The sequence below is a fragment of the Sceloporus occidentalis genome, unplaced genomic scaffold (assembly GCF_023333645.1).
Source record: "Sceloporus occidentalis isolate IW3139 unplaced genomic scaffold, rSceOcc1.0.p SCAF_198, whole genome shotgun sequence".
Taxonomy (NCBI): Eukaryota; Metazoa; Chordata; class Lepidosauria; order Squamata; family Phrynosomatidae; genus Sceloporus; species Sceloporus occidentalis.
Window position 1 is genome coordinate 478812 of NW_028317178.1, and position 72089 is coordinate 550900.

The following is a 72089-nucleotide window of genomic DNA, read 5'->3' on the forward strand; positions in this document are numbered from 1 at the left end:
CCTGATTGGTTACATATCTATTTATTATCTAATTTTAAGGGTAATAGGTGTTACTAAATGCGTGATGTCACAAGAGCGAGCTGATTGGACAAACGAAGACCAGCGCACTCTCTTGAAACCCTCTTTCAAGAAATGGCGGGCGCGATGTGGAAATGAAGATGAACCCGAAGAAATGAAAATTCTTCGCCTTCGTCTTCATTTATCTGCCACCATATTTGTTTATTCGCTTTGAACAACGAGAACGCATCATTCGTGTTCGTTATCATGACCTCCCGAATGCACAAGTCTAGTGAATACCCTCCTGAGATGTCACAATGACCTCTGGACAAGGTCGTGTGGTCAAGTAAACTTCCTGTCATGTCAACATCTGGACGCACGTCAGGTTAACGAGCCGGGGACCTCAAACCACCGGTGTTCCCATGTGGTGGAAAGTCCTCCTTCCCACCGCTTTTTAGAACATGGAACATTTTTGATTACCTCTGTGAACTGGGCCAAGGAAGGCGGTGATGAAACTGAGTGGACCAACCTTCGTAGGGTAAGATAAAGAATGACAATCGAGAGTCTTGGAGGTCAGTTCTTTTTGAGGGACACGAGAAGACACTTCATCTCCTCCTTTTGTAATGTTCAAACATTATCTGCACCGTAAGCTTCCCAAACATTATCACTGACTTAACTATACCTTATACGGGTCTCACTGACTTAACTATACATTATACAGGGTCGGCTCAGCCGATCTTGCAGGAGAAGCTTTCTGGGGTCAAGGAGCTGGAATGCTGATGTTTCCTAACCCGATCTCCTGCAGAAGCTTTTCTAAACAAAACAATGGCGTCGTTCCCTGCCCAGTCCTGATAAGGAATATTTTAGAATTTACGATACATTCCTGATATCCAGCTGGAAGAAGTAGCCGGGGGAAAGCCCCTGTATGTTTGCGTAAGCCAAGAAATTCAAATACTACGAAATAGGAATTGCCGTAAACGTCGGAGTACGAAATGCAGAACGTGCGTCTTAGGCATGGCTTTTTGATTAAGAACTATTTGTTCTTTAAGTACCCTCTCGAACTATCTGCCTCAAACTCGGCAGGAGAATGTCCACATGCTGAGACTTAAATGTTATTTTTTGAGTATTGTCAAAACAGTTAAAATGTGCAGTAACCACGGACTGTCCATCTGGCACACTGGGCTTTTCCCCTGGGTGTCTTCCTAACTTTCCCTTAAAATAGGTAATAAATTAACGTAACTGATTGCGTTGGAACGTTAAAACATTCGGCCCTGGGATATTCCTTGCAGTACCCGTCCTGGCCACTAGATGGCACTCTGTCACCATCATGCATATAAATTATAGAAATCATTCGGAAACACCCGTGTTTCTGCACACATGTGTTTACTAATGCAGAGATCAGCCTGGAACAAACCCCAGTACAATACAGTAATTTACCCCCCCCAGCACTGTATACAGTAATATAAGCCCCCCAGTGCTGTATACAGTAATTTACCCCCCCAGCGCTGTATACAGTAATATAACCCCCCAGTGCTGTATACAGTGATATAACCCCCGGCGCTGTATACAGTAATATAACCCCCAGCGCTGTATACAGTAATATAACCCCCCGGCGCTGTATACAGTAATATAACCCCCCAGCACTGTATACAGTAATATAACCCCCAGCGCTGTATACAGTAATATAACCCCCAGCACTGTATACAGTAATATAACCCCCAGCGCTGTATACAGTAATTTACCCCCCCAGCGCTGTATACAGTAATATAACCCCCCCAGCGCTGTATACAGTAATATAACCCCCCCAGTGCTGTATACAGTAATATAACCCCCCAGCACTGTATACAGTAATATAACCCCCCCAGTGCTGTATACAGTAATACACCACATGAGACAGCTAAAATGAAGCAATGCAGACTTTATTCATAGTATCTTATAGATAATGTTACACAACGGTTTCAGTTATAATATAACCCATGCCACTTTCAGGGTGATCCTTCCTACGGAGGAGTCTCTCCAAGTTACCATCACCGTAGATTTCTCATGACACCAGATAATAGGAGCTGTTTGAAAAAGCCACAGTGTTCCATCACCATATTTTTATTGAGCTAGAAAGTCATTATTTGGAATGCGGATGATAACCCAGAGAAAAAAGGCTTTTTTGGACAAGTCCATTAGATTTTATTCTAATGTGTGCGACATTTCTTCAGGCCATCTCATGTTGCTTTCGTTGACCAGACCTCCTGGACCAACTCTATTTTTTTAGATAAAGCACATGACGTTAACAGTGAAACCCACCTCCACACCATCCATCAACGTTGGTCAAAGTTGACCAAGCTTCCACTGGTGACCACTCAAACATCTGACTGGTGGTGCTTTGGGGTGAATACCTTCAATAATGGTGCCGCTCCGATCAATTTGTGAGATATGAGGGGGGGTGGAGAACAAAACAAAAACCCTAACCCCCCCCCACAAGTACACCTCAAATTTCATCATAGTTTAAATTCACAAATGACTTGGTTTACATTGCCACAAGTAACATCAATCCATTTCCCTTCCAAATAGATCTCTATGCAATTCTCTTTTTGACCCCCATTTGGCTCCGTGGCTCTCCAATTCACGTAGGTCGCTTCCGTCCCGTCGGGATAAACAAAAGTTCCTTCTTTCTCCCAGTCGTTTACTCCAAGGTATATTGCCTTTCTTGGTATTTCCTGTGCCAGGGCGTGCAAGACCCCATTCTCTTCGTCGTTCATTGGAGAAGGAACAATCCCCCCGTGTCTCTCACAGATGGACTTTACTGTTAGAAAGTTACCGGTTTGTTTGAGTTTCACGTACATTTTGTTCCCAACGGTGACTAGATCATTTTGTAACACAAGAACTGGAAAAAAATAAATAAATGATATTTTTAACTTAACAAAATTTACAACGAATAACAAAAAAATTACAATATAGGGGTATGGGGGTAAGCATTATTTATATTTATTATATTATTATATCTATATTATTAATATTTAACGGATAAACGGAGTAGTGAGTATCTCCAAGTCCAAAAAAGTTGTTGACATCCCTATGGACTTAATAATATGTCCACAAAAAGCTGTCAGAAGGACCCTTAGGAGATATTATTGATATTGCGCAAGATATGAGGCTGCCTATAGATGACCAGGACTCTCTTCGGTCAGCAGGGCTGGGTCCATCATGGAAGATCCGACGTAATGGCGATTGGCGCGAAGAGTAGTGTCAATGGCTGGTACGCCCAGACTATGCTGTGATCTCTGATCATCACTCCCAGGGCTTCCTGATAACAGCGTAATCATTATAGGGCTGATCAGAGGGAAAGATGGGAGAAACTTTGTTTCTCTTCCAAAAGATAATAAAGCATCAATAAAAAAAAAAAAATGTTATAGGGAACTCAGGGGCCTCACCATAGCGTCCCTGTCGTCCACGAAATGCAAGAGAGATCCCCAAGTCGGCTCACCCATGAAGAGGTAGACCATGCACACTCATAGAGTGGGGGCCAGTGAGTGCTAAAGTACCTAGCTCTGTCCTTTGTAGCATCGCTCACCACAGAGATCCAGACTGCCCCTGAAAGCAACATCAGTACAAGCGTTGTGCATCGAGAACTTCATGAACTGGGCTTCCACGGCCGAGGAGCTGCACACAAGCTGATCGCTGTGCACAATGCCAAGTATCGGCCAAAGTGGTGTAAAGCCACCGCCACTAGACTCTGGGGCAGTGGAAACGTGTTTTCTGGAGTGATGACTCACACTTCACTATCTGGAAGTCTGAGGGATGATTTTGGGTTTGGTGGATGCCAGGAGAAGTCCTGACCTCAACCCCATCGAAAACCTCTGGGATGAACTGGAATGGAGATGGCGTCCAACATCAGCGCCTGGCCTCACAGGCGCTCTACTAGATGCACGGGCAAAAAAAAAAAAAGAGAAGCTCCCCAAAATCTTGTGGAAAACCTTGCCAGAAAAGTGGAAGCCATTATAGCCAAAGATGGGTTGCCAACTCTATTTTAGAATAGGGTTTTTTTGGGTTTTTTTCCACATTAGCACTAAAAATATAAATTTTATGTATTGTTATAATTTTAAAAGAAGGCTCTACTCATAAAAACTTACCATTCTTCAGCACGGAAATACTATTTTCCAATTGTATTATCCGATTTCTCAAATCATCAGTTGAGCCTGGAACGTACAGAGAAAAAAAACATGTAGTTCCTCCCAGAATCTTCATGAAGAGGGACTACCCAACACAAACAGGGACACTTGGCAGGTATGCTTTAACGACGCACTTAGTAAATATTAAGTAAGGCCTTACAATAGCAAAGTTTTAGCTGTGTCCCAACGAAAGAATTCACATTTTTATCTGTAACGATTAATAAATATTAAAATGTTGTAATTAATACGGTAATCCCGGTAAATAAAATCACGTGGGTTTTTAGACATTTTAGTTGTTTTTAGACATTTTTGGAATTTTGAAATCGTTTAATTGACCATACCTGGATTTCCTTTTTCGCCTTTTAAACCTCAAAAAAAAAAAAAAAAAGTAATTTATAAAAAGTTATACACCTTCATAAAATATTATTTATTTTATATATCTCTTATATTTACATATAATATATTTTTATATATATATTATATATATATACAGTCAATATATGCAAAATAGGATTTTTTTTTTAATTTTTTGTAATTTAATTTATTTTTTTTTAAAATTCTTTAAAAAAATTTAAATATTTAAAATACCTGGAAGACCGTTTGTCCCCTTTTGTCCCTGTTCTCCTTTTGGTCCGACTTTTCCAGGGGGTCCGACCATACCCCTGATCCCTGGATTTCCTGGTTGACCGGGAGCTCCTACGTTGAGTAGATTTAGTGTGTTACGAACTGCAAACCCCTTAAATAATGATAATTAACGCTGGTACGAAGTCTGGCTGTCCTAAAATCCACCGTGTCGTGGCTGAGTGTTAGAGATGTTGTTGAAAATGTTGAAGAACACAGATTTCCTTGGTTTCCGCCGTACCTGGTTCTCCTTTAGGTCCATTGAGTCCATTGAGTCCGTCTCTTCCGTCTCTTCCATTAAGACCTGGTGGCCCTTGTACCACGGAGCACGTGGTGGTGGCATCTGACATAACCTCAGGGAACGACGTTATCAAAACCAAGATAGTTATGACTATCACGCTCTTCAAATATCTTTCCATCATAGACCTCTACCTAGGGGTAAAAACACATCTGTGGTGCTATAATACAGATAATTCTTCACAACAGTTATGATTAAACCACCGCACGCAACGCTCACCTTCTTCAGTGGCCAGATAACCCGTATGAAAGTAGACAGTGAAGCACAGCAGAAGACAAACCTTTATCTGTCGGTTTATATTGATTACTTTTTCATGCTGAACTTTAGACTGTCCCAACAGGTTCATTGGCAATGTGTGTAAACACCGGCTTCATCTTATGTACGTAGCTTCATTTGGATTGTTTCCTACAGGGCCGGACTGGAGAGGACGAGGCAGCCATGGCACTTTAAAGCTGCACGTCCCGTCTTTATGCTCGCGTAGCATGCAGTTGTGCCTATCCAGCTGGCAGCATGACCCATGACCAGCTTTTCTCTTTCCTTCGTCAGTTTCAATATGATCACTTGCTTTCTTTGAGCAAGAATTACACCATACGACCAAAAGTATGTGGACACCGGGCCATCACACCTACATGTTTGTTGGACATCCCATGTCTTTATGGAGCTTTGGGGCTCAGTCATGCTGGAATAGAAATGGGGCCTTCACCAAACTGTTCCCACAAAGTTGGAAGCATTAAGATGTCTCACTACTGGAAGTAAGGGGCCCAAACTCTGAAAAACAGCCCTAGACCATTATCCCTCCTCCACCAAACTTTACAGTAGATGCAATGTAGGTAGCGTTCTCCTGGGCAGCTGCTCAGCCAGGGAAGCCCTTTTCATGAAGCTCCCGACGCACAGCGCTTGTGCTGATGTTGTCTCCCTTACTGTCCCCGCTTTTATGAGCAGTGAAGACCGTGGGCTAGTTAAGTTTGTCCCAACTGGTCCAAGGAGGCGAAAAGTAAATGGAGATATGGACCACCTGTCCAGTTCCCATTTAAGTTTGCTATTCAGGCAAGGTGGGCGAACACACTGCTTGCCCCACCCACTTTCATGCATGGCTCCGCCCACGTATCTTGTCACATCCCCAACACAATCATCCCTTTTTTGGACACTTCAAATGTTGGGAGTATGGGTCACCTAAGAGTTCCCTCAGATCACTCACTGATCTCCATGATGCTGAAGAGCGCATTAGGTGAATCTGCAGCTCCAGAGCTTCAGCTGAAGGCTTGAAGCAGCCAACCATTGGCTACTGATTCAATTTTAAAGTTTTGTTTTCTCGTACGCACCACCAAACCCTGGGACTTATTAACAGGAGTTTATAGAAAGTTCAATGCTCTCTAAAATATCAACATATTCCCCGTTCACCTCAGGTCACCAACCTTTACACCTGACTCTAAAAGCTTTGTTCGCTTTTAAATGTATCTAGTTACAAAGTAAAGTAATATTTATTAATTTAATGAATAAATTAATACATTTATGGTATTTTCATAGTTGCTGTAATCGAGTTATACGAGTCAAGTTATTCAGATAGCGTTCTACAAGAATCAAAAATTATTACTTATATTAGATTGTACAATAAAAAGTTCATTTTTCTGAATATTGGAATTTTTTATAGAATATATTCATATATATTGCTAAACAACAACAGAAATAAGTGACTTTCTCATTATTTTTAAGCTTGATTGAATGAAATGAATCGACAAAAAAACTTTCATGAATTCACCACCGTTTTGGCCCCGGAAAAAGAATAATTAGGACAAATATTTATTGGAATTCACAGATTACCAATCTCAAAAGAGAACACGGAATGTCATTCCATTTTCCGTTGTCTTGTATCTCAACACAGTCTTCGTTATCCTTGCTGTTGTTGGGTTCGCCCAAGTTCCAGTTGCTGTAGTCGATCTTGTCACCCCCGGCGTATTTGAAGATGCCTTCCACCTGCAGGTCGGATATTCCCAAAAACGCCTTTGGGTTCTCGCCTTTGGCGTGGAGGATCTCCTGGGCCGCGCTGTTTTCGGCCGCGTTCCTCGGCGTGGCTATGTTACCCCCGGCTTCCTTACAGGTCCTCTGCACGCTCTCAAAGCTTTCCTCCAGGCCGTTGGTTACAAAAACTTTGTCGCCGGCTTGTTTGCCGCCATGGAAAAGCAAAACTGAAACGGACAAGGATACGTTGGCTTCAATAATGAATGGCAACCATGTCAAAATTGGGTTCTGAAATGGGTTGGGTTATGAAATAGATCAGATCGATGCCAAAATATATCGACGATGCTATCTACCTAAACTATATATAGCTTCTTGAGGTCTACCATTTGTCCTCACTCTTGAATGTTCCCCCTCTGACCCTTTCGTAATAACGCTCCATTAATCTTATTTGAAACCCAAAGTTTCCCATTCTTCTTTTTTTTTACTAGCTTTTACGACTCATGAAATATTTGTTTAGCAGAATAAAAATGTCTGAAAATCTTGTTGTCCTTTGGATCCTTTTGGATTTAGAAGGAAAAGATATTCTAGGTAAAATATCTCCTAAAATCAGTGAAAATAATCCCCCCAAATAAAGGAATTTAAATTTTAGTAAAACAAAATTTCACACAATAATTTTTTATTTAAAAAAAATATTAAATTATTGTATAAAAGTAGCTTACTTTTAGCGTACTTGTTTATGCTTGCTTGAAGCTTGAGTAGTTGCTCTTCTAAAGTCTTCATTTGTCCAATTACGACCTCAACCTCTGACGAAAAGAATACTTATTAGTAGAATTGGGAACTCATGGAAATAAAGAATTGTCAATCATTTTTTCAAAATAATCACTAGATTTCAATTGATCACCACCTTGATTTTAATGGGGAGAAAATGGGGTGGAAATACAGGTGCCTAGCAGAAACAATTAATATGTTTTAGAGGGATTTGCCAAGGAACGATGAGACAATGGATGGTGAATCTCCATCAAGAGTCCATCAAGATCGAGAGTCATCAAAACTCTCTTGGCTCTTCTCATCCATAAGAGAGTAACTAAAGTTGAAAGTTTGACTCCTCTTAGCGACTGTGTCCACCAATGATGAGACGTCAAGACATTACAACAGTTGCGTTACCTGAAGTAGCACTTCTTCCTTGTTCCCCTTTTTCGCCGACAGAACCCTTGTCGCCCCTAACTCCTGGAGGACCAAGTTTTCCAGGAGGTCCTTGACTACCCCGGCTTCCTTGAGGACCTGTGATATAGGGCAACGAGCGCGATAAAAGGAAAGGGGTTACTTCGACGTTGACTAAGTAACCAAAAAAAAAGTTTATTGTGATTTTCTCACCAAAAAAGGAAGACATAATCATGGCTTCCAACATATTTTGCTGTGTTCTTTCAACCTTGGAAGGTATAGGTGGAAATGAAGAACCCAGAGAACATAGAATTTGAGGGCCCACCTGGTCTGCCCATTTTTGAAAGACCCAGAACTTAATCAGCCCTTGGCCTTAATTTCAGGAGCCATATGCCTATCCCATGCATGGTTAAAGGATAAAAGGAAGACCTATCACTTTTTTGGCCTACATCCTACCTCGATCTCCTTTTTCTCCTTTCGCTCCTTCTTTACCGTCTCTCCCATCTCTTCCGGGTTGACCGCCCGAGCTATGCATCCCGCACGAAATCACCGCGCACGTGTTGGTATACTCATCACATTTTCCCGAATCTATAGCGAGAGCCCTCAAAATCACTCCGAAGAGCAACACACTCAGGAGCTTTAAAGCATTCATTGTTCACAAGCTTAACCTACAAGAATAGACATTTTCAGAAGAAATTTTAACCAGGAAGACATTTTAACCAAGTCTATGGCAACAGCCTATCAGTGGCTGCTTGTGTGTCACAGGACAATTAAGCATTCCCTGGAAAAAAATATAGCATGAGGCAAAATTTTAAGGACTTGGACATTCAGCAGTGATAGGAATAATATTTATAATGCTTCATTTACAGATTTAATCAAATATATCATGTTTAAATTCCACAAAATACAGTTATTTTGTACAAAAAAAGAGCTTCTCCAGCCCACTAACCTTTATCCAATAGGCTGTCATACAAATTAAATTTTAAAGGGGACAAAATACAAAAATAATTAAAATAGTTCTTAAAAAAGCACAAAAAAAATCTGAAATTGGAATGACGTAATACAAAAATGTCAAGGTTTGGGATTTAAAGCGTCCTCATTATATATCTGCTACAAATATTATCTTAAAAAAATACAGTATAGAAAAGGTTAAATTCATCAGGTTTTTTTGGAAGTTGTATTTTGTTGGAGATTTTTTTTGAATTTTTGAATTTTGAAAACTGATATTAAAATATTTGTAGTTCATTTCATTTAATTTAAAACTACACCAAACAGAAAAAAACCCTTATATATTTTTTATTGTTATTTTGCATTTCCATGCTCACCCACTTTAAAAATAAAAAAAATTGTGACGATAAAAACAAAGATTTTACAATATTAAAAATTAAACAAAAAAAAAATTAAACATTACAAAATTCTATGACTTGAAGATGTGCCAGTTATTTGACTTTTAATCACATAGTTTAAAAATATATGTATATATCAAACCGTTCAAAAAATATGCGAAAAATGAGATTTTGATAATTCAATTCGTAATTACAACAATTTAAAAAATGTAAAATAAAAAAGCTTAATTTACTTACCAGAATTTGTAGATTTTTTTCAGATTATTAAATTTATTCTTTATATTTAAATTCCCAATTTACGAAGGATTTTTGTATTCGGATTCTACCTCTAGCACAGCTCGTACATTCTAACGAGAACGCAAAGTTTAATTGTTTTTAACTTTAGCAAATAAAAATCTATTTTAGCTGTGTGCTTGTGCTTTCAGCTACGAGTACGGTTATGCAACTGAACTTTGACATTTAAAACTTTGCTCACCGTTTTTTTTAAATTCTTTTTTGTTGTTTGAAATAGAATTTAAATAGAATTAAAAAAAAATATTTGTGCTGGAAAAAGCCATCAAAAATCCAAGCGAAACTTATTTATTCTGTATATTTGCAAATTATATTTGCATATCCTTTTAAAATTTAGTGATGAAAATACCAAACTATACAATTACACCCATGTCTCATCAGTCATTTATTGAGGATTAATTTACTTTGATTTTTAATGGCGTACAGCGGTCACTCCCATCACTCCTGTGTTCCAATGGCCCTTTATCACTCCCATCACTCCTGTGTTCCAATGGCCCTTTATCACTCCCATAACTCCTGTGTTCCAATGGCCCTTTATCACTCCCATCACTCCTGTGTTCCAATGGCCTTTTATCACTCCCATCACTCCTGTGTTCCAACGGCCCTTTATCACTCCCATCACTCCTGTGTTCCAATGGCCCTTTATCACTCCCATCACTCCTGTGTTCCAATGGCCTTTTATCACTCCCATCACTCCTGTGTTCCAACGGCCCTTTATCACTCCCATCACTCCTGTGTTCCAATGGCCCTTTATCACTCCCATCCCTCCTGTGTTCCAATGGCCTTTTATCACTCCCATCACTCCTGTGTTCCAACGGCCCTTTATCACTCCCATCACTCCTGTGTTCCAATGGCCCTTTATCACTCCCATCACTCCTGTGTTCCAATGGCCTTTTATCACTCCCATCACTCCTGTGTTCCAATGGCCCTTTATCACTCCCACCACTCCTGAGAATGAGAATGATAAAAAGTCCCCTAAGAGCAATAAAGAGTAATTTTAAGGAGAAAACCAAAAATAATATACTTAAACATGTAGGAATCTACTTTTTTTCTGTAGTTTTTTTTTCCCCGCCGTAGGTAGTTATGTTCTGTTAAATCTTGGTTTTTGCCACCTTAATAATTCACATTATTTTAGTAATGACAACATTGACATATCATTTTTTTAAATATTTTTATTTTGCAGACATTCTTATTCTTTTTTGATAACTGTAAAGGTTTAAAATTAAAAGAATTCACAAATGACGGGATGTTTTTCATCGCAACTCATATCATTCCACTCTCCGTTTTCGTACATTTCCACGCAGTCCTCGATCTCGAGGTAATTGTTGGGCTCTCCGGCTCCCCAGTTTGAGTAGCCAATCACCTGCCCATTGAGATAACGAAAAGTTCCTTGTCGTTAATTCCGAGGAAAGGCTTTACCTTATTCTTCTGCAAAGCGAGGGCCAACACGGCGTCATTCTCCGCTCTATTCCTCGGGGAAGCCAACTGGCCTCCAGCCTTGGAACAGATTTCAACGGCTTCTCTATAAGTCACTTCTATGTCTTTTGCAATGTAGGTTTTTTTCACGCTGCTCCTCCCTTCATCGAAAAACAAGGGATGGAATAAAGAAAGAATATGTGAGTCATGTCTTTATATTAAAAAAAACATGGTCTTTAATGATTCTGTAGAAGCTTGAGGTGACCTTCCAAAGGCAAAGACCAAACTGGTCAATGTATAAGCCATAGATAGAATTTGAGTTTATGACCGAATATTGGGTGGCCTGATGACTAAAGGTAAACTATGCTTCAAACCAACATGTTCCATTAGATGTGCCCCCCCACAGCCAACGACCTTAATATGACCCTCACCAATGACATCATTGATATGGAATATGGAAAATATTTGTTTCATTTCAGTGTTTTTATCTGATTTCGTCTTCATTCAACTGAAAACGGTGAATATTTCCTGCTCGGCTTCCCGGAACTCCATGGAATCCTAAAATCTCAAGCAAAGCCAACACCACCATCAAAGACGATACACAAACTTCTTATTCAAAAAGAAGGAGGCGCGTTTTTTTAGAGAAACATCTAATTATACATCAGGTATAATCACGGGGTATAATTACATGGCATCGTCCAAGGAACTATCTTTACCCATTTGTATGTATGGTTTTTATTCTTTAAAAAGTCTCAACAGGGTTTTTCGATCTTGTCTTTTTGAATTCATTAACATTTTTGGTAGGTTTCCACAAATTTTGATTTAGTCTCCAGCTTAATGTGTGTTCTTATTTATTTAATCAAAAGACAATTATTGGATAGGCTTTGGGAAAAAGCCAAGAACTTGTCTTGTCCTCCATCGTTTGTAGATAAAACCCAAGTAAATGACATGATATGTGGTATTTTCCAGGATTCCACTAACCTTTGTTCTGCGCTTCTACGACACTTTTCAATGATCTGAGTTGTTGTTCAATTGAATTTACTTGACCTTTGAGAGCTTCGAGAGCTGAATGCAGAGATAATCACGATATCACTCCGTCATACATTATTCTGTAATATTCTATTCATTTTTGTAATTTCCTTTCGTCCCTCTTTTGAGCAATAGGTATACAGACATATATAATCAGATATTTAGGATTTTTGTTAAAAAGCTTACCTAAAAGCAGAATTTTAACTGTTTATGATAAAAAGTTACAAGTCACAATTTGATCCAATATACACATACCTGATGCCCCACTGTCGCCTCTGTCCCCTTTTGGACCTGGTGGTCCTGGCTGTCCTCTTTCCCCAGGTAAGCCTCGAGCTCCAGGAGCTCCACTTGGACCTGTTAATCCCTGGGGACCTTTAATAAGACGTACAGATGTTCAGAAATCACCCAAGTGTGATATGAATTTATCTACTTTGTTTATTTAATATGTTTAGGGATCTTCTGAGAACCTTCGCACCCTGCTCTCCTTCAGGATTCCAGTGGAGAATGCACACAAGATCTTGGATGACCTACCAACAAGGGCTAGTAACGTAGGTCACTTACCTTGATCTCCTTTATCACCCTTGCGTCCAACTTTACCATCTTTTCCCGGAAGACCGTCTTTCCCAGGCGACCCGCATGTAACAGTACAAGAGTTTTTATCTGCGTCTTGGCATATCTGGACACTGCCTTGGACGAGGTCCACACTCAAAGCCATGATGCAGAAGATATAAAGACTCTTCATTTTGACCAAGTTCTTAGACCTTTTTGAGAAGGTAAAACGTTAATGACCTGGTTGTTGATAGTATTTCTACCATCAGTAAGCAGCCATATACAAAAGATCTCACCAAATGAATATCTTATTATTATTAACTCTTGTGTTGTAGCCAATGGTTTGCCTAAAGGAACCGAATGTGGAGATCGTCTACTGGGAGGATATATATATAGATGGTCTATTTTCCAAGGTAGAGGTGACTCCCCTTTACCAACTAATATCATAATGCGTTTAATAATCTTACTAGTCCTACAACAAACATAGGGTCTGTTATCTACATATTTATTACATGTGAATATGAAATGCAAACAGTTATTTTGTATTGTGGTGTTGATGCCTGACTACATCTGAACGGTACGTTTCCTGCATTCAGCTAACATTTCCCCAAAGTGTATTTATTTTGTGTTTAATTTAATTTGCATTTCGTTTTCTTAATTCCAGTGAACGATTATCTCACAGTCTTCCTGGAGTCTGTTAGAATTTGCCTCCTGAGTTTTTACCCCAGTCTCAGGGTGAATGTAAACCAACTGTCTCAATACCCCCCCCCCAGGTGTGAGGGTGATCGTCTAGTGCTGTTATGGAGACGTTTGGTTTATCTGGAAGTTGTGCCAAAAGATTGTACTGATGTATTTCCAGTTACCAAACTCTTATTCCCCCGTTGTGTCCAACCTGTTTCCAAATCTTAAAACTAGATTAGTCCCGACAACCCAATTTTGGGTCTTTCGGCAGACTTTCCGCACTCCGGAGCGGTCTCTCAAAAACAGCACCCCTGACCCCATGTGGTGCTTCCTGGGTTCTGATTTCATAGTAAAGGCAGACACACACAAGCCTCCTCCCCCCACATATATTCGGCGGCAGGTGCCGGGCCCCACCGAGAGGCCGGGGTCACCAGTCTTTTCTTTGCTGTCGGAAGGGCAGACAAGAACCATTTGGTCCATCGTGATGCTTTTTTGCTATAAAGATTGACAGATATATATTAAAAAAAAAAATATTAAAATAAAATGAAAACATAAAAGATTTTATTGACGGAAACAAATTACAAGCCTGCCAATTCATAAAACTCATAAATGTATCATTATAATAAACTGGAATTCAAGGATTTTTTCCCCAAAATATATTAAAACTTATAAGATATGCAATTATTTAAAATACAATTCTTTTTATAGGTCTCTGTAAGGAAAACAATCATTTAAGGAAAACCACCTAAAGCATGTAGGGTTAGCCTTTTGTTTTATACGAGTAGAATTCTACTTGATTATTTTTTTATAGTGAATACATTTTTTCCCCTCTAGAAACGTTATCTTGTATCTTCTACAATTCTTCTTTTTCTCCACTTTAATAATTAATGGCATTATTGGTAAAAAATTTTCGTGTCTACTTTGATGATATTTTAGATTATTGATATAATATGAAATCAACGTGGGTCAAAAATGGTCAAGATTAAAAAATATTCAGGAGAATTCACAAATGACGAGACGTTTTTCGTCACAATTTTGATCGTTCCAGTATCCGTTACCATACATTTCCACGCAGTCTTCAGCCTGCTTATAGTTGTCGGGTTGATAGAGTGGCCAGTTTGAATAGCTAATCGGCTGTCCGCTAAGATAACGGAAACTTCCCTCAAACTGAATATCGTTAATTCCAAGGAAAGGCCAAGAGTTCCTCTGCGCAAATAGGGCCAACACAGCGTCATTCTCCGCTCTATTCTTCGGGGTAGCCAACTGGCCTCCAGCCTTGGAACAGATTTGGACGGCTTCTCTATAAGTCGCTTCTAAGTCGTTTGAAATGTACATTTTTTCCCCGCTGCTCGTCCCTTTGGCGAAAACCAGAGCTGGAATAATGAAAGTAAGCGTGAGTCATGTCTTATTTTATTTTAACAGAGGTCTTTAATGTTTTTTTGCAGAATGTTGAGTTGCTAAGCTTCCAAAATCTATGAACTCCAAGACAAAGACCAGACCTTTGATTGTATACGTCATAGATAAAATTACACTTAAGTCTAATCTAAGATGACCAGATGTGCCCGTTATTAAGGTTTCTCTCTCCAGTTTCCAAAAAGCTGCATCCTATTTCAACAAATGGATAATTCCTCAAGGTGCTCAGCCATTGTTCTGGCTTGACCTTCTGATGCCTCACCCAAATCTGACCTCCACGCCTGCTCCTGCTGTCGTCCAGTTCCTAGTCCCCTACCTCTCTCCACTCTCTACCCTGTCCATGACCCTCTGATACAAAAGCATCGTGTATTTTGACCTTCCTTATTGCCTGACCCCTGGTATTTTAGATTGTCTTCTGATTGGACCCTGGCCTGATCCCTGACCATATTGTTTGGATCTGCCTAAGCCGCCTGCCGAGAGACTCTGCCCTGCCACTTGACCAGAGCCACTTGACGCAATTTGTATGATTTTCTATAACACAATGGTATTTAAGCACAATAATAAGGAAAATATCGCAAACGGTCTTAAAGGTAAGATGATACTGCAGATGATACTACGGTCTGTAACAAGGTAGACATCTCCAAGGAACGAGTCAAATTATTTAAGTATATTAGAAGAACATTTGAGAGTGTGGCTGCCATAGTTTAATGTTGATAAATCTAAAGTTACGCACTTGGGAAAAAAATTCCAAAGGCAAAATGTAACTTTGGAGGGCCTGCTTTGACAACAGAAGAGAGGGACTGAGGTCAAATTTTATTTTTATGTTAAAAACCTAGAATCCCTCAGGGTTTCTCAAGTAATTGTAGCCAAGTAAATTGCATAATATATTTTCCAAACTACTAACCTTTCTTCTGAGCCTCTAAGGCAGATCTGAGTTGTTGTTCAATTGAGTTTAGTTGATATCTGAGAGCTTCGAGAGCTGAATGAAGAGATAATCACGATAATATTACTCGATAATATTAATAGAATGAATTAATATTATGATAAAAAGTAATACAAACTATCCGATGTATGTTTCTTGTACTGGTTATACACATACCTGATGCCCCACTGTCACCTCTGTCCCCCTTTGAACCTGGTGGTCCTTGCGGTCCTCTTTCCCCAGGCACCCCAGGAGGTCCTTGAGGTCCAGTTGCACCTGTGATTCCTTGTGGCCCTTTAATAAAAATTAAAAATGGTTAGAACGTTATTTAATCTTCTAAAATATTTATTAAGTAATATTACACGTTGACACTTCAGATGTCCAGGCACCATCTTAGAACATTGACACCCTTCTCTCCTTCAGGACTCCAGTGGAGAATTCACACAAGATCTTGGCTGAGCTACCACCAAGGGTTTGTAACGGAGGTCACTTACCCTTATCTCCTTTATCACCCTTGGGTCCAACGTTACCATCTCTTCCTGGAAGACCATCTTTCCCAGGCAACCCGCATGCAATAGTAAAGGATTCATTTTTGGCGTCTTGGCATATCTGGACACGGCTTTGGACGAGGTCCACACTCAAAGCCATGATGCAGAAGATATAAAGACTCTCCATTGTGACCAATCTTTTAGACCTTTTTGTGAACATAGTGTTAGTGGCCTGATCATTGATGGTCATTTTATGTTAAAAGTTAGCAGTTGGATATGGAAGATCTTACCTCCTGTGATGTAACCGATGAATTACCAGAAGGTAAAAGCTGAATGTGAAGATCATCTACGGGGGGGAGATATATATACATGGTCCATCTTCCAAGGCAGAGGTGACGCCCCTTTACCAGATAATATCATAATGTTGTTATAAACTTTACTAGATTTAGTTAAACAAAGGAGAATATGCCATCAAGGAATGTTAGCTACGTGAAAGTGAAAACCAAACAACTCCTTTGTCTCTCGATGTTGGTATCTGACAACATTTTGTGAAAATTACCTTTGCTTGCATTTCTTTATTTTTTTATAACTTGCGAAATGGCTGAATTACTGTTCTTGGGATGAACTGGTTTTGGGATGGATGGACATATCCTCAGGGTCACACAATCTAAAGCCAACTCCTTCATATTCTCCTCTGATTTAATGATATCTGAGCATCCCGATTGGCGCTTTTCTCCCTGCTATATCACAGCTGGAATCCCTGCATCATCATGCAACAGAGGTCTTGGGCAAACAAGTGGATAACATGAACCTAGACATGTTTGAGTGATGACCCTAACGCTAGGTGGTTCGGTGATGATATGTTTTCTTCATTTATACACCTATCTCTAACAAATCTTAATAAATGATTAAATAGGTATACATTAGACTTATGCATTCTAATTCATACAAATTGCAAATTTACAGAATTTTGGTAAACTCAGTGATTCCTTTGAAAACAAGTCCAGATCCCCAAGAATCAGATGAAAACTAAGCAAAAAGTTCAGAATTTTCATGGGTCCACATTCATTCACACTCCCTCACACTCTCAGTTGGTGTTAGGGGAAAATGAAGGCGCTTGTGGTGACGTCCTCTCCCCTGACTGGGGGATTGGAAATGACATCACCGCAGCGCTGCCATTTTGGTGGAAGTTGCCGGGTTATGTCCGCGGAGATGCTGACAAAGAAAGAAGATTAAGGATTGAAGGCAGACTAGAGAAGAAAGAAGAGAAGGGAGAAGATAAAAAATAGAAGATAAAAGATAGAAGAAGATGTGGAAGAACAAGTGGTCGACAGAAGAGGAAATGGTCGGGAGAGGAGGTATGGAAACACTCAGAGAGCCTGAGATTGAGAGAGATTTTATTTCCAGTAAGAGTGAAATTTAAGAAGAATAGTGTGTAGGAATCTGCTGTGTCTTTAGGACCCACTGAATTCCACTTAATTCATTTTTCTAGAGTGAATATTTTAAATTCTGTTACATTATGATCATTTTTGTTGTATCTTTAAAAAAAACATTATTATCCACTTTAAGTCAATATATCTTATAAGTAATTCTTTTTCCACGTTGCGAAATAACAATGTTTTTATAAACGTTACTAGAAAATGTGAGATCGCTGAATGTTATCTACATGAAGATGAAACACAAACAACTCCTTTGTCTCTCAATCTTGATATCTGACAGCTTTTTGTGAAAATTGCCTGTGTTTGCATTTTTTTTTTTTTAAATTGCGGTGTAGGATTTCTGTTTCGAGGAAATGGCTGAATAACTGGGGACTGTTAGAGTTTGCCACTCAGTCTTAGGTTTTTTAGCCCTGTCTCAAGGTCTCGAGGGGAAATGGACAGATTTTCAGGGGTCTTAAACTACTCTCGGGATGAACAGCCTGATTTTCAACTTTTTTGCACCAACCTCGAGGACTCGGGGTGAATGGGCAGATTACCCCAGTCTCAGGGTCTTGGGATGGATGGTCAGATTCTCAGGGTCTCACAGTCTGGATCCAACTCCTTTATATTCTTAATGATATCTGGACATTCCGATTGGTGCTTTTCTCTCTGCTATATCGCAGTCTCGGGATGAACGGCCTGAACGGCCCTTGGGGTGAATGGGCAGATTCTGAGTGTTCTTATCCCAAGCAGAGGAGAGAAGAGAGAGAGTGGGAATGGGGAGAGACATTTAAATACATAAAAGGATTTAACAAAGTACAAGAGCGAAGTTTGTTTCAAAGGAGGATATATTTCATAAAAGAGGCCATGAACTAGAAGGCCAGAAGCTTTGATGGAATGTAAGGAAGATTTACTTTACTGAGATGATGGTAGTAGGGAACAGCCTCCCAGCAGAAGCAGTAGATGATACTACAGTGAAGACATTTAAACATGCATGGGATAGGCATAAAACTATCCTGAACTTAACACAAGACCAACAACTGATTAAGGTCTTTGCATCATCAAAATCGGCAGACTGAATGGTCTTCATAGTTATCCGAGGTCAAATTCTATGTTTCTATGTTAAAAACCTAGATTCCTTCAGGGTTTCTCAGTAAATTGTATATTTTACAAACATTTACTACCAACCTCTCTTCTGTGCTTCTACTGCAGTTTTCAATAATCTGAGTTGTTCTTCCTTTGCGTTTACTTGATCTTTGAGAGCTTCGAGAGCTGAATGAAGAACTAATCACGATAATATTAATATTACTTAACAATTTCATAAGAATAATAAGAAAAAGTAATAAAGATGATCTAATGTATGCTTCTTTTACTGGTAATACACATACCTGATGCCCTACTGTGACCTCTGTCCCCCTTTGGACCTGGTGGTCCTTGCGGTCCTCTTTCCTCAGGTACCCCAGGAGGTCCTTGAGGTCCAGTTGGATCTGTGACTCCTTGTGGCCCTTTCATAAAAATTAAAAATGGTTAGAAGCTTATTTAATCTTCTAAAATATTTATTAAGTAATATGACACGTTGACACTTCAGATGTCCAGGCACCTTCTGAGAACATTGACACTTTGCTCTCCTTCAGGATTCCAGTGGAGAAGCACACAAGATCTTGGCTGACCTACCACCAAGGGTTTGTAACCTTGATCTCCTTTATCACCCTTGGGTCCAACGTTACCATCTCTTCCTGGAAGACCATCTTTCCCAGGCAACCCGCATGCAATAGTAAAGGATTCATTATTGGAGTCTTGGCATATCTGGACACTGCTTCGGAAGAGGTCCACACTCAAAGCCATGATGCAGAAGATATAAAGACTCTTCTTTTTGATCGCGTTTTTAGACCTTTGTGAGAAAAGGGTGTTAGTGACCTGATCGTCGATGGTCATTTTATGTTAAAGTTAGCAGTTGTTTATTGAAGATCTTACCTCTTTGTAAAAAACGAATGTGGAGATCGTCTACCTGGGAGGATATATATATACATGGTCTATCTTCCAGGCAGAGACTCCCCTTTACCAGATAATTTCATAACATTGTTATAAACTTTACTAGAATTAGTAAAAGGAGAATATGCGATAAAGGAATGTTATCCCAATTGGTGCTTTTCTCTCTGCTATACCACAGCTGGAACCCCAGTCTCGGGATGAACGGCCTGATTCTCAGGTGTTTTTGCACCAATATCAACGACTTGTGGTGAATGGGCAGATTCTGAGTGTTCTTACCCCAGGCTCAGTGTCTTGAGGTGAATGGGCAGATTCTTACATGGCGCAATATCAAGGTAAACCAAATGTCTTAATAACTGCCCTGGGTGTGAGGGTGATCATCTGGTGCTGTTATGGAGACATTGGGTTTTTACTGACGTATTTCCAATTATCCCATGCATGTTTAAATTCCCTCATGTTATTCCCTACCTACTTCTGTTGGGTGTCTTATCCGCTTATTTACCACTCACTCAGTAGGGGACCCTTCTGTGGGGTGGCCCCACTTTGAAATAATGTTACAGACCGCAGTGGAAACCGTTGACAGATATATTAAAAAAAAGATAAAAGAAACAATGAAAATATAAAAGATTTTATTGCGGGAAACAAATAACAAGCCAGAAAATTCATAAAACTCACAATTTATCATTACAATAAACTGGAATTCGAGGAAATATTCAATTCTAAATTGTATATGTAAATTATATGTATTGATTAGCCTTTGGTTTTATACGAGTAGAATTCTACTCGATTCTTTTTTATATTAATTCCTTTTTTTCCACCATAGGTAGTGATCTTGAATCTGGTACAACTCTTATTTTTATTGTTACTGTTTTTCAATTTTGATTATATTTTATTAAACATTTTTATTGATATGAAATCAACGTGGATCAAAAACTGTCGAAAAAAATTCAAAGAAATTCACAAATGACGAGACGTTTTTCCTCACAATTCTTATCGTTCCATTTTCCGGTGTCGTACATTTCCACGCAGTCTTCAACCCCTAAATCGTTGTTGGGTTCACGGGGAAACCAGTTTGAGTAGCCAATCACCTGTCCGTTCGGATAACGGAAGCTTCCTTCTAACTGAATGTCATTAATTCCGAGGAAAGGACGTTTCTTCTTCTCCAAAGAGATGGCCAACACAGCGTCATTCTCCGCGCTATTCTGCGGGGAAGCCAACTGGCCTCCAGCCTTGGAACAGATTTGGACGGCTTCTCTATAAGTCACTTCTACGTCTTTTGAAATGTAGATTTTGTCCCCGCTGCTCCTGCTGTTCAAAAACAGGGCTGGAATAATAAAAGTAAGCGTGAGTCGTGTCTTATTTTATTTAAAAATATACAGTGGGTTACAGTAATGTTTTTGCAGGATGTCGAGATTCCTAGAGTATTTGGCACCGGGGGCAGACCTTGTATGTGGCACCATCCCCCCCCCCCCGCCCACATACACACAAAAATTAATGTTGGCAGGAATATTTATTTCACTAATTTTGAACTGTATGTCAACTGGAAAAATAGAAATCTTGAAAAATAAATTATGAACTCATAAATAAATTAAATAGGTTAAAATAAATAACATTTACTGAACAGATATGGTACAGCATACCTCCTATCACTGTATACTGAACCAGACATTGACGGTAGTGCAGCATAACTCCTCTCATTATACACTAAGACAGACATTGACGTGCCAACAGCCTGCCTATGCCACGGCTGCCCATTTAGTAGCCTGCCTGCGCCACCACTGCCCATTTAGTAGCCTGCCTGTGCCACCGCTGCAGGCAAGGTGGTTGTGCCACTTTACAGACCTCTGGTCAGACATCACCTAGAGTATCGGGGACAGGCAGACTAAATGGGCTTAATATTTATCTGAGGTCAAATGTTAAAAACCTAGAATCCTTCAGGTTCTCAGTAAATGGTATATTTTACAAACATTTACTACCAACCTTTCTTCTGCGCTTCTAATGCAGTTTTCAATGATCTGAGTTCTTGTTCATTTGCGTTTACTTGAGCTTTGAGAGCTTCGAGAGCTGAATGAAGAGATAATCACGATAATATTAATATTACTTTACAATTTCATAAGAATAATTAGTAATAAAAATGATCCAACGTATGCTTGTTTTACTGGTTATACACATACCTGATGCCCCACTGTCACCTGTGTCCCCCTTTGGACCTGGTGGTCCTTGCGGTCCTCTTTCCCCAGGCACCCCAGTAGGTCCTTGAGGTCCACTTGGACCTGTGATTCCTTGTGGCCCTTTAATAAAAATTAAAAATGGTTAGAACGTTATTTAATCTTCTAAAGGACTTATTAAGTAATATAACAGTGGAGAACGCACACAAGATCTTGGCTGACCTACCACCAAGGGTTTGTAATGTAGATCACTTACCTTGATCTCCTTTATCACCCTTGGGTCCATCGTTACCATCTCTTCCTGGTAGACCGTCTTGCCCAGGCAACCCGCATGCAATAGTAAAGGATTCTTCATTGGTGTCTTGGCATATCTGGACACTGCTTCGGACGAGGTCCACACTCAAAGCCATGATGCAGAAGATATAAAGACTCTCCATTTTGACCAATCTTTTAGACCTTTTTGTGAACATAGTGTTAGTGACCTGATCATTGATGGTCATGTTATGTTAAAAGTTAGCAGTTGGATATGGAAGATCTTACCTCTTGTGATGTAACCGATGAATTACCAGAAGGTAAAAGCCGAATGTGGAGATCGTCTACTGAGGGGAATATATATACATGAGGTGACTCCCCTTTACCAGATAATATCATAATGTTATTATAACTAGATTTAGTTAAACAAAGGAGAATATGTGACCAAGGAATGTTATCTATGTGAGAGTGAAACAGAATCAACTCCCTTATCTCTCGATGTTGATATCTGCGAACATTTTGTGAAAATTGCCTGCGTTTGCATTCTTTTTGCATTCTGTTTGCAGGAAATGGCAGAAAAACTGGAAACTGTTAGAATTTGCCCCCCAGTCTTAGGTTTTTAACCCTGTCTCAATGGAAATGGACAGATTTTCAGGGGTTTAAAATAGTTTTGGGATGAACGGGCGGATTCTCAGTCTTTTTGACTCGGGGTCATTGGGCAGATTACCCCAGTCTAAGGGTCTTAAGGCGAATGGGCAGATTCTCACATTTTTTTACCCCAGTTTCAGTGTCTCGGGTTAATGGGCAGATCCTAAGGGATTTTACCCCAGTCTCAGGGTCTCGGGGTTAAAGGTCAGATTCTTAGGGTTTTTACCCCAGTCTCGGGGTCTTGGGGTGGATGGACAGATTCTCAGGGCCACACAGTCTGGATCCGACTCCTTCATATTCTCCTCTGATTTAATCATATCTGAGAATCCCAATTGATTCTTTCCCCCCTGATTTTTCACACCTGGAATCACTGCGTTATCATACAATGAAGGTCCTGGCAAATAGGTAACATGAACCTACACATGTTTGAGGTGGTTCGGTGATAATTTGTTTTCTTCATTTATACACCTATCTCTCACAAATCTTAATAAATGATTAAGTAGGTATATATTAGACTTGTGTATTTCGATTCATATGAATTGCAAATTTACAGAATTTTGGTAAATTTGACGATTCGTACAAAGCCCCCGCAAACAAGTCCAGATACCCCATGAATCGGACAAAAACTAAGTCTGACATTCATCGGTCCACATTCATTCACCTTCTCTCACACTCTCAGTTCACGTGAGGAAAAAATTAAGACGCTTGCAGCGACGTCCTCTCCCCTGATTGGTGGATCGGAGGGGATGTCACTGCAGCACTGCCATTTTGGTGGAAGTTTCCAGGTTATGTCTGTGGAGATGCTGACAAAGAAAGAAGATTAAGGTTTAAGATAGAAAAGAGAGAAGGTAGAAGATAAAAGATAGAAGATGACGAAGATGCGTAAGAGGAAGTGGTCGACAGAAGCGGAAGTGGTCAGCAGAGACGGTAGGGAAACACTTAGAGAGCGAACTGAAAAAATATATCCGAACCATTTTTGGCCCGTTTGCAAATATCAATTATATATTCTAGGGGAAATTTTCCTAAAAATACTGTACTTTAATGAAGAAAAAAAAAGAAAAAAATACATCATTGATAAGCCCTGTGTCATCTTTGGTGTCAAAAGACCAATTTCAGATTTTTTTGCAGTAAGAGTGAAATTTGAGAAAAATAGATTGTAAGAGTCTGCTGTGTCTTTAGGACCCACTGAATTCCACTCAACTCATTTTTCTAGAGTTAATATTTTAACTTCTGTTTCATTATGGCCATTTTTCTTGTTTCTTTAACAAAAACCATTATTATCCACTTTAAGTCAATACATTTTATAAGTAATTTGAAGTAATCCTTTTTCCACGTTGTGAAATAACATAATGTTTTTATAAACGTTACTAGAAAATGTGAGATCGCTGAATGTTATCTACATGAAGATGAAACACAAACAACTCCTTTGTCTCTCGATCTTGATATCTGACAGCTTTTTGTGAAAATTGCCTGCGTTTGCATTAAAAAAAAAAATTGCGGTGTAGGATTATCTTACAAACTTTCTGATTCGAGGAGATGGCTGAATAACTGGGGACTGTTAGAGTTTGCCCCTCAGTCTTAGGTTTTTTAGCCCCCGTCTCAAGGTCTCGAGTGAAATGGACAGATTTTCAGGGGTCTTAAACCAGTCTCGGGATGAACAGCCTGATTTTCAACTTTTTTGCACCAACCTCGAGGACTCGGGGTGAATGGGCAGATTACCCCAGTCTCAGGGTCTTGGGATGGATGGTCAGATTCTCAGGGTCACACAGTCTGGACCCAACTCCTTCATATTCTCCTCTGATTTAATGATATCTGAGCATTCCGATCGGTGCTTTTCTCTCTGCTATATCACATCTGGAACCCCAGTCTTGGGATGAACGGCCTGATTCTCGGGTGTTTTTGCACCAATATCATCGACTTGTGGTGAATGGGCAGATTCTGAGTGTTCTTACCCCAGGCTCAGTGTCTTGAGGTGAATGGGCAGATTCTCACATGGCGCGATGTCATGGTAAACCAAATGTCTCAATAACTACCCTAGGTATGAGAGTGATCGCCTGGTGCTGTTATGGAGACTTTGGGTTTTCCTTTTAAATTCAATAAATTGTGATGCTAAGATGCTGGGCGAGCTGTTTATATAACATTCACAAAACACCTCAGATGCCAGCACACCAATCAGAGGGCAGGGACTGCCCAGCAACAGGCCTGGTATCCCCTAGTTGACCCCTTTGCCCTCTCATTCGCTTACCTCAGGCCCTGTCATGCCGCCCTTTTTGCCTAGCTGTCTCCAGCCATGTTGTGGTTGATTGGTTCTGATATCATAGTAAAGGCAGACACACAGGCCCGCTCCCCTCACATATATCCCCACCGGGAGGCCGGGTCGCCAGTCTTTCTTTCTTTGCTGTCAGAACGTAGATATTCATGCCATTCAGGGCAGGTAAGAACCGTGATGCTTTCCTGCTGTAAAGACTCAAATCTTAATCAGTCGTTGGTCTCGTCTTAGATTCAGGGGCCGTATGTCTATCCCATGCGTGCTTAAATCTCCTCACTGTATTAACCTCTACCACTTCTACTGGGAGGCTGCTCCACTTATTTACCACCCGCTCAGTAGGTGACCCTACTATAGTGTGGCCCCACTTTGAATAATGTTACAATATATTGTGGTTTGCTGCAGGATGAGCTGATCCAGGTCGCAGTGGAAACCGTTGACAGACATATATAAAAAAAATATTAAAATAAAATGAAAATTTTAAAGATTTTATTGCGGGAAACAAATTACAAGCCTGACAATTCAAATTTATCATTATATTAACCTGGAATTTAAGGAGTTTTTCCCAAAATATATTAAAACATATAAGATATGCAATTATTTAAAATACAATTCTTTTTATTGGTCTCTGTAAGGAAAACAATCATTTAGGGAAAAACAACCTAAAACAGGTAGGCTTAGCTTTTTGTTTTATACGAGTAGAATTCTACTTGATTATTTTTTTATAGTGAATACATTTTTTCCCTCTAGAAACGTTATCTTGTATCTTCCACAATTCTTCTTTTTCTCCACTTTAATAATTAATGGCATTATTGGTATTTTTTTTGTGTCTACTTTGATGATATTTTAGATTATTGATATAATATGAAATGAAATCAACGTGGGTCAAAAATTGTAAAGATTAAAAAAAATTCAGGAGAATTCACAAATGACAGGTTTTCTTTCCTGACACCATATATCGCCCCATTTTCCGTTAACGAACATTTCCCCGCAGTCTTCAGCCTGGCGATAGTCATCGGGTTGATTGGTTTCCCAGTTTGAGTAGCCAATCGTCTGTCCATTCAGATAACGGAAACTTCCCTCAAAGTCAATGTCGTTAATTCCGAGGAAATAACGTTTGTTCTTCTCCACAGCGATTGTCCTCACAGCGTCATTCTCTGCGCTATTCTTCGGGGTAACCAACTGGCCTCCAGCCTTGGAACACATTTGGACGGCTTCTCTATAAGTCACTTCTACGTCGTTGGAAATGTAGATTTTGTCCCCGCTGCTCGTCCCTTTCGTGAAAACCAGAGCTGGAATAATGAAAGTAAGCGTGAGTCATGTCTTATTTTATTTTAACAGAGGTTTTTAATGTTTTTTGCAGAATGTTGAGATGCTAAGCTTCCAAAATTTATGAACTCTAATACAAAGACCAGACCATTGATAGTATACGTCATAGATGCATAACCATCATAGAATTACATTTAATTCTAATCTAAGATGACCAGATGTGCCCGTTATTAAGGTTTCTCTCTCCAGTTTCCTAAAAAACGCATCCTATTTCAACAAATGGATAATTTCTCTAGGTGCTCAGCCATTGTTCTGGCTTGACCTTCTGATGCCTCACCCCAATCCAACCTCCACGCATGCTCCTGCTGTTGTCCAGTTCCTAGTCCCCTACCTCTCTCCACTCTATACCCTATCCATGACCCTCTGATACAAAAGCATCTTGCACTTTGACCTTCCTTATTGCCTGACCCCTGGTATTTTAGATACTTCTTCTGGTTGGACCCTGGCTTGATCCCTGACCATATTGTTTGGATCTGCCTAAGCCGCCTGCCGAGAGACTCTGCCCTGCCACTTGACCAGAGCCACTTGACGCAGGATTTTCTATAACACAATGGTATTTAAGCACAATAATAAGGAAAATATTGCAAAAGGTCTTAAAGGTAAGATGATACTGCAGATGATACTACGGTCTGTAACAAGGTAGACATTTCCAAGGAATGAGTCAAATTATTTAAGTATATTAGAAGAACATTTGAGAGTGTGGCTGCCATAGTTTAATGTTGATAAATCTAAAGTTATGCACTTGGGAAAAAAATTCCAAAGGCAAAATGTAACTTTGGAGGGCCTGTTTTGACAACAGAAGAGAGGGACTGAGGTCAAATTTTATTTTTATGTTAAAAACCTAGAATCCCTCAGGGTTTCTCAAGTAATTGTAGCCAAGTAAATTGCATAATATATTTTCCAAACTACTAACCTTTCTTCTGAGCCTCTAAGGCAGATCTGAGTTGTTGTTCAATTGAGTTTACTTGATATCTGAGAGCTTCGAGAGCTGAATGAAGAGATAATCACGATAATATTACACGATAATGTTAATAGAATGAATTAATATTATGATAAAAAGTAATACAAACTATCCGATGTATGCTTCTTGTACTGGTTACACACATACCTGATGCCCCACTGTCACCTCTGTCCCCCTTTGAACCTGGTGGTCCTTGTGGTCCTCTTTCCCCAGGCACCCCAGGAGGTCCTTGAGGTCCAGTTGGCCCTGTGATTCCTTGTGGCCCTTTAATAAAAATAAAAATTGGTTAGAACGTTATTTAATCTTCTAAAATTAGAACATTGACACCCTTCTCTCCTTTAGGATTCCAGTGGAGAATTCACACAAGATCTTGGCTGAGCTACCACCAAAAGTTTGTAACGGAGGTCACGTACCCTTATCTCCTTTATCGCCCTTGGGTCCAACGTTACCATCTCTTCCTGGAAGACCATCTTTCCCAGGCAACCCGCATGCAATAGTAAAGGATTCATTTTTGGCGTCTTGGCATATCTGAACACGGCTTCGGACGAGGTCCACACTTAAAGCCATGATGCAGAAGATATATAGACTCTCCATTTTGACCAATCTTTTAGACCTTTTTGTGAACATAGTGTTAGTGACCTGATCATTGGTGGTCATGTTATGTTAAAAGTTAGCAGTTGGATATGGAAGATCTTACCTCTTGTGATGTAACCGATGAATTACCAGAAAGTAAAAGCCGAATGTGGAGGTCGTCTGCTGAGGGGAATATATATACATGAGGTGACTCCCCTTTACCAGATAATATCATAATGTTATTATAACTAGATTTAGTTAAACAAAGGAGAATATGTGACCAAGGAATGTTATCTATGTGAGAGTGAAACAGAATCAACTCCCTTATCTCTCGATGTTGATATCTGCGAACATTTTGTGAAAATTGCCTGCGTTTGCATTCTTTTTGCATTCTGTTTGCAGGAAATGGCAGAAAAACTGGAAACTGTTAGAATTTGCCCCCCAGTCTTAGGTTTTTAACCCCGTCTCAATGGAAATGGACAGATTTTCAGGGGTTTAAAATAGTCTTGGGATGAACGGGCGGATTCTCAGTCTTTTTGCACTAACCTCAAGGACTCGGGGTCATTGGGCAGATTACCCCAGTCTAAGGGTCTTAAGGCGAATGGGCAGGCCACTTCATCTCTGATCATGAAGTGGTCATGATGCATGGAATTATCCATGTATTCTCCATGGATACCCATCTAAACTCTGCTATGGATACCCATGATAACTCTTTGAGATAGGACAGCACCAACCGCAGAATAAGAGGCATCAACCTCGAGAACGTACAGTCTTTGAGGTACCGAAAGAACCAAAATGGGTGCTGATATGAATTTCCTATAGAAATTGGCAATGCCCACAAACCTTTGGACACCCTTCCTATTTGTAGGAGGTGGCCATTGAAGGAGGGTTGTGACCTTCTTGGGGTCCATTTCAACCTTGGTACTGGACAGAACAAGGCCCCAAAACACATTCCATCAATTTGGGTACAAGAGATAAAGGTTCTTGACCATTATATTATTTATCTCCCTGTAGTCAACACTGGGACATTAACCACCATCCTTTTTTTAAACAAAAAAGATACCAGCCCCAGAATGGAGGTTGACGGCAGTGGCGTCTCCAGGTTTCATATTTAGGGGGGGCACATGGGGGGCCAGGGACCAAAGTAGGGGGGCCAATTATAAAACGGTACATATACACTATATATATATATATATATATATATATATATATATATATATACACACACACACGTTAGACGTGCATTTTTAACTACATAATATGCACTTATCTCTTTGAAGTAAAGACTGTGATTAAAATATGATTTCAAAATAACAGCTAAAGTGACAGTTATTTTTCATTCTTTAATATTAGCCCCTGCTGACAATATATATAAATATTAGACCCTGCTGCACATATATAGCAATATTACACCCTGCTTCCGATATATATTAATATTAACCCCTGCTGCGGATATATATTAATATTAGCCCCTGCTGCAGATACATACAAATTATACCCTGCTGCCAACATATATTAATATTAGCCCCTACTGCCGATATATAGTATTAGTCCCTGCAGCCAATATATATAAATATTAGCCCCTGCAGCCAATATTTATTGATAATAGGCCCTGCAGCCAATATATATTAATATTAGCCCCTGCTGCCGATATATATTAATATTAGCCCCTGCAGCCAATATATATTAATATTAGACCCTGCTGCCAATATATTTGCCACACTGACTGCAGATCAGGGGAAGACAGTGAGAGTCAGTGCAGTGTTCCCTCCTTCTGACTGCACCGTGACATTGAGAGGTCCTCTCCCCTGTAATCATCCCCAGAGTCCCTTTGTCCCCTCATTCACTAAACCATAGCGTTCTTTTACTTACACCCTGTAGTTCAGGTATAGATCAAATAAACAACACATGGAAACAGCACATGCAACTGAATGAGATTAAAAAAAAACTTGTATTTGCAGGTATACATAAATAATGTATGGAAACATAGCATTGCAGGTATAAACCAACAGAACACACACCCAGCATTGCAGTTATATATCAACTGGAAATCACATGTACACTCAGCACTGAAGGTATAGATCAAATAATCAACACATGGAAACAGCACTCCAGGTATTGATCAACTGAATAAGACATGCAAATCCTATATTTCCATAAACATTAATAATGTATGGAAATATAGCCGATACAGATGAACAGAATGACACAAAACCCAGCTTTGCAGATATAAATCAATTGGAAATTACATATAAACTCTGCATTAAAGGTATAGATAAAACCCCCTAAATTACAGGCATAGATCACTGGTCACACACCCCAAAGCCAGCCCTGGTGTCCACACTGCCCACATAGAACCTGACCAGCACCTAAGTTACACATTATGTCAACTTTGTCCCCAAACAGCTGAACGTACGCCGTTTTTGTCCCATAAAGACCTCTCCCTCCCAATCTATCCTATCTACCCCCTCTCCCTCCCTATCTACCACAACTGCCTCTCTATCTACCACATCTGCCTCCCAATCTATCCTATGTACCCCCCTCTCCCTCCCAATCTATCCTATGTACCCCCCTCTCCCTCCCAATCTATCCTATCTATCCCCTCTCCCTCCCAATGTATCCCATCCACCCCCATCTCCCTCCCAATCTACACCCTCTCCCTCCCAATCTATCCCATCTACCCCCCTCTCCCTCCCAATCTATCCTATCTACCCCCTCTCCCTCCCAATCTATCCTTATCTACCCCTTCTCACTTCCTATCTACCTCTTCTCTCTAACCCCCTCCTAACTTTCTAACCCCCCCTTTGAAGTTCACTTACCTTGGGCTTGTCCAGCGGTGAGATCGCGAGGTCTCTGTATCCCTGGTTCTGCCGGCTTCACTGCTGGGCGCCGGATATGACGACATATACCGGCGCTCGGCTTGAAATGCCGGCACTGCGAACCAGGAAGAGGCCTCGCGGTCGCGGAGAAGAGTGAGAGGCGCCGAACGGTTGCTCAGAACTTATTCCTCAGCAACCGCTCGGCGCCTCTCACTCTCTCCTCCGGGTCTATTAAAAAAAAAAAAAAAAGCCGGCGTTTCAATTGGGGGGGCACACCGGGGGGCACAGCATGATGTAGGGGGGGCCATGGCCCCCTCTGGCCCCTCCCTGCCGACGCCACTGGTTGACGGCCGTATGAATTCCTTCATCTATGTAATCTTTGAGAGTAGCGAGTTCGGGTTCAGACATGGGATAAATATGGCCAAAAGGGATAGGAGGACCGGGACATAATTCTATGGGGCAGTCATACTCCCTATGTGGAGTTTAGTATATATATAGTAGGTAAAATTTTACTAAAAATACTTTTTAAAATTTAAACCATTATTAAATCCTGTGTCGTCTTTGGTGTCAAAAGATCAATTTCAGATTTTTTTTCCCCAGTAAGAGTGAAATTTGAGAAAAATAGTGTGTAGGAATCTGCTGTGTCTTCAGGACCCACCGAATTCCACTCATTTTGTTTTTCTAGAGTATTTTAACTCCTGTTTCATTATGGTCATTTTTCTTGTATCTTTAACAAAAACCAGTATTATCCACTTCAAGTCAATACATTTTATAAGTCACTTTTTCTACATTGTGAAATAACATAATGTAACAAACGTTACTAAAAAGTGTGAGATCGATGAATGTTATCTACATGAAGAGGAAACAAAAACAACTCCTTTGACTCTCGATCTTGATATCTGACAACATTTTGTGAAAAATGCCTGAATTTGCATTTTTTGTAAAAAAAAAATCGCGGTGTAGGATTATTTTTCTAACTTTCTGTTTCTGGAAAATGGCCGAATAACTGGGGACGGTTAGAGTTTGCCCCTCAGTCTTATGTTTTTGAACCCCTGTCTCAAGGTCAATGGACAGATTTTCAGGGGTTTTTACCCCAGTCTTGGGATGAACGGCCTGATTATGAGGTTTTTTTTGCACCAATATCAAGGACTTGGGGTAAGTGGGCAGATTTTGAGTGTTCTTACCCCAGGCTCAGTGTCTTGAGGTGAATGGGCAGATTCTCAGGGCTTTTACCCCAGTCTTGGGGTGAATGGGCAGGTTCTCAGGGTTTTACCCCAGTCTTGGGGTGAATGGGCAGATTCTCAGGGTTTTTTACCCCAGTCTCAGGGTAAATGGGCAGGTTCTCAGGGTTTTTATCCCAGTCTCAGGGTAAATGGGCAGATTCTCAGGGTTTTTTTACCCCAGTCTCAGGGTAAATGGGCAGATTCTCTGGGGGTTTTTTTGGCACCAATCTCGAGGACTCAAGTAGAATGGGCAGGTTCTCTGTGTTTTTATCGTTGACAGATATATATTTAAAAAAAGATTAAAATAAAATGAAAATATAAAATATTTTATTGCGGGAAACAAATTACAAGCCTGACCATTCATAAAACTCGCAAATTTATCATTATAATACACTGGAATTTAAGGAATTTTTTCCCCCCAAATATATTAAAATACTTATTTATACATTGTATTTATATGTATAAAATACCATACTTTTTATAGGTCTCTCTGCTAATTTAGGGGAAAACAACCCATAAAATAACACGTAGGGATTAGCCTTTTGTTTTATGCGAGTAGAATTCTACTGCATTCTTTTTTTATATTGAATTAAAAAAAATTCTGCTGGAAACATTATCTTATATCTTCTACAACTCCACTTTAATAATTCATGGCATTATTGTTAATGTTTTTTTCAATTTTGATTATATTTTATTGCAATGTTTTATTGATATAATATGACATGAAATCAACGTGGATCAAAAACTGTAAAGATGAAAAAATTCAGGAGAATTCACAAATGACGAGACGTTTTTCCTCACAATTCTTATCGTTCCATTTTCCGGTGTCGTACATTTCCACGCAGTCTTCAACCCCTAAGTCGTCGTTGGGTTCACCGGGTTCCCAGTTTGAGTAGCCAATCACCTGTCCGCTCGGATAACGGAAACTTCCCTCAACCTGAATGTCGTTAATTCCAAGGAAAGGTCGTTTCTTCTTCTCCAAAGAGATGGCCAACACAGCGTCATTCTCTGCTCTATTCTTTGGGGAAGGCAACTGGCCTCCAGCCTTGGAACAGATTTGGACGGCTTCTCTATAAGTCACTTCTAAGTCGTTGGAAATGTAGATTTTGTCCCCGCTGCTCGTCCCTTTGGTGAAAACCAGAGCTGGAATAATGAAAGTAAGTGTGAGTCATGTCTTATTTTAGTTAAAAAGATACAGTGGGTTACAGTAATGTAGATCCCAGCATAGCTAAGTTAAAAGGGCCTTGACTGGGTGAGGAGGTGGGCTTAGGATAATGGTGTCAACGAACATTGGTTAGGGGTTAGGACATCAGTTAGGTCCCTCCATTTTTTAATAAGTTTTTCATACCTGAATTTTCCACCCTCCCTCGCTGTTATTAGTAGGATGATTGAGGGTCTTCTCGTCAGTATAAGGTGAGGGTAGAACAATGGTTGGTTAATAGGAAATAGTGTGTTTCTGGTTTGGTTGGTCGGTGGCTCAGAACCTGGTGTGTCTAGGTAGGCTCTTTCCAGATTGGTTTTGGTGTTGGGGTTAATGGTGTTGTTATATGTATGGGAAGGGGATGTCATTGTCAGGGGGATGATTGGAATTACTTTATTGTGTTAATAATTGATTGTGATTGATTCCCATACATATTAAAATCTGTGGCCAAAACAGTTTGTGTTCGCGTGTTATTTGGTGGGTTAAGGTATTGGATATCACCAGACAAGTCTCTGCAGAATGGCAAGATGCTAATCTTCAAAAATCTATGAACTCCAGCACAAAGTATATGCCATAGATGCGTAACCAACACAGAATAACATTTAATTCTAGGTTTCTCTACCCAGTTTCCAAATAAGCGGAATCCTATGTCAACAAATGGCTGCTTTCTCAAGGAGCTCATTCATTGTTGTTTTGGTCTTCTGATGCCTCACCCCAATCTGACCTCCGCACCTGCTCCTGCTGTTGTCCAGTTTCTGGTCCCCTACCTCTCTCCAATCTATACCACATCCATGATACCAAAGGATCTCCTATTGTGACCTTCCTTATCATCTGACCCCTGCTATTTTAAACTGGTTGGACCCTGGCCTGATCCCTCACCTTGTTTTTTGCATCTGCCTGCTGGGTGATTCCTGCCTAAGCTGCCTGCCAAGAGACTTCTGCATTAGCTGTCTGCCGGGAGACACCTGCCTGAGCTGCCTGCCAAGAGACTTCTGCATTAGCTGTCTGCCGGGAGACACCTGCCTGAGCTGCCTGCCAAGAGACTTCTGCATTAGCTGTCTGCCGGGAGACACCTGCCTGAGCTGCCAGCCTGCGCTGCCTGTTCTGGCAAAAGAAGAGAGGGACTTAAGAGTAGTTATTTCTGAGGACTTAAGGTAAGCAGACAATGCAATAGAGTGTAGGAAAAAACAAGCAGGGTTCTGGGTTGTATGGCCAGAGGCATTAGTAGCTGGAAGAGCGAGGCGGTTGTGCCACCTTACAGATCTATGGATAGAGACCACCTAGAGTATCGGGGACAGTTCTGGAGACCTCATCTCCAGAAGGATATCAACATATTGGAGAAAGAGCTGAGAAGATGGTTAACGGTTTACAGGATATAAAAACATCGGGAAAGACTAATGGAGCTCAATGTGGAGACTAACGGAGCTCCGAGGAGAGAAGAGAGAGAGAGAGGATGGGAGAGACGTTTAAATACATAAAGTAAAACAGAAAATTTCAGAAAAATAGACCATGGTCTAAAAATAGAGGGCCAGAGGCTTTGATTGAATGTAAGGAAGGTTTACTTTACTGAGAGGGTGGTAGGTAAGTGGAACAGCCTCCCAGCAGAAGCAGTAGATGATAATACAGTGAGGAAATTAAAAACATGGATGAGATAGGCATAAAGCCAACCTGAATTCAAGACAAGACCAACGACTGACTAAGGTCTTTCCATCAGTAAAACCGGCAGACTAAATGGGCCTAAAAGTTATCCGAGGTCAAATTCTATGTTTCTATGTTAAAAAACTAGAATCCTTCAGGGTTTGTCAATAAATTGTATATTTTACAGTTACTACCAACCTCTCTTCTGCGCTTCTACTGCAGTTTTCAATGATCTGAGTTCTTGTTCATTTGCGCTTACTCGACCTCTGAGAGCTTCGAGTGCTGAATGCAGAGATAATCACGATAATATCACTCCATCATACATCAGTTCACAATTATTTATTCATTTTTATAGCGCTCTGGTGGAGATTATTGATAAACCTTCATAAATATAAACATTCTACATTACATTACATTACGGGTTATTAGAATTTCCCCTTACCCCTCTCTTGAACACTAGCTGTAAAGACATATATAATCAGATAAATAGGATTTAATTAAAAAGCATAATAAAACTAAATATTTTTTAACAATTTATGAGAAAAAGTAATAAAATGATCCAATGTATGATTCTATTACTTGTTATACACATACCTGATGCCCCACTGTCACCTGTGTCCCCCTTTGGACCTGGTGGTCCTTGCTGTCCTCTTGTCCCAGGCACCCCAGTAGGTCCTTGAGGTCCAGTTGGACCTGTGATTCCTTGTGGCCCTTTAATGAAATGTTAAATGTTTAGAAGGTCATTTGATCTTCTCATGGATTAAGTAATATGACACGCTGACGCTTCAGATGTCCAGGCACCTTCTGAGAACATTGACACCCTTCTCTCCTTCAGGATTCCGATGGAGAACGCACAGAAGATCTTGGCTGACCTACCACCAAGGGTTTGTAACGGAGGTCACTTACCTTGATCTCCTTTATCACCCTTGGGTCCAACGTTACCATCTCTTCCTGGTAGACCGTCTTTCCCAGGTGACCCGCATGTAATGATGGAACAGGAGCTTTTATCGGCGTCTTGGCATATCTGCGTACTGCTTTGGACGAGGTCCACACTCAAAGCCATGATGCAGAAGATATAAAGACTCTTCATTCTGACCAGTTTTGAGACCTTTTTGTAAACATAGTGTTAGTGACCTGATCATTGATGGTCATTTTATGTTAAAAGTTAGCAGTTGGATCTGGAAGATCTTACCACTTGTGATGTAACCGATGAGTTACCAGAAGGTAAAAGCCGAATGTGGAGATCGTCTACTGAGGGGAATATATATACATGAGGTGACTCCCCTTTACCAGATAATATCATAAAGCTGTTGTAAACTTTATTGGACTTAGTTGAACAAAGGAAAATGCGCAATCACGGAATGTTTTGTACAAATTAATTGTGCATGAAGGCGATACGCAAACAACTCCTTTATCTCTCGAAGTTGATATAATTTATTAAAATCTGTTTAGTTTCTGTTTAGTTTCTATTTATTTATTGATTGCTTAGTTTCTGTTCGCAGGAAATGGCTGAATTATTGGGAACCGATGGAGTTTGCCCCCTTAGTCTCAGGGTAGTTTTTTTAACCCCCGTCTCAAGGTATCAAGGGAAATTTGACAGATTTTCAGGGTTTTTTACCCCAGTCTCGGGATGAACGGCCTGATTCTCAGGTTTTTTTTTGCACCAATCTCAAGGACTCCGGTGGACAGGTGACTTCATTCAGAATATCTTTACCTCCTGGCAAGTCACGGTTTCCATAACGACCTTTAGTAAATGTATTTTTTTTAATAAAAATATAAACCAATGACATGGTACCAAACAACATGTGTGTACTTGGTTACTATTACTTATCAATGATTTATTGTGATCTAAATTCTGAAATCAGAGCCCACGGTGCTTTCATCAAATCAAACTGAGCAGAATTTTTCGTTTCTGTACAGATCTTTTTGCCTGGCCCTTATTCCGTTGTTTGTAACCACAGGTATTCCGGAAGGAATGGCAACGTGGTTTATGTGGCTTCGCTCATTTGAAAAAAAATAAAAGGAGTTTATCTCGTCTTTATTGGCCTGGTAATGGGTGTTTGAAACATTAACTCTTGGCTACTTATGAGATATTTATTCTAAGCGGTTATGTTAGGTCACTGTTAAGAAAAGAGATACAGTCTTCACCATATCTGGTTACCTCTCAGGGTATTTGCCCCAATCTCAGTCTAAAGCTGACTCCTTCCTATTTTACCCCGCTGTGATCAATTAATGCCAATTAATGCTATTCCTACCAGTATGTTATGGTTGGTATCCCTGCTTGAATGCAGGTGACTCAGTTAAGTGGTTCCTCATGATAAATAATAAGAAGTCAAGGTTTCCATGATAGCTGGTATTAGAGCCATTTGGGTAACACGTTTGGCGAGTCACTACATAGAATCTTCACGATGGGCTATTAAATGGTTAATATTTCAAGAGTCTCTTATTTACAAAGTTCCCAGGTATGGCCACATACCTTGCATTTCTTTAAATGGAAATAGTCTGATCATAGTCCATAATCCATAGTCAAATTTATTAAAACCTATCTATCATACATATTGTTTGTCTTTGGGGGGTCGAGGGAGATGACATCAGCGAAAGCATCATCTTTTTGGCAGAAATTCACCTTAGGGCAAATAGTTGCCCTGTTGGTGCAGTTCTGTCCCCTGATTGGAAGATCACGGGAGAGGACATAACTGTAAGCGCCGCCATTTTGGCGAAGGTTTGTGCCAGGTTTTGTCCGTTGAGAGGCAGACGAAGGTAGAAGATTAAAGATAAAGTGGAGAAGATGAAAGGCAGAAAGTAGAAGAGAGAAGATGAAGAACAAGAAGACGTGGACATGGGTTGACAGGGAAGGTAGGGAAATATTTAGAGCTTAAGTGAGTGAATGAGAATGAGAGAATGATATACCCATCTGTTATACGTTGTGAGGTTGACAGAATTTGGGCATCATGTTGTCACCGAAGAACTCTTGAAACACAAATCTCATAGAAACATAGAGCATAGAATTTGCCGTCAGATCAGACCCATTCAGCCCATCTAGTCTAAAGAAGGTGGTAGATAAGTGGAAGATGCTAATCCGGTGAGGGAAATGGAGGACAGTTTAGGTGATGTCTACAACAATCATCGTACAAAGGAGGTAGCGTGAGCCTACACCGAACCTAACTCTAGATGGTCCGTTGAGGAGCTTCAACAAATACCATAATTTAAGTCGCTACCTTTGTTTTTCCCCGTGGTACTCCACGTTGTGAATTAGACAAATGACAACATTCATGCACTTCATTCCATTTTTTATTTTCGGTTACCGATTTAATAGGCGAATGAAATCAAAGCCCCTCAGAAACCATTAAAAATTTCAAATCAAAAAAATTCACAAATGACAAGACGCATTTCCTTGCAATTCTTATCATTCCACTCTCCGGTGGCGTACATTTCCACGCAGTCTTCATTCCCGTATTGATTGTTGGGTTCACCGGGATACCAGTTTGAGTAGCCAATTGCTTTTCCGTTTACATACTGGAAACTTCCTTCTGACTGAATGTCGTTAATTCCGAGGAAAGGACGTTTCTTCTTCTCCAAAGAGATGGCCAACACAGCGTCATTCTCCGCGCTATTCCTTGGGGAAGCCAACTGGCCTCCAGCCTTGGAGCAGATTTGGACGGCTTCTTTGTAAGTCACTTCTTGTTCGTTTGTAATGTAGATTTTGTCCCCGCAGCTCGCCCCTTTGCCGAAAACCAGGGCTGGAATAAAGAAAGTAAGCGTGAGTCATGTCTTATTTTACTTAAAAAAGATACAGTGGTCTTTATTGTTTCTGTAGCATGTGGAGGTGGTAGCCTTCCAAAATATATGGATTCCAAGGCAACGACCAAACTGGTCAAAATATATAACATGAGCACATAAACAACATAGAATTTGTGTTTGTTACTAAATCTAGGGTGACCCTATGAACCCGATGTGAACATAATTGATATGACATATTAACCATATTTAATTTCTATTTGTATCTTTTTCATTCCAGTGAACGTGGTGTATATTTCCTGCTCGTGTTCCTGGAAACTCCATGAAATAATACAAATCCGACACATCCATTAACGCAAATATATAAACTTCTTATTTAGCTAAACTCATAGGGTATCATTACAATACATTCATTTATGAAAGTGTCTGTAGCTGTCGCTGATGCACCTGCAGTTCTCAGATTGACCAGCAGGTGGCGAACATGGCTGGATATAATTCAAGACTGCATTTTAGTTTCATTTTCAGTTCCGATTAGTGATGGGAAGTTCAGATCAGTAAAGTGAATCGGATTGAATTTGGTTTCCCGAATCGTTCATTGAAATGATCCGATCCATGATCCGAGTCTTCGGATCATTCAGTGTGACTCACAGGAGTTACTGTTTCCCAGTCCCTCCCTGCAGTCACACTAACCATAACTGCCCCTAAATTAACCCTAAAGACCCCATCAACCCTAACTGCCCCTAACTTAACCCTAAACACACCATCAACCATAACTGCCCCTAAATTAACCCTAAACACCTCATCAACCATAACTTCCCCTAAATTACCCCTTAACACCCCATCAACCATAACTGCCCCTAAATTAACACTAAAGACCCCATCTTTCTTAAAAGAAATGTACAAAGCTGAGGGGTTCTGTGGACCTCAAGCTTACTCTGCTGGGAAGCTGTTCCACATATCATCCCCCCCCTCTGTAATGTAAATCTACCTTTCATCAATGAAGGTCCTGTGGATCTCAACCTTCTTCTGCTGGAAGGCTGTTCCGTATATCCACTACCCTCTCAGTAAATTAAATCTTCCTTAAAGCAAGTAAGATTTTATTACATTAAATAAAAGTACAAATCTCAGGGGTTCTGAGGACCTTAAGCGTCTTCTACTGGTAGGTTGTTCCACATATCCACCACCCTATGACAATTAACCATTTGAGTGTCTGTAAAATAAGCTGTGCATTAAATTGCCTCTACAGACAAGCAAGGATTATATTATAATTTAGAGCAGCTTCCACAGCAGGCACTACCTGTGCGCACTACGCTCCCCTTCTCTTTCTCCTGTCATTTTTTTCTTAGCAATAGGGCACTGTCTCACATACTGACCCCCTCCTCCCCACCCTCGCTCCCCTTCACTGTCAGGATGGTCTCCACATCCGAAGGGCAAGATCAGAGGAGGCAGACACAAGGCAAGGGGAGGGTGCTGGTGCCTAGCGTGCTAGCTTAGATATGTTCCCAACTGGACCCCACAGCCATACCCTGGAAGCCCCACTGGGTGGAGGTACCCCAACTCCCATGTAACAGAGGCTCAGGATCGCCCTGCATATAGTAAGGAGGTAACTGGGGTAAAGGACCACAGGGATATTGATGGACCTACGCAAAACACCTTTACATATGAGAAAGCAACTGAAAATTGTAACGTATAATTCAAACTAGGGTGACCACATGTTCCTACTCTCAGCAGACCCACAAATAAGGTTTCTACCCCCGCAATTGTTCCCTGAAATTAGGGAGAACATTATCAATATTATTATTTTCATCCTTCCTCCTCCTCAAAATGAGCAACTATTGAACATGCCAGGGAAAGACCCACAATTTTTGTTTCCCCCAATCCATTGATAAGCCAAGAGCGAGCGGCCCGGTATACTCACCTTTCTTCTGAGCTTCCACAGCGGTCTTCAACTATTGCAATTGTTGTCTGATTGAAATGACTTCATATTTGAGAACGTCGAGACCTGGACGGAAGAGACCTGGATGGAGGAAGAATGATGAAAACATTACACATTATACATTAACCTACGTCTTTCCCTAGTGTACCATTGGAGAATGGTACTAAACCTTCATACGTCTAAATGATCCAGGTTATACACGTTCCTGATGCCCCAGCTATTTTGGACCTGGTGGTCCTTGCTGTCCTCTTGCCCCAAGTCATCTCCATGACCCCTTAACAAAGAATGTTGTTTTTTTTGGCAGAGACTTTTTTTTCCCCGCTTATATATCGAATGAATAAATGAACGAGTTGACTTTTCAGATGTCTTCTGAGAACACAGAGATCGATTACTTCTTCAGGATTCCACCGGAGAACATTCAAAAGATGTGGTCATTAAAATCAATGTGTAGTCAGCTTACCTTGATCTCCTCTTCTACTGCTTGTGGTGAATGCCATGCTCAACTTCATGATGCACAAGATATAAAGACTTTTCATTTTCTCAACTTTTTATACCTTTTGGGGAAGAAAACATGTTAATGACCTGCTCGTCGGTGGTCATTTTAGGTTGAGATATAACCAAGCCAATATCTCTTTCTTACCTGTCCAGTTGTAACCAAGGCTTACCAGCAGGTACAAGCTGAATGTGGAGACCCAAGGGGGCAGATCTACATATATATGTGTCCTATTCATTTTCCAAGGAAGGTCACACACCTTTATTAAACAATAATGCACTTAGACTTAAACCAATAGAGAACATTTAAATTATAAGGGTCGGTACATATTAACTGTGTGAAAATGTAAGATGCAAATGATCGATTTGGCTTGGAATGTTGACGATTCAATTTGTTTCTAAATATTTCTTTCATTTTTTTTGGTTTAATTTGTACTTTTCTTTTGTATAACAACGTACTTCAAGATAGCCACAAAACCAGGAACCGTCCAAAGAGCTCTTGCTGCGCCCACCACAGAAATTTGGCAAAAGACATCAGCAGCCTCTCAAGTCAATGAGAAGATCAATAAAGTGAAAGATCTCCTTGGTTCAGATGACTTGACGGTCTACTTGAACAATTCTCGGGTTATCTGAACCAAGGAGAGCTTTGGTTATCTGTCTTTAGCTTTTTTGATCTTCTCGTTGACTTGTGCCGACTGAGCAGAACGTGGAGCATAAACAAGGAGATACATGAAGGTCATGTTGTGGGTCTCTGTCACTTAGATGTTGAATAATGGAATATCTGGTAAAATTGAGACTTCTTAAAAGTTTCCGAAGGATCATTTACTGAATATGGAAGAGATTTTAACAATGGAAACATCGTTAAGGCTTTGTAGGTCACAAAGTTCCTCTCTTCTGCATCCTGCTTTGCCATCAACTAAATGCCCCCTGCTACACAACCAGTAAATTTCCATCCCGCAGCCCCAAGTCACCCATCCACAGCCGCCAGATTTCCACCTCCTCATGGCTTTATTCCTACAAGTTTGAAAGCTACTAGTATAGTCTTCTTCATCTTCCCGGACAGGGGCTCGGTCTCACAACTTTAGCATGATGTAATTACACCGTAACAACTTATGACAGAGATGGAGGGACACTCACACTAACATGCACATACCCACGCTTGCTCTTACACACAAACTTACACTTGCAGACACAATTACTTTCTCCATGTCTCTCCTCTTTTTCCCTTCTCTTTATCTCTCCTCCTCATTATGTCACCTCATTCTCTCCATCTCTTACCTTTCTACCTCTCCTGTTCTTCATAATCCTGTGGTAGAAGCACAAGATCTATAGTCCTGCTCCTCCTGTGGGCGACAGTTCAGTCCACCCCTGGAGAGAGGCAGCAGGGTGGCGGATACCTTGCCAACCACTGGCGGTGGAAATATGCCGTACCGTGGCATTCCATCAAACCCCCCCCACCTGAAGATGACAAATAATGCTTGGACACTTTTGATAGTGGGGACAGTTTAGGTGTTGTCTAGAACACTCATTGTGGAAATGGAGCTCCTGCATCTTGACCCTACGCAAAAGTAATAACCTGTCACGTTTCACCATGCGCTAGCTGGACTTGTTCAAACTTTCCATTTTCATTTCACGTTTCCTGCCACTAGTGGCCACCCTAGCCAATCAGGACATCTCAGACTAATTATCAGGTCCAGCTGCAGTGGCTTACCTGATCAAGTCAGCCTTGATAAACCTGCCCAGCCCTGCAGTCTGGGCCTTGACATTGAAGTTGGAGGACTACCTGTTTGGTTCCTGATTTGTTCCTGTACCTGCCTTGTTCCTGTACCTGCCTTGTTCCTGTACCTGCCTTGTTCCTGTACCTGCCTTGTTCCTGTACCTGCCTTGTTCCTGTACCTGCCTTGTTCCTGTACCTGCCTTGTTCCTGTACCTGCCTTGTTCCTGTACCTGCCTTGTTCGAGGACTACCTGTTTGGTTCCTGCCTTGTTCCAGTACCTGCCTTGTTCCAGTACCTGCCTTGTTCCAGTACCTGCCTTGTTCCAGAACCTGCCTTGTTCCAGAACCTGCCTTGTTCCAGAACCTGCCTTGTTCCAGAACCTGCCTTGTTCCAGAACCTGCCTTGTTCCAGAACCTGCCTTGTTCCAGTACCTGCCTTGTTCCAGTACCTGCCGTGTTCCTGAGTTGCGGCCAGCGCCCCACTAAGTGGACTCCCAATAGGAGTGCCCTGCATCGTGACTCCCAGGATGACTGCCCACTAGCGGACTACCCTGGTTGAGTGCCCTGCAAGTGGGCAACCTGCCGTGTGCCCTGCAAGTGGGCAACCTGCCGTGTGCCCTGGAAGAGGGCTTCAAGTCGTGTGCCCCGCAAGTGGGCTTATCTGCCGTGTGCCCCGCAAGTGGGCTTATCTGCCGTGTGCCCCGCAAGTGGGCTTATCTGCCGTGTGCCCCGCAAGTGGGCTTATCTGCCGTGTGCCCCGCAAGTGGGCTTATCTGCCGTGTGCCCCGCAAGTGGGCTTATCTGCCGTGTGCCCCGCAAGTGGGCTTATCTGCCGTGTGCCCCGCAAGTGGGCTTATCTGCCGTGTGCCCCGCAAGAGGGCTTATCTGCCGTGTGCCCCGCAAGTGGGCTTATCTGCCGTGTGCCCCGCAAGTGGGCTTCCTGCCAAGTCGCGTGACTCTTTATATATATTGTTGTACCACCTCATTCAATACAACTCTTAATCTAGATCTGTTGTCTGTGGTTTATTCCTGCGCCTGTCTGTAACAACCCCAGACCATAAATCATCGTGGGGTACAGACAGAGCCCCTCGTATCCCCTGCACCTGGGCTCCTTATCAACCTGTGTCCTCGGTTCGTGACAGAATGTCAAGGCCATTACAAGGAGTTCGCGGGGAGACCTGTAGTACGGGAATCCGTGGTGAACACGAAGACCCAGACACAAAGAGACCACAGGTCCGCAAGCATCCGGAGGCTGCTCCTTGCAGTGGGGGTATGTCACGTTTCACCATGCGCTAGCTGGACTTGTTCAAACTTTCCATTTTCATTTCACGTTTCCTGCCACTAGTGGCCACCCTAGCCAATCAGGACATCTCAGACTAATTATCAGGTCCAGCTGCAGTGGCTTACCTGATCAAGTCAGCCTTGATAAACCTGCCCAGCCCTGCAGTCTGGGCCTTGACATTGAAGTTGGAGGACTACCTGTTTAGTTCCTGCCTTGTTCCTGTACCGGCCTTGTTCGAGGACTACCTGTTTGGTTCCTGCCTTGTTCCAGTACCTGCCTTGTTCCAGTACCTGCCTTGTTCCAGTACCTGCCTTGTTCCAGTACCTGCCGTGTTCCTGAGTTGCGGCCAGCGCCCCACTAAGTGGACTCCCAATAGGAGTGCCCTGCATCGCGACTCCCAGGATGACTGCCCACTAGCGGACTACCCTGGTTGAGTGCCCTGCAAGTGGGCAACCTGCCGTGTGCCCTGCAAGTGGGCTTATCTGCCGTGTGCCCCGCAAGAGGGCTTATCTGCCGTGTGCCCCGCAAGAGGGCTTATCTGCCGTGTGCCCCGCAAGTGGGCTCATCTGCCGTGTGCCCCGCAAGTGGGCTTCCTGCCAAGTCGCGTGACTCTTTATATATATTGTTGTACCACCTCATTCAATACAACTCTTAATCTAGATCTGTTGTATGTGGTTTATTCCTGCGCCTGTCTGTAACAACCCCAGACCATAAATCATCGTGGGGTACAGACAGAGCCCCTCGTATCCCCTGCACCTGGGCTCCTTATCAACCTGTGTCCTCGGTTCGTGACATAACCCTAACTCATATTTTCTGGTTTTGGTCTAAATACTTAAAACAGTGACATCACTTAACAAAATTATTTCAGATCCTACATGCACCATAGGCTTTAATCAATGGCGGCTAAAACTTAAATGGGCCATGTGGACGAGTCGAGATTTGAAAGTCTCTGATGTTGTTGATCCTAGAGTCACAAACAGTGATGTATTTTGGCCCTTGCCCTACACCTGACCTGGCGCCCCTCACCACCTCCTCAGCTGGCGTCCATGATGTCACAATAGATATTTCTAATTAGATATTTCATTACACAATACATTCTCGGTAGAAGAGAGGTTCATTGAAGGAGTAAGTTAAGACACACAATATCAAATGCACAGATGTTTATATTTTTATTATACAGGTAAATTATGAAACTGTTATCAGATCACACAGAAAAATATCAATTTATGAGTTTTTTGCCACGCTTTATTCCGATAATTCATTTAATAAGACAAGCCAATCGATTTCTCCTGCATTAAAGATTGTTGATTTAGATGAGTGGTCCTTAGGCTGATACAAGGAGCATGAAGGCGAGGACATGAGTTAAAATGAGAGATTTATCTAAAGAAATGTTAAATATTATAGTTTATAAAACCGATACCATGGTTGTGCCGAGCCGGCCTAGGCTCCCTAGACCGCATTAAAAGGAGCGCTGTGCCCTTAAGACTTGTAGTACCAGGATATGACATCATATGCCCCTGGTCCATAGTGAGGATGACATTTGTGGGGGGGGGGTTAGTGGCTAGAGACCTTGTGCAGTGCCAAAGATAAATATGCCTCTGATACAGACACCTCTATGGCCCAACTTCAGAATCAAAAGCCTCAAAGACGAAGCCCCAGATGAAGAACAACCAGCAACTTTCCATTGTTTGTACATCTTGCTCTTTGTATTAATAAAAAGAAGCCCAAAGAGATTGAGGACCACTCTTAGATTAGATTATACATTGAACAGCCTAGGATGGTAGATTAGTATTAGATATGAAAGCAATCATTCCAGTGTAATCAACGCACACGGATCGCAGCTACTGAAATTCACATACAACCAAACGTTTTTCCTCGCAGTTTATATCATTCCATTTACCGCTATCAAACATCGACACGCAATCCTTCACGTCTTGGTCATTTTTTGGTTGCCCGACATCCCAGTTGGCGTAGCTGATAAGCTCCCCGTTGGGGTAGCTGAAATTACCCTCTTTTTGAAGGTCATTTATACCAAGGAACGGACCCTTCTTGTACTGCAGAGCGACACCCAACAGGGCCTTGTTCTCTTCGGCGTTCAGCAGTGACGGCAACTGACCTCCAGCTTGGTTGCAAATCCCTTTGGCTTCGTAATAATCAGCAAGCTTGGAATTTGTGATATATAGTTTGTCTCCGCTGCTCGAGCCACTTGAGAAAACAATAGCTGAATAATAAGAACAATAACTATAAATCAATTGCACAGAAAATACAACAAGATTAAATTATATAATTTATCTTGTCTCGTCTCCTATAGTATTTTCAAAGGGATCACTCTCCACTTCATTTTTCTCTTATCAATCAAACACAGCAACAGAGTTTCTGTACCCCAACCCAAAAAGGGGGTTAATTCATTAACGATATAGTTGTTAGTTGGCTAAAGGGTTAACCCAATTCCCAAAACTTGACTTCATTAAGATTGGCCATACGTTTAACTTTATGAGTTGCAGTTGAGGGCATGCGAGTTAAAATCAACTTTCTACCAACTTCCACCAATCCACCATGCCCTTTGGAGTAGGATAAGGAATAACTAATATTAACCATTTATTGGGGTCATTGTCCATCCATGTCTCTCTCCCACCATCCCTAATACCAAATCAGTATTAACCCTTTGGGGCCCTTATATAATTTGATACTTGTACAACAGATATGAAGTATCATTAGAACATAACATAACATAACATTTAGTGTAGGTTGCATAGTAACTTAGTAATTTAGGGTGACAAAAGACACAAGTCCATCAAGTTTAACCTTGCTTTTGAGCCAGAATAACACAAAAACACACCATAACTGAAGTGATTTCCAATTGTGCCTCAATAAATCAAAAAGTCTGTCCTTAGTGGCAATACCAACAATATGGTGCCTTCTCTTTTTAAAGAAGCTACTTAGTAAATTTCAGTTACTTGAATAAAATACCTGCAGTTCCAGGGTCGCCTCTCTCCCCTTTTTCACCTGGTTCTCCTTTTTCTCCTTTTAACCCTGGTGGCCCAGAAATGCCTTGGGGTCCCACAGGACCTCTTTCTCCTGTTGGAAAAAAAAGGATGATGGCATATTCTTTTTTTTTTAACTAGATCGCTTGGGTCTCACTTGGTCTGCAGGTCTCTCTGGATCTCTCCTTAGTTAGTGATTTGTTCCTCTGAAGATCCTTATTCTTCACCAGAAAGTCTACCTTGGCATTCAACCATCTGACCTTCATTGCTTGAAATTAAGTTCTAGGATTTTTTTGTGTGTTCGACTAGTTACTAGACTTGGGCGCTGGCCAACTCTTCGTGTTCGTCTTCGTGGGGGAAAATTTTTTCGCGTTCCACGAATATTCGTACGTTCCTGTGTTCGGTTTGGGCGAATATTCGTGTACGTTCTTCGTGTTTGTTTTTTCTCTTTATTTTTTGCCAATTTTTTTAGCAGGGGCTAATACGGGGTTAACGCGGTAACAGTAAACAGCATCTTTGGCGCCAGGATTTTAAAGGTCCGTACGAGCCACTCTATTGGTCGCAGGCAGGGGCCTCCTCTGCTTTCAACCAATGAAGGGCAGCTGCTCTTCATTGGTTGGTGTCAGAGTCAGCTCCCTGCTGGCAACCAATAGAGTCGTTTGTAAGGACCTAAAACTCCTGTCCCCACCCTGTTCCCTTCCCAGCATCAGGAGTTAACTATTCGTGTTCATTTTCATGTTCGCCCGAATATGAATGCACAAGTCTACTAATTACAACTAGAGTACATTACATTTTTGCATATTGTGGCATCATCACCTGGTTCTCCTTTCTCGCCCTGGGGTCCTTCCTTTCCTTCTTTTCCAGGTAGTCCATCTTTTCCAGGGGCCCCACACGCAATGAAAGAACACGAGTTTCTCTCATTATCTTTGTTGCATTTGTCATCTGTGGCAACACATGACAACCCCAACAAAAGAACACACAGGGTATGTATGAAAACCACTTTGTTCGATCTGTGCGCCTATATGGAATTAAAAAAAAAAAAAATATTAAAAAAACTTACCCAACTGCATAATAAAATATTAAAAAATTTGATACAAATAAAAAATATATATCCCATGGATTCCTTAGAACATCAGATATTAAGTTAAAAATTACCATGTCGGTGAATATGCTCTGGAATGAAGGTAACACGCAAGAGTGAAAACGTTCTAGAGCACCCCAGCTACTATTACAAAGACCTATATATATACCGGTACATCGAGGCACCTGAGGTCATGACGCTGTGTAAAATTATTTCTTGAGATGATGCTATCTTGGTTTTTTTTATTATTATTAGGATTTCATGACCGATAAGCCAATTAATTGGACAAATAACGTATTTTTCCCTTCGACCTTCATAGCTTCAGAGGAAGGACTAGCCTTTATTTAATTAATATGGTATAGGAGAGTAAAAGGGTCGATTACTTGCCGGGGGACTTCGAAAGAATGGGAATGTTGGAAAATGTATAGTTTGTTGAGAGGCAGAAAAAATTGTGGCTCCATCACTAGAGGTCTTCCTTATACTTCTCCTTAATAGTCTATGAGTATGCAGGTTCTGGGTCATCATAACCTGGAACCTTGAGTCACCTTTAGTGAAACATGGTGACCACCAAGAGAAGAAGGACACATCTGCTTCCTGTCTAGTGCTGATCTAGCACTCAACTTGCTATGGCCGTACAAAGTTGATGTACTCCTCAGGACAACCTAGTGACATCTTCTAACCATGATCTTCACACCACTTTAGTTCCATATGGTTCTAGTGATGGCCCTTATGGAAACCATGACTTTTCGGGAGGTAGAGATGTTCTGTGTAAAGTCACCTGTATTCAAAAAGGGATGCTCAGATATTAAAACAAGAGGAGAATATGAGGGAGTCGGCTCTGTGTGACCTGAGAATCTGCCCATTTACCCCGACTGAGGTAAAAACCCTAAGAAAGTGCCTGTTCACCTCAAGACTGGGGTAAAAACCCTAAGAATCCTCCTATTCCCCCCGAGACTGGGGTAAAAACCCTAAGAATCTGCCAATTCACCCTGAGACCCTGAGACTGGGGTAAAAACCCTGAGAATCCGCCCATTCATCGTGCAAACTTTTTAAAAGTTCCCAGGTATGACAAGTATTTAAGATATGATGTAAGTTTGTCTGATCTGGTGTTTGCTCATAAAACACACTTAGATCGGTTTATTAGTTGGACAAAGAAATGCCCGCTAATAAAATATTTTAGTTAAATATTTATCATGAACTTGAAAATGTATTTGCGTGTAAATTGAGGGCAGGGAATTATCTTAAATAAGAAATGTAAAAAAACAACAACAACAAAAAAAACATTATTCAAATTACAAAATGAGATAAAGGCCCCCGATTTAACCCCATAAGGACTAGGGCTTGTTTACACTATAGGACATGAGCAATTTATCGTGTTTTTGCTATTTCTTTCTTCAACCAGGGATTTTATTTTTTTTTTAAATCATATACGTATTATTTTTTATGATTTGTTTTGTTTTTTTATAAATGGGACATAAAAAGAACCACATTTGTCCACAGCGTTACAGGTTTATAAAGTATTTACAGCTAGTATAAATGTTAAACATATATTTGTTTATTTAAAAAAAAAACTCCATTAATTCCTATATCATTTAAATTTTTTCGCATTTTTTTAGGATTTGTAATTTTTTTTTTAATGATTTTTTTAAAAATTATTTTTTCTAATCCCACTTAACCGTAAATGTAGCCCTATCTTGCTAATTACTCACCACATTCATTTCATCGTACAAGCACGGCCTTGGTTATTTGACAGTATCTGTGCATGTGATTGGCTGTAGAAGGGAATCTGCCGTAGGCTGACCGCTCCAATTATTGAGATATAAGCGGTCAGCCTTCACCAGATCTTGTAGAAGAAGAAATTCTGAAATAGCTGAAGAAGAGCATTCTTGGTGCCGACTTCCCCAGGTTACTTCTCCACGCTCCTGTTAGCTCGTCCGGTGGAGGTGTAGACCTCTGGGTGGGGTGGATTGGTGGTAGACGACTTCACCGGCTGTGACCGGGGCAAAACCATACCTTAGCTTTCCTGCCAGCGGTCTGGGTTCATGCACATAGCCTTTATCGGCTTCATCCTTGATGGATGTTTTAATATATTTTACATGGTTACGAGATGGTCGTCAGGTGAATGTTCTAAAGGTAATAAACCCATTTTGGCAAGACATTAGCCATAAATGTTATACTTCCTAAATTTCTAATGGCCAAAGAGGGCACATTTTAGTGGGTGTGGTTAGAGGTGGATTTGGGGGGTGGGGCTTTAGACAGACTGTTCCCTATCCGGTGGGGGCCCCCAACACCAGCTCCTCCAACCCCTCCCGTCCGGGCATTTAGAAGAAGAATACTGGGTTTTATTTACCCTGTTTAATTTATAAAGCCGTTTCCTGCTGCTTCTATACACATTATCAGGGCTTTTAGGGCTGTGGAACCCTGCGATACCCTCATACCCAGCAAACATTCTGACCCAGGAAAGAGAGGCAACAGGGGAGGAAAGAGGCTAAACAGGGAGGAAAGAGGGCATCAGGTGAAGAAAGAGGGGCACAGAGGAGGAAAGAAGGGCATCTACGGTGGGGAGAGAGGCTTTAGGGGAGGAAAGAGGGGCACAGAGGAGGAAGGAAGGGCATCTACAGAGGAAAAAGGGGCATCAGAGGAGGAAAGAGGCTAAACCGAGAGGAAAGAGGGCATCAGGTGAAGAAAGAGGGGCACAGAGGAGGAAAGAAGGGCATCTACGGTGGGAAGAGAGGCTTTAGGGGAGGAAAGAGGGGCACAGGGAAAACAAATTGACCTAATGAAGAGGATCCCTCGGTGGTATGCTTTTTTGAAAGTCAGATAATTGGAGGTTCTATTTATCTCAATAAACCATCGAATAACCGCTATCAACACACGCTTATTACAAGTTATTCACTTACTGATAAAAAGATACCCCCGGGTGAACTCCAACTATCGGAATAACTCTGCAGTACGAAGAGAATACGAAGAACTTTTTTGAGCTGCGTACATGACAGCCATTGGTCACCGTGCCTCATTTGCCAAAAGGGCAGGAAACGAAACCGTTATCAAGCTGGATTAACCCTTTCTGTTACGCTACAGCACCAGAGAAATTATGTCCCTCTCTCTCATTTAGTAGACCAAATTCATGTTTTTTTATGAATACATTGTTTAAACAAATGGGAAGTTTTATAGGTACATATATTATCCAAAGCTAGTATAAATAGGGGGAAAAAAAGATTTGGAAACAACTCTATATTGCCATAAAGGTTTTATTTATTTAAAGATGTTTCTAATTTTTGTTTTGTTTAAACAGAGTCCCTCCCTAAAATGTAAAAATGTACATATAGTAAATTATGTAGTTTAGTGAGTTTAATGACTTTGGATAAAAAAAAACTGGACAAAATAACAGGATTTTAAGGCCTTTTGGGGGGGGGGTCAAGGTTGCGTGGGGGACCCTCTATAGAATCCCAAATAGGTTCGCAGTCAGTGGGGTTTGTTTGTGAAACCGCAAGCTGGGATGAGCTAATTCTCCTCCTTAAGGGCTTTGACCTGCATCGTTCTGGTTCAGAGAGGACATTTTTATAGGCCATTTATTTTCATGCGCAGTAACTGCTTTTCTCCACTGGGAGGCAGCATTCACCATTTAGGCCATGCATGTTTAAATTCCCTCACGGTATTAGCCTCTACCACCTCTGCTGGGAGCCTGTTCCACTTATCTACCACCCTCCCCGTATAGAAAAGTAAAACTTCCTTATATTAGATCTAAATACCCCATAGAGGCAATCAAGTATGCCTGAGGTGCAATTGCGAATTAAATCTATAGGTTCTCGGACGGTGTTTCGCGTTTAACCCTTTGAGTGCCGGGTCCAAGTATATTCTTTACCCGCCAGGGTTTTGCTATAATTATACTTAGGTGACCTTCCCATAATCAGCTTACACGTTCACCTACATATATTTTTTATGAATTTTTCTTCCAGCATAAATTAACCCTTTTCATGATACCAAGCAGTGCATCTTATTGTGATATATTGGTGAGAAAAAAAAATAATATTTATTATTATTATTTATTTATATTATTTCACTATAAATTCCAGACCAAATAGTAAAAGTGACTTAAACTGAGTAATTGTCTTAACCCCCTTAGTAATTGTATCAAGCACACATAGGAAGGGGTTAAATTCCATAATCTTGCAGAAAAAAAACACAAACCACAGCCTTGGTTTTTTGCTGAATGCCCAAACCCTTCCCAGAAATAATTCTTTAATCGTGGAAAAAATTTACCTTTTTTTTATTTTTTATTTTTTATATATTTTTTTTAGATAATTTTCTATTGTCATGTGACACAGAAGACCGTACTGATTGGTTGTTGCCATAGAAACATTAAAAAAAAAAGCATCTTGAAGGATTCTTGGTTTAAATGTGATTAACCCTTCAGAGGACAAAATAAAAAAGGCAGATCTGTCATATGACTGATTGTAAAAGACAAATAGAGATGCGTCGCTGTATTTTTATCAGTCATCAGAAAAAGATTCTGATTTACGGAAGGAATAAATTCAATAAATAAACTTTCACTATAATTATTTTTGGCTTTCAAAGAGGTACAGCTATGGGCAGTCCCAGGTTGGCACGCGGTGGCCCGCCGGCTATTGGTGTCATAAGTAGCCAGTGGACCAATATTAAGCCTTTGCACTTACACCATCATGCGGCTGTGGGCCTTAAAGTGACAGGGCCACTAAATAATAATAACTAGAGGATAAAATGAATTAGAAAACATAGTAGAAAAGAGCTTAGCGCTAATGGGTATATTGGCCTACCCCGGGGGCTACAAAATGCACCCAGAGGACAATTCCTAAAAAAAACAAACATTGAGAAGAGCAGTTAAAAAAAAATAAATATTAAAATATTTTTGAAATATTGGGGTAGGAACAAAAACCCAGATCCGTTAAGGTTTATTTACAGGCTAAAGAGAAAAAATGTACCTGGTGATAAAAAAAAGAAATAAAGGGGAGGGAAAAAAAGATAATTACACAATTAGGCGTATCAAGAAATATTAGTTTCAAAGTCCAAAAAAACCCCAGGATGTCACCCTCATTTAGTAATGGAACACCTTAACAGCCATAAAAAAGGCACTCCTGCTGATTAGAAGTGTCCCTTTAAAATAAAGCGAGATACATCAGCCAGGACAGAACAGGAAAGGAGTCTACGTCGACAGACGGCGAATGTAAGTATATATAACATAACTATATATATTTCCCTCCATTAAATTTACTGTATTCCCCAAAACATACGTATGACAATCAAAACAAATGCGAGGGGCTAGGGGTAGCGGCGGGACTTTAATTTCTTTAAAATAAAATTTAAAAAACATACCTTTTTAGCTGATGCTACTTTATCGAGTGTCCTCGTAGTAAAGTAAATCTGCTTTACAGTCTATTTAAGCCTCTGATCCTCTAGTTTTAGATATTTATGATTGTTGTATCAAGTTATTTCCTTATTTGAAGCGCGTAGACATTAATTTACGCTTAATATAATGTGTGTATATATATCTATATATATATATATATATATATATATATATAAAAAAATATATATATATATATATATAATATGTATTAAAAATATATATAAAAAAATAATTAAATTAATTGTATTAGTACTTCCTCCAAACAGTTATTTCCTTCACCTCGCTGAGCCTCTTGCGTCTCAGCTCGACTTTGAACTATCTTTTACAATGTGAGCTGTAGTATTTGAGTCACTCAGGAGTTAATAAGTATTAGAAATGCAGATAACAGGGCAGGAATGACATTGTTGGTAATGTATATGTGACTATGGATGATCCTATGGTTAGAGGGGAGATCTCTTCCCCAGCCGGCCCATTTACACTATAGAGGCTGTCCCGGTTCAGACATGGAGCGCCGGAATATGACATCATATCCCAGGGGTCTGTGTCTTAAAGGTGTGCGGCACCTTGTAATGCAGATGACGACCGCGTAGGGAGCAGCTGGGTAAATGCCTCACTAGTTTTGTCTCTTCTTTATATGAGAAGAAGTGCCCCAATAAGACATAGAAGAAAGCGGAACCATGTATGATTCAGCTCTATCTGTTAAGTCGTTTTTGCTTTTTAATAGTTATCACACCCTTAATGCCACTTGAGGCGGTCTTTATTTTTCTTGAATGATCTAAAAGAGCATGTTAAGTGCATGTTGGAGTCCATTTTGCAACAAATCCAACGCATTTTACTGCGTGTCAATCAGTGCAGGCATTCTTTAGTTATTGGAGTAAGAACTTGAGACTTCTGTCTCATTTAACTCCTCCCTCTGTCGCCTCTACTGAAAGCAGGAAGCATACTTCAGTATGCTCCTCGCACACGCTCAGTAGAAATCTCATTCTAATTAATGGGGACTGAGCTCCCACTGAAATCTATGAGGGTAACAGTGGCCCATTGCATGTATTCTATCAGAACACTGATGTTTTGTTAGCCTACATGTGATTGGCTGCTGCCTCAGTGACTGGTGAATGAGCATGTGCAAGAGATTTACGTATTAATGCTAAAAAGGGTTCCATAGAGACTGTAGCAAAAAATGTTAATTAGTTTATCTTTCCTATCAAAATCATGTTTTTTTCTCTATTTTTCCATTAATAACGAGAATCCCAAAACAAGAAGTAGATAACCAAAGGCGAGGTTCAAACAAGGAAATATACAACAAAAAAAAAAAGAAGAGTGATGAAATAGGTGGACTTTGAGAAGAACATGATGTCATACGAGATAGTTCATCTACTTGGTGGACACGTTATTATCTATGTGTGTCAAGTTCTAGATTAACAAGACTTCTCAGATATCAAATTTTAGAGCCAAGTCACGAGAAGTCAAACAATTCCAAGTACCCTTCAAATCCCAAACTTAACTATGTACGTAAGGAAGTCTGCATTTGGTATGACCCAAGATCTATTTTGTATTTCTGCTTAGAGATCCCGTGATGGCCTCATCTCAGCCTACATTCGTGATGGTTCCCCAGTGGACCAACAACCCAGCCGTCCAACCCATGGCCTTTCCAACGCCAACTAAACCAGAACGTGCACAAGTGTTGTACAAAGGTGAACCCAAAGCCCTAGGGGTGAGTCCTAAAGCTGAACAGAGGGCAGCTGATCGGAGAGGGGGGAAAAAAGTAACAATGGGTAGATCATAGAATGCCCTAATTGTGTGGAATGATTCAACAGCATTGTGTATGGGATATAGCCAACTAGACACTTTCAGACCTCACAGGTCTTCTCTTCAAATGGAATGGGATAGTAAAAGGGAGACATTTAGCAGCACCGAAGAACGACTACACCATTGTCTGACGATGCTTTCTTTTCCGACACAGGCAACACAACTCGTTCTGGCCTTTTTACAAATCGCTTTCGGGACAGTTTTGTTTTTCACAGTTACCTATGGAATACCGATTAGCTCCTACAGTGGCATCAACTTCTGGGGATCCCTATTTGTGAGTACAAAATGTATTGCTTCCTCTCAGTGGTCAATGCCAAAGGAGGGGAGGGAAACTCCCTGTTTCCAATCACTTGCATGACAGGGGGTAGTGGTAAATCAAACTAGTACTCGAGTATGCCCTCTTACCTGCTCATAAGGATGGAGGAGATGTTAGAACTTCCGAAGATATCCTATTGGAAAACCAGACCCTATCCCATTCCCAGTGGGAACCCCTTTGCACCACTGGCCCCAAGTGGTTGGAAGATATATTGCATCCTCTGTTGATTTCAGTGGTCCGCATGAGAGTTTAGAATTGGGGACCATAAACTTGATTTGGCCCATTGCAATTAATGAAGGTTATAATGAGAGGGATGTGGGTGAGGTAGTACTTTTGAGGCCTATACCCCCATGGTTTGTATTACCCCTTCCAGAGTGGGGAAGAGGGAGACAATTGTCAACCTCGTTTGTTCAGCGAGGGGCCCTTCCGATCCCAGTTTTGTTTATTTTTTTTTAACCTGTTATTGTGCTTTTTATATTTATTGCCATTGTGTTGGGAGGTTGATGTTTGCACATCTCATTCAACTCGCATGTTCTCACCTGAAACTTCTAAGTTGTTAATAGGCAAGTTGTTGCGTGCAGCACTTGACTTTACTCATTGTACAGCACTGCAGCATATGATGGTGCTATATAAATCAATAAATAATAATTTTACAGCAAGTATCCTTTTTATGCTTCCTCACCTCAGATCGGAGATTGTTTCAAAAAAATATTTTTCACATATTTTCACATGATTCCAATAAGTTGGGTCATAACCATTAAAAGGTCAAAAAGTTCAGTAAGTGCGACATTAACCTACCTTAGTCTCCTACATTGAGGTCTATTTGGGCATTTGCTTGTAATATTCGTACCGATGTAAAAAAGGGTCTTTTTCTCCTCAGTATATCATCTCGGGATCTCTGTCGGTTGCCGTAGAGAAGCGCCCTACTCCTTCCATGGTAAGTCTCTAATGTCCTCTTTTCTGAGGCAAAAAGGGATATTTTAGCTCTTGGAAGTAACCTTTGTTTCTGATCAATTTGGGCAGTTTTAATAATTATACACAATTTGGGCAATTTGAGTTTATTAGGACATTTTTAAATGGACATATATATGGGATTAAGACTGAGCCATTCTATCGTTCCCCATTGCCACCATGGTCGGGGTGTTTGTTTAGTAGATATGGCCCAGATAACAGAGCGAGAACTCATACATTTAGCTAATATGTCGCAATTACAATAGTATTAAGTATAAAAATGTAGGCTTTTGGTTTATTTTAGTTTTGTATTATATATTTTTGGGGTTTTTTTTTTTGCTAAAAATGTTTTTTTTTTGTTGGGTTACCCTGCAGATTCGTGGATTCCTAGCGATGAATATTATTAGCGCCATTTTTTCTCTTGGCGCTACCTGTTTGTTCATGACCGATATGTTTGTTTATTATTGCTATGACTACGAGGGTTGCTATAACAACGACTATTACACGTTAGAAGTAAGTAAATACAAAACAGTCCTAAACGTTCAAATAAATACCAGTAAATTATTTTTAATTTAACAAAAAATTTGCACATTAAACAAAATATTTTTCTCTTGTACCTTAAAGCAAATAAACCGCAACAGATCTGTCATTGTATTCTTTTCTATAAATACAAACAGAAATTTCTGTTTCTATGGCAACAGCCTATCAGTGCCTGCTTTTGTGTCACACGACAATTATGTGTTCCCGGCAAATTTATGAAAATTCACTTTCAGTTTTTACATTGATCCACTTATTGCTGTTTTTGTTTATTTATAAATTGTGTTTAATTATTTTTTTTTTTTTTTAGGCAAACAGAATTACATGTCTGGTGTTCCTTGCCATTGCCTCTCTCCTGCAGTTCTGCATCTCTGTTTCGCTATCTGCGTTTGGATGCAAATCCGTCTGCCACCAATCCAGCTCTCCGTCCCAGGTAACGGACCCCTAATCATTAAAAAAATTTTGACCAAAATACATGGACCCCCCCTCCTAAATATTTGGTTTGGGTGCTTCAGAAGAACCCATTCCAACCAGGTGTATAAAGTGGAGCCCATAGGCAGCCGTCTCCAGTAGAATGGGTCGTACTGAAGAGCTCAGTGACTTTAAACATGGCGCCATCATATGATGCCACCTTTGCCAGAAGTCAGTTCTGGCAGATCTGCCCCGGTCCACTGTAAATGCTATTATTGAGAAGTGGAAGCATCTAGGAGACACAACATCTCAGCCACCAACCGGTAGACCACTCACACTCATAAAGGTCGCCTGTAGAAAGGCTCATTACAGAGATCCTACATGTTGGAAGCCACATCAGCGCAAGTGCCTTGCGTTGGGAGCTTCATTAAATGGGTTTCTATGGCCGAGCAGCTGCACACAAGCCAAAGATCACTGTGCACAATGCCAAGCGTCAGCTGGAGTGACGTAAAGCCACCTCCACTGGACTGGGAAATGTGTTAACCGTAGTGATGGGTGATGCCAGGACATTGCTACCTACCTGAATTCATAGAGCCTACTGTTCAGTTTGGTGGAGGAGGGAATAACCTTTCAGAACTTGACCTCACGAATGCTCTTTGGGCTGAATGAGCACAAATTCCTACAGAACCCCCCTAAAATCTAGTGGGAAGCCTTCCCAGAAGTGTGAAAGCTGTAATAGATGCAATGGGGGGACCAACTCCATATTAATGTCTATGGTTTATGAATGGGTTGTCCAACAAGCTCCTTTAGGTGTGATGGTTAGGTGTCCACATACTTTTGGCTATATAGTATGTATGTTTGACATGGTTTATGGTTATCCATGCCCCTTACCTTACCAAATGTGCCCAATATTGCAACATTATCTTATTACCATGTTTCACGGGTATTCTGTCTCTCCATTCTAGGTCCTCGTAATACCGAATGATTACAGAAATCAAGAAAACAACCAGATACCTGTCACCGGGAACCCATATCCATACTTATCTCAACATAATGCTGGTGGTCAGGGGAATTCTGGGTTTGTGATCCCAACGGTTCATCCACCAAGGAATTAAACAACCCAACTCTCTTAAAAGAGCTCTTCAACCTTAACATACCCAATCAAATCAAAGATAGAATTTCAAGATGCCCCGACTTCATTCTAACTGAAGATATATAGAAATTTATGTAGAGAGAAAGTCATAACGTATGATAAGCTTGGACAAGTTCATAGTCTTCTAAAGGAGGCTCATCGACTTCAAATTACATCAATATGGATACTTTGTGTTCAACAAAACCTGTTTCTTCTTGATAAACTTGTACGCATTGTAACAATAGCCAGAAACATCATACATTTGATAACTCAATGAAAATGGTGGAATTGGACCAAAATTGGACCAATATGGGTGGAATTGGACCAATTGGACCAAGCTTTGGACCAAATGGGTGACCGAGGTCCAGAAGCTTGGAGTGAGCCGGTTGAGATACATGATATTAGTTTAACTTGCGGCTCCTCTTTAAATTAGTAGAAACTTCCGATGAAGACGGGACTACCTTCATATCCTTCAAGATGAGCTTCTGAGTCCTCAACAAATATCTAAACCGCTCGAGAAATACTGAATCAGCCCAAGATCTTTGGGTCACAAACAGAGGTGTATGTTGGCCCCAGCCGCCCCCAACCGCTTACTTTGTCGGCCGCAGTCTACCATGATGACATCATATGCTGGTGTGTTGCATGTGCGGAGCAGAGGACGGTCACTATGGAGGCTGTTCTCCATAGTTCATTCAGGTCGGTCACAAGTGAGATTTATGATCTCCCCAAACGGCCCACGGATACTACGTACCTGAATGGCCTAGGTCTAGGTGGCCTCCTAAGGGATTGACGGAAGTTGCTAAAACTCGAGCCTTAGGGAATAAACCCCATGTCCCTCTACTGTATCGTTTTACTGACTGTAAGAATATATGTACGTCCTGAGAATAAATAAAATATTAATTCTAAAGAATAAATGATGCTAGAAGAATGATGCGTACCCGTCGAAATAATGCCTAAATAATTCCTCAATAGATACCATTTCTATACTCAGTTTTATGAAAGATTTTGGGATTTCAACAGGCAAAAAAGATAGGATTTTATAAATAGCATTAAGCACCAAATCCACAATTAATACATTAGAATTACTAAAAAGATTATTTTTTATTCCCCAAAAATGTATTTTTCTTTTAACTGGTGTTCATTGGTGTACTACTTGATATCACCACAAGAGGGCAGCAAAGGTTAACCCTTTATTTATATTAAATCCATATATAATACATAATTAGATTGAAGTATTATTATTGTTATTATTATTATTGTACATTTTTGGTGATAATGTCCCTTTTACAGAGACCGATGCGTAATTTCAAATACCTTATAGATGACTAATAAGCATAATTTATATTATATTGAGAAAAAAAAATTAACGCCATTTCCACAAATTATTGCATTCCTGCAACTTCTTTTGGGAAGAGGGGCTAAGATTAGGGAGGTGTGATTTGTCTGAGGTGGGTCGACAATAAATTGCCCCTGGGGTAAATCTGCCACTCATAAAAATGCTTTATAAGGCCAGGTTCAACACAAATTTAAGACGTTCCTTAAGTTGATGTGCAGCCCCAGCGACCTTTTGCATGTAAAGGTGTTTACAGATTAAAATTACCAAAAACCTCATCAGGTGCTTTTATGGCATCGAGATAATGATTGAAAAAGTTTTCACTTTCATATAAAAGCAAAAAAAAAAAAGCACAACAACTGCATTACTCAAAGTGACCACTAGGTGGAAACAAACAACACCATTATTAACCCTCATAAGCTTGTAAAATCACCAGCATTTGTATAGGTAAAAAAATATATACCTTCCACATTCTATCACATGATGACAGGCATTGAGAGATTGAGAGAGGGTTGTGGGAATGTGCATGCAGCTGTATTTACTTGCATTCAAGGGGCACTTAAATAGCATTAAAAAAGCAAAGCCAAAAAAAGATAGAGATAGGTCCTGTGGGTGACAACACTGAGTCAAAAGCTAGATCTTCCATAGTTTTTTGGGGAGTTATATATTAATTTTTGGCAGTGGTAAATGCTGAAGTTATGTTTGCTTCTATACTTTACTAAAGGGGTGGTAGATAAGTGGAGCAGCTTCCCAGCAGAAGTGGTAGAGGCTAATACAGCGAGGCAATTTAAACATGCATGGGAAAGGCATGTGGCTCCTGAATCTGAGGCGAGACCAACGGCTGATTAAGTTTTGAGTCTTTACAGCAGGAGAAACGGGTAGCGTAGACGGGGGGCCGAATAGGGCCGATCTGCTGACACGGAACAGGAACATCTCAGAAGATACCAACCTACCGGTAAATCGACCATAAAAAAAGGTTTCTACTTCGCATATTTTTTGTTTGTTTAATAGGGCACGGAGAGGAAATGAAGGACTTGCAGGGATTTCCTGCTAGGATGTAGGTACGGGGTGGACTCCTGTGGCTTCTCTTACAAAGCTTTGTTTTGGAGAGAGAGGATTAGTGATCGCCCCTCACCTTTCATTATTCCTCACAGCCCAGGGCAGCGGATTATGCCTTTTATGAGTGACGCCCTTTGGATAAACACAGGTTGCCATCAGTGGTGTATTATGGCATAGACCTAGGGTGGCAGGTCCAGGGTGGGGGCAGCAGCAGCCCCTCTTCTACATAACTCTCATAGTTCTTCTTTTTACCCCACGATAACAAGCCTTTGTAACTGATTCTTGCACCATCTTAATTTAGAAGCCTCCTTTCCCACACCTTGCTATTTAAAGGAAGTTGTCGGTTTTATCGACTTTCTTGTGAATGTTCTTGTGAAGGACCTGTGAACTTCTCCAGAGAACATTGAAGCGTATAAAACTCTATAAGCTGTCATCTAATACGTGGAACAGCCTTCCAGCTGAAGTGGTAGAGGCTAATACAGTGGGGGAACTGGATAGGCATATGGCTCTTAACTCTAAATCTATCCTTCCCATGTTTCCAGACATAACAGATGAGGATTGACAAATGATGGAATTAGGTGGAAATCCCTGTCTAATACACCAGCGATAACGAGGGGATTATCACACTGCCTTCCAGTGACCACGATTTTCACCAGTTACCCAAACAGCCATTTTTATCCCTTTTTCCAAAGAAAAATCCTTTACATTTCTTTCTCCACCATCATGCGAGAGATCCTCGGTTTTCGCCCGAACATCAATAATTTTAGAGTCTCAGAATATAATGAAATGGGTCAGGGATCGGAACGTTCTAATTTATTTTGGAACCTGGTAATATTATCGGTACAGTCTATTTATTATTTTCCGTGTTCTTTTATATTATTATGGACTTGCCCTTCGACGGATTAGGAGCCTTCTGGAATCTCAAGGGGGTCTTCAGAACATTTGGTGATCTCGGTTCCCTAAATGCACAGACCCCGACACGCGCGCTCGGTAACCGTCGAACGACAACTAAAGGGGGTGACTAATTTGAAGGCCATCGACTTGCTGAGAACCAAGACGAAGCAGGTTGATTGCCTATTGATCAGAGGATGAAGCTTTTATTAAAGACCTATCCATTCACCACCTTCACAATGGATGCTAATGTGCCTGAGCCCACATGCGCGGCGTGGGGGCGTTCCGCCAATTCTTCAGACTCCTACACAACCCGCTTCCCTCATAATGAAAGCTGTTCAAGGAATAATTTGCACCATGGGCGTTCTCGGGCATGTGTCACTTCACTTAACCCTATCTAGGAGTAGCCCTACAACGTGCTCGGGTAAAGACGTTCAGATGAAACGTTGGAACCCAAGTTTCCAGGAACAAAACTTTCACCCCTAGCTTACACCCATGACGTGTGGAAACAATCACAGGTATCGCGATATGACATCAGAGGCAGGATTTCCAAAGAGTCTGCTCTACTTCTTCAGACGTCTACTCTCTCGCGGGAGGCTTCCCTAAAACAATGTAAGCAAGTGAGGGTCTGAGCTCCGATTTGCACTCCTACGCTCTCCATGAGGTCAGTGGGGAGCCAACTCTGACCTGCCTTCCTAAATTGAGGCCAACAACTCATACTGCCATGCGTCTCGTGCGTGTTGCTATCTCAAAAAAAAGCCTTTCTCTTCCACCAAAAAGACATCTCCCTTTCCAACAGAATTCCACACCTTATGGTTTCAATCTTTGGTTGATCTAAAAGAGGACAAGGATGAAGCCAAGAAGATTAATTGTTTGGCCAAACGTAACCAGAGGTTGGCCATCGACTTCCAAAGAATGTAGAAAGTTCTCCTCGAGGACCTCAACAACTGGAGAACCCTAGCCGGTCTTCATAGAAGGAGTCCACCACCCATGTAGACGATGATGTCACCATAACCAAGGCACGTAACCATAGCCATGGTATGGAGAGACTTTTATTACTTATGTGATGCAGGAATCGCTCCTCACCTAACGATAAGGGAACTTTGTCTTAAAGAATAGTTTAGAAGACTTAGAATAAATAAATAAGGTTTTTTTTCAGATCAGAACACAACATATTTGTTAACAGATGTATGACTGGAATGGGTTAAACCAGCCTGTTCCTTACAATCTTCAAACAAAATTGACTTGTTCCACATGCAATCTGCCAACCCACGGCTCCGAGCTGCTCGGGCATCGAGACAACGACACTCCGCCAATCATTTACCCCCCCCCCAACAGAACAAAAAGTGATGGAAAAAAGTAACAAAGAGGAGTTTATGGGTTTCATAGAAGCCGGCAGATCGGCCCCTTTCGGCCCTCATCTAGTTGACCGTTTCTCCTGCTGTAAAGACTCAAACCTTAATCACCTTTATGTTGAAATGTTTCTGTTTGAGCCTCTGTGTTAATCTCCTCTCAGGCTATTTCATTTGTTTCTCAAAAAAAAAAAAATAACAATAATAATTTAAAAAAAATTACCGTATTGTATTAAGAAATTACATAAAAGCCAAAAAAGCGAGCGAAACGACTGTGTTTAAGGGAAATAAACAGGTTTTATACGGATATTAAAAACCAGGCTATTATTAATGCTTAACGACGTGTCTTTTTTTTTTTTAAATGGATCTTTTCGAGTAATTTGAATATTTTGCATATTTTGGAAAATCCCGCACACAGGCTCGAGTCCGATTCTGCGTCTAGAAATACGCGCTCGGTTGCTCCCAAATCATACTTTACTATTAAAAAAGCTAAAAAAAAATTGAAATATGCCATCCATCTCCGTAAATGTGTCCATTTAACGAGGCACAGCTGCATATTAAAAAGAAATTATACCGAAAAGTCACTTCAGCATAATAACCTTTTTTTTTAAACGTGTAGCGCGGCGGCTAAATAGTCTTCTGAATGCCCGGGTGGGGGCTCATCCCTCCCAAGTGTCCCAGTTTTTGTCGGAAAAGTCCCGATTAAAGGGCATTATCATGTTGTAGACAGAGGACAGTGGGGTCACTGACTGGTTGGGGATCTCCCCTGATCATTCTATGGAGCTGTAATATCAACTCGCCCACGTGGCCACCTTGGGTAAGGTGGGTGTCCGCCACACCGCTCATCCCAACCAATAGCACCTCAAGATCACCCCTTCTTGTCTTTTGTCTCCTCTCCAGCACGGATGCCCCAGTTTGGGCAGCTCAAATTACTATATCCGTTGGGGTTTTGGTCAAACAAGAAGAAATGTCACATTCTAGATTGTCCTCAAGTCTCAAATAAGAAAATAGTTTTTCTTTTTTTTTCCATTTCTAAAAAAAAAAATCTTCTTTTAGTTTCCTAAAAAAACAAATTGTGTAGAGATTTGGGGATTTCATTCCAGAAAAACTTTGACCAAACAAAAATATTGGGGTGAAATGCTATCTTCTGATCTACTCAAGGGTTTAGCCACTTACATCTGTTACCTAAAGAAGATCGCAGCATGTTGATACGTGAAACGCTTGAAGGACATCACCAGAAGCGCCGCCTGTTACAGGGTCACCGTACCCAAGGCTGGGTACCCCTGTTTGAGGGCTGAGGAATCACCAGTCAGTCCCTCGTACGGATCGCACTCAGCTATCCACGGATCATCCAGACCACCATTCGTAGTAAACCAAGAAGAACTTCTTTATTACAAACACACAGAACTTATATACAAGCTCAATGCAATGTGTACCGAACCCAACCCCCAATCCCATCAGCCACATCCCATCACAAATCCCATCAGTATACAGGGGATGTATCAGGTGAGGGGATTAAGGGATACAATGGTTTCCCCCACCTGTGTATCCCCCCTGTAGTGCGGGTGCCGTCTGGGCAGATAGGGCTGTGTTGGCTGATTAAGAGCCCCAGCCAGATTATAGGATCGTCTCTTTGAAGGCTGGGGCTGAATCCACATCAGTCTCTGGGCCGGTTACACAATAAACACAATATAATATATTACCGGGTCATGGTATACAGAACCGGACACAAAAGTGCTCCGTGACCCGGCTAAACTTCATATGACACATGAGCCAGCTAGCCTGGCCCTGTCACAGATCTCCCCCTTGACCAACGGTCCGGCAGACCAGGCAGATCCACACGGGTCTGCTGCAGGCTGTCCGAGTGGACAAAGTTCAAAGGTGCAGGCCTTAGTTCATGGCCCCCTTTGTCAGAAGCATCCATTGAAGGTGGGCCAGGGCCCTGGTCGCCCAAAAGGATAGTCAATAGTCCTCTGTGAATTGGAGGATGGTCCCAGCTCAGCCGGGGGCACATGGCTATCCCCCTCACCGGGGTAACAGGGGCACGTGGAGACTCTTGCTCCCTAGTCTTGGGAACTGAGTCTGGGGCAGCTGCCAGGCCAGGGTGGTTGCATGGAAGGAAAACCCTGCTGATCGGGCCGGGGGCACTCGGGGAACCAGGGAAACACGTAGAGGTAGTAAGCGAGGCCTCTACCGGGACACTGGAGTGACCTAGGGGACACTCTGGGACAGGAACGGGTGCCCTTACAGGGTTATTGGGCGAGCTAAGCAGCTCTGCGGGGTACTCAGGGGACCCAGGGGAATACTCCTGGGCAGGGACAGGTGCCAATACTGGACCACCGGGAGGGTTAAGCAGACCCTCGATCTTCCTCTCTGGGACAGGTGCCTCTGCCTGGGCACGGAGAGAGTCAGAGGAACACTCTGGGACAGTGACCTGGGCTTCTACCAGGACACTTGGGGAATCAGGGATCACTTCGGAGAACACAGGGATAGGAACCAGGGCCTGCGCCAGGCTACTGAGAGGACCCAGGGAACTCGGCAGCCCCTCTGGCGTCCTCGCTAGGTTAGGGAACGGTGCCTCTACCGGGTCACCGGGGACTTCATAGGGAACCTCTGGGGCAGTGACCCGGGCTTCTTCCAGGACACTCAGGAAATCAGGGGGACAGTCTGGGGCACTGGCTTCTACGGGCATAGCTAGGGGTTTGGTGAGGGGGACTGTGCCACTTACTCGGGAGGTGGGGACAGTCATCTCTTCTGCCGGGGTAGAGCTGCCAGGGTTGTTGGTGAGGACTTGGGTCGGAGCTTTTGGCTTCCTCCTCCGCTTCTTCTTGCTGGCGAGGACCTCGGTTCTTCTCACCAGGGCAGGGGCCGAGGAGTAGGTGAAGAGGACCTCGGTCCCACTCCCGCAAGTTGTAGTACCATTCTCCCAGTCTCCTTGTAACTCCTGGAGCTCCACTCTCCACAGCAATTCTTTATAGCCCCTCTCGAGCTGCCATTCCTCTTGGACCAGGCAATCCATAACAGCCTCCAGCTCGGGGGGAATAGCATAAACCAGGACTTCTGCACGGTTGTCCCAGATTGTATCCCTGCGGTACTGGCAGGGGCTTCCGAAGGACGAGTCAAATTGGAAGGCATCATATATCAGTCCTGGGTCGACGGGGCTATACAGCATCAGAGGGTCGCTGTGGTCTTCACCTGCTAACTGCTGGGAGAATCCCTGGTAGCGGCTCTGGAGGTCAAGCTCTGCATATATGAGACCCCTCAATTCGTCTTCCCACTCCGGCAACGGGTTCTCCCCCAGGAGTGGAACTCGTATATCCCACATTGTCCAGTACTGTGCCCAGTACGTTTCAAAGTGGGGATGGGAGAAATCATCCCTCCAGTCTGCAGGTGCAGACTCTAACTGCCATTGCTGGTGTTCCAGCTCACACACCTCGGCTGTAACCCGGTCTGTCTCATCCTCTGGTTCTCGGAAGGGTTGGATATCCTGGTATGATATTTTGGTGTTCTGTTCCCCTAGTCTGGGAGATACAGACCCACTCTGGCTCAGTTCCTGGTGACACATTTTAATCACCGCCGTCACTTGCTCCGATGTAGCCCCTCCTGGGTACAGGGATAAGTGCCATAGAATGTTCTTTTGTAGAGCACTCAGTCCGAGGCTCTCCTCTGGGCCATCCTGGTGCCGGTCCATCTCTCTGCAGCCCGCAATCAGAGTAGCCTTTCCTTTGCTACAAACCTCCAGGAGCTCTCTTGGTGTCTCTCGTCTGCAATCCCAGTTGGTGGTTTGGATTTCACCCAAGTCGTGGGATTCTTCCCACCGCTGCCAACCAATATTACAGGGTCACCGTACCCAAGGCTGGGTACCCCTGTTTGAGGGCTGAGGAATCACCAGTCAGTCCCTCATACGGATAGCACTCAGCTATCCACGGATCATCCAGACCACCATTCGTAGAAAACCAAGAAGAACTTCTTTATTACAAACACACAGAACTTATATACAAGCTCAATGCAATGTGTACCGAACCCAACCCCCAATCCCATCAGCCACATCCCATCACAAATCCCATCAGTATACAGGGGATGTATCAGGTGAGGGGATTAAGGGATACAATGGTTTCCCCCACCTGTGTTATCCCCCCTGTAGTGCGGGTGCCGTCTGGGCAGATAGGGCTGTGTTGGCTGATTAAGAGCCCCAGCCAGATTATAGGATCGTCTCTTTGAAGGCTGGGGCTGAATCCACATCAGTCTCTGGGCCGGTTACACAATAAACACAATATAATATATTACCGGGTCATGGTATACAGAACCGGACACAAAAGTGCTCCGTGACCCGGCTAAACTTCATATGACACATGAGCCAGCTAGCCTGGCCCTGTCACACCGCCATTTTGGCAGATGATCGCACCAAGTCATATGTCCGTGGTGATGTGGACGAAGATAGAAAATAAAAGAGAGAAGATGAAAGAGAGAAGATAGAAGATTAAGAACACGTGGAAGTGGAAGTGGTCGTCAGAGAAGGTAGGGAAACATTTGAAGAGTGTGAGAGAGAGTGAACGAGAATGAGAGTGTGAGAGAGTGAGAGTGTGAATGAAAATGTCTAATTGGTTTTTGGCCCATTTTTGGCCCATTTGCGCATGTCTAGACGAAAACTCATAATGATTATAATGATTAGAGAGGCGTCTGAATTGTGCCCTTTTTGGGTAGGAACGAACAGGTTAAGAGTTTGGCTTCCCAAACCTTCTCCATCTACTGTCCATGAACCTATCCACCGGGAATGATTTATCACGGAATGATATTCCTCACCTTTGACTCCTCCAACCGTGCAATCTACATATTTGAATTTCCCAGGGTAGGTTGCTGTCATTAACCCTTTGACATCAATAGACATTCAATAAGAAGAAGTCATTTTTGGTTCATTTTCAGGTTTCATCAAGTTCTCATCTCGGAATTCCCGCAAAATAAACCGTTATATAGGCCTTTTTTTTATCTTCTCCAAAATTACATCGGAAGATGACTCTCCTGATGCTGGCGGGTAAATGAAGAAGACGAGGGAGGGAATGGAGTTCCTTTAATCACAGATGTTGGTCTCAGAAGGCCTAGATATGATCTTAATATTAAGCCAGGCTTGGTCTACTGATTGAAATTCAAGTCACAATCCCGCACATGCAATAAAAATGAAACAGAAGAAGAAAAAAAATGAAAACGCCACGTAAAGAGGACATAAGCCTTGGCTCCCCGGTCGCTGACCAAGGTAATAAAAAACCCTTTAAAAAAAAAAAAAACAGAAGAAGAACCTGTAACAGTTAAAATCCATATAACGCAAATAATAAGAAGACTTTTTTAAAGTGATGTAGGGTCTGGACACAGTTTTTAAGGCATAATTACTCAAAAAAAAAAAATAGAAATAGAAAAAATATGCAAAAAAATAATTAGATTTTGTTTAATTATCTAATGTCTATCCTATTTCTTCTACAGCTCTCCAAAAGAACTTGAACTTTCTCATTGAAACCTTAAAAAAAAAATGCAGAAACACCCCTCCCCCGACTTCTGTCTTTTATAATTGATTGCTTTTGTGGCTGTAAAATCCAGTCTTTTATCACTCAAACTAATGGAGCCTGACACTTTTATAACATTAACAGGCATTAGGCTCTGCGACCTATTGTGTGATCTACAATGACCGGACTTTACAAGAACAAGAAAGCAATGAGAAGCCGGGGCAAGATGGAAGAAAGCTGGGGGGGGGGGGATAATTACAAATTCTAAAATTAACCAGATATAGTTTGGTGGAAACTCAACTGTTTTGAAAAGGAGATGGAAAAAAAACCAAGTGAATATTCTAGTAATGCAATCTAGTTGAGTTTTGTAGCAGCTGCCATCCTCGACAACCTAATTTTCATGGCAGAATATGGAATTATGTTCTTCAAAAGCCAACTTATTGAACCCACCCCAAGGAACGCTTGGGCTTACTTATGAAATTCCAAACAGATCCAATGTATCGATGAGCTTTTGTATAGGTTCTCCATCAGTTCTTGATGAATGCCCCCCCCTCAATGATGTCTCCTCGGACGTCTTTATATTCTGGTTCTTCTGGAAATTTCCAAGGTAATTTGAAGGAACACCTCTCATCTTTTTGAACATTTAGAGGAGGGACCTTTTAGGTCTTGAAATCTTGTGTGTTCTTCTTCTACATCTTCGCCTATGAGAGTTGGCCTACTTCATGGACGAGCAAATTGGGTCTTAAATAAGAAAACTCATGTGCTGACCTTCAAGGCCCCACGACAACAAGGAAAGTTTTGGAAAACCGCATTATGACCCTTCTAGAGCTTCAATGGAAACGTGTTAACGTTCTGTTTTTCTTGGTCCTAATTTTCTCTTTTGGAAACGTTTTTTTAAGAACTCTTGTTACATAAATGTATGTTTTTGTGCCATTCTTAGGCTCCTAAAACTCTCCAACTCCTGTGATTTAGCTTACATTAGCTCCTGCTATTATTATTTCCCCGCGTGAATCATTTATTACCGGCCTTTCAGGGTGACCCGACTTGACGTTTTCAATGGATCTCAAGCGTCTAAAAGTACAGTTTAGAAGAGTTTGTAAATGTCGCTCCCGTTATGTGCCCTCGTCTTCTGAATGTCTAACCATAATAATTACACGAGGCCAGCATATACATTTTTGAGAACAATTTTTTTCCTCGGAATGTTAAATACTGGTGGTGAACTTCGAATGTTCTAAAGTTCTAATGCAGACATCTTAATAGGTGTTTCTTCTGCGTAATATGAACATCTATTGTCAGGAAATGACATACAATATATGGAAAACACTTGATGATGGCAGGACAGTGGTGGGAATTAAATCTAATCTGAAAAATAAACCAAAAATAGCTTATTTATTCCATCTAAATAATAGTAATAAAAGCAAGTTCGGTACTGTGTTAGTCAGGATTCCTACATGCATTCATACAGTGGAAAACCCAACATATTTCATAGTTACTGAGGAGACAAAGATGACTAAGTCAAGTGGTGGCCATTTGGTCCTTCTCGTTGGGTGATCAAGCAAGGTTGGAGACTTTGGACCTAAAATCTTATACATATCAATCACAACAGTGTTTTTTTTAAAATGAAGGATACTTTTGGGGATATTAACCAGATCTACATAAGCTTAGGTTTCTGGTTTGACCATCGTTATCCAGTTGATCCTAAGCCTGTTGATGCCATATTTCCAAAGAGTTGACCGTATGGAACAAAGGCTAACGATGAGCGTCAATGGGATGATATGAATGGTGTTCCCTTGGGTGTCCTCCCACAATTGTAACTAGGTACTCTGAGGGGTTCCTCATCATACTGAGTAAGGCTCCATCAAGCTAGTGACGGATTAGGATTTATGGTCCGGAGATTGAAGTCAATCAATAACATTCTAAGAGACAGATTTCCACTGAGTGGCCTAAACAAGTGACTTGATTTTCATGGATTAGCAATAAAGACTACAATAAAGACCCTAAAAAGCAGTTTCTACATCTCTCATACGCCACCAGACAGGTTTAATTTATTTATTTATTTATTGGAAAAGCAAATGAAAAACGTACCTGAAAGAGATCATTATCAAATCTATGATGTTGGTGTTTTTTAAAGAAATAACAAAAAGAAAAAACACAGGAGAATCACCTTTCTTAAAGTCCTGCCGGGCAAAGATAATTGAATAAAAATTAATAACGTTTATTGATAAAAAAAAAAAATTAAAAAAAATCACAAATATGTCCACTTCCTTATAAAAAGTCAGCGTGTGAATAATTACTCAATACATTGAATTACAAAAAAAATTATTATAATAAATGAATAAGAAAATCAATAAAACCCTGAAAGAAATCAGCTAGCCAATCCATAAACTAAGTGGTTAATTGCGAAGAAAATCAATCCAATAAATCAATGAGGTCAATCCATAAATCAATGAACTGAAAAAAGGTCAAATTATGCCGTCATTACTTTTAACGCCACTTCAAAGGAGATAATTGTTTTTCTCAAACACCGACGGAACCCGCGAGAAAGAATTGTTCCGTCATCCAGACGATATCCGCAAGATCAACATGGACCCAGGTGATCGACCCCCTTTTTAATCTTAACCAATCATAGGCAAGGAAGTACCGTCACCCTTGGCTGCGCTCGCTACTTTATATGATTCTTCGTCCTCAGCTACCCATGCAACCTGTAAGCATCTCTGTCCCCATCAGGTCAACTAGGCCTAGGGTGGCAACTTAACTGGGTGGCTCCACTTCTCCTGGGCCAGTTGCGTAGAGCTCCCTTGTAACAGGTCCATAGCCACACTGTGCCCAACTGGAAGAGCCGCCATAGTGCCCTTACTCTGTTCTTGCTGGGATAAGAGGCCATATCTCAGCGCTTAGCATGGTAGAAGCCGAGAACGTGGTAGGGGACACCTGGGGTACAGGCCTAGGGCAGCGCTCATCCAAGGTACATCTCTACTAGTTACCCAAGAGCATCTCTGCCCTCAACTACCCTTGTAACCTAAGAAGTGTTGTTGGCCTCTCCGCGTTGTAAGCCTCATCTCCATCAGCTTTCCCTCTCATCACTATTGGCTATTACCGTCCTTATTGCTCCTGCCTATTCTTCCACGGAATGTCTGTCTACCCAGGTGTCTACTGAGGGTATAACGGTCTCAACCTAACCCCTAGGGGGCTGTGTGGAGCCTAGAACTGTCCTCTCGAAGCGTCCTCCATCCTCCGGGCCTAGCAGGTCCATAACTTCTATTCATCAGACAGGAAATGACTTACAATATAAGGAAAATACTTGGTAATGGGAGGAAGGTGGTGGGAATTAATGAAGAAGAAGAAGAAGAAGAAGAAGAAGAAGACAAAAAT

General features: G+C 41.3%; 1 protein-coding gene across 1 annotated transcript; it reads right to left on the bottom strand.

Annotated features, from left to right (window-relative positions):
• Nucleotides 1–20688: 20688 nt before the first annotated feature.
• On the bottom strand, nt 20689–50059 carry LOC149278190 (macrophage mannose receptor 1-like). Its single transcript, XM_089502226.1, has 10 exons — nt 49959–50059; nt 45884–46188; nt 38194–38559; nt 35726–35850; nt 35414–35530; nt 34147–34285; nt 32782–33123; nt 26058–26367; nt 22166–22365; nt 20689–21065 (listed from the first exon to the last, which is right to left on the bottom strand). The coding sequence occupies exons 1-10, from the start codon at nt 50057–50059 to the stop codon at nt 20689–20691; spliced, it is 2382 nt and encodes a 793-aa protein (XP_089358352.1).
• Nucleotides 50060–72089: the final 22030 nt, after the last annotated feature.

Coding starts and splice junctions, on each gene's coding strand:
- LOC149278190 (XM_089502226.1), bottom strand. CDS start 50,059: ATGGTTTTGCCCCGGTCACAGCCGGTGAAGTCGTCTACCACCAATCCA. Junction 46,189..49,958: donor GCTAACAGGAGCGTGGAGAA/GTAACCTGGGGA, acceptor TGTTTTCTCAAG/TGGCTCGAGCAGCGGAGACA. Junction 26,368..32,781: donor AAAATGGAACGATAAGAATT/GTGAGGAAAAAC, acceptor TCATTATTCCAG/CTCTGGTTTTCACGAAAGGG.